We start from the raw sequence: 72,089 nt of genomic DNA on the forward strand, positions 1-72,089 counted from the left end.
TGATGGAGCTGAAAAGCACAGCATGAGAACTTCGCAAAGCATACATAAGTTTCAATAGCCAAATGAATGGATATCAGAGATTGAAGACCAACTCAATGAAATAAAATGAGAAGGCAAAATTAGAGAGAAAGAGTGAAAAAAACTGAACAAAGCCTCTAAGAAATATGGGACTATGTGAAAAGACCTAATCTATGTTTGATCGGTGTACCTGAATGTAACTGGGAGAATGAAACCAAGTTGGAAAATACTCTTCAGGATATTATCTAGGAGAATTTTCCCAACCTAGCAAGGCAGGCCAACATTCAAATTCAGGAAATAAAGAGAAAATCACAAAGATATTCCTCAAGAAGAGCAGCTCCAAGACACAAGTCAGATTCACCAGGTTTGAAATGAAGGGAAAAATGCTCATGGCAGCCAGAGAGAAAGGTTGAGTTATCCAAAAAGGGAAGCCCATCAGACTTACAGCAGATCTCTCAGCAGAAACCTTACAAGCCAGAAAAGAGTGATAGCCAATATTCAACATCGTTAAAAAAAAGAACTTTCAACTCAGCATTCTGTATCAGCCAAACTAAGCTTTATAATTGAAGGAGAAATAAAATACTTTATGGAAAAGCAATTGCTGAGAGATTTTTGTCACCACGAGGCCTGCCTTACAAGAGCTCCTGAAGGAAGCACTAAACATGGAAAGTAACAACCAGTACCAGCCACTGCAAAAACATGCCAAATGATAATGACACATAACAATATTAGCCTTAAATGTAAATGGGCTAAATGCCACAATCAAAAGACACAGACTGGCAAATTGAATTAAAACTCAAGACCCACTGGTGTGCTGTATTCAGGAAACCCATCTCATGTGCAAAGACACACATAGGCTCAAAATAAAGAGATAGAGAAAGATCTACCAAGCAATGAAGAGCAANAAAAAAAAAGCAGGGGTTGCAATCCTGGTCTCTGATAAAACAGACTTTAAACCAACAAAGATCAAAAGAGACAAAGAAGGGCATTACATAATGGTAAAGGGATCAATGAAACAAGAAGAGCTAACTATCCTAAATATATATGCACCCAATACAGGAGCACCCAGATATACAAAGCAAGTTCTTAATGACCTACAAAGAGACTTAGACTACCACACAATAATAGTGGGAGACTTTAACACCCCACTGTCAATATTAAACAGATCAATGAGACAGAAAATTAACAAGGATATCCAGGACTTGAACTCAGATCTGGACCAAGCAGCCCTAACAGACATCTACAGAACCCACCACCCCAAATCCGCAGATAGTCTTCTCAGCACCACATCGCACTTACTCTAACATTGACCACATAATTGGGAGTAAATCACTCCTCAGTAAATGCAAAAGAATGGAAATCATAACAAACAGTCTCTCAGACCACAGTGCAATCAAATTAGAACTCAAGATTAAGAGACTCACTAAAAACCTCACAATTATATGGAAACTGAACAACTGGCTCCTGAATGACTACTGGGTAAATAATGAAATGAAGGCAGAAATAAAGATGTTCTTCAAAACTAACGAGAACAAAGATATAACGTACCAGAATCTCTGGGACACATTTAAAGCAGTGTCTAGAGGGAAATTTATAGTACTAAATGCCCACATGAGAAGTGAGGAAAGATCTAAAACTGACACCCTATCATCACAATTGAAAGAACTAGAGGATCAAGATCAAACAAATTCAAAAGCTAGCAGAAGACAAGAAATAACTAAGATCAGAGCAGAACTGAAGGAGATAGAGACACAAAAAAGCCCTTCAAAAAATCAACGAATCCTGGAGCTGGTTTTTTGAAAAGATCAACAAAATAGATAGACCTCTAGTCACTAATAAGAAAGAAAAGGGAGAAGAATTGAATAGATGCAATAAAAAATGATAAAGGGGATATCGCCACTGATTCCACAGAAATACAAACTACCATCAGAGATTACTACAAACAACTCTATGCACACAAACCAGTAAATCTACAAGAAATGAATAAATTCCTGGACACTTGCACACTTCCAAAGTTAAACCATGAAGAAGTTGAAACCCTGAATAGACCAATAACAAGGTCTGAAGTTGAGGCAGCAATTAATAGCCTACCAACCAAAAAAAGTCCAGGCCCAGATGGGTTCACAGCCAAATTCTACCAAACGTGCAAAGAGGAGTTGGAACCATTCTTTCTGAAACTATTCATCATCACTTGTCATTAGAGAAATGCAAATCAAAACCACATTAAGATGCCATCTCACACCAGTTAGAATGGCGGTCATAAAAAAATCTGGAGACAACAGATGCTGGAGAGAATGTGGAGAAATACGAACACTTTTACACTGTTGGGAGTGCAAATTAGTGCAACCATTGTGGAAGACAGTGTGGCGATTCCTTAGCGAGCTAGAAATAGAAATACCATTTGATCCAGCAATCCCATTACTGGGTATATACCCAAAGAATTATAAATTGTTCTATTATAAAGACACATGCACACATATGTTCACTGTGGCACTGTTTACAATAGCAAAGACCTGGAACCAACCCAAATGTCCATCGACAACAGACTGGATAAAGAAAATGTGGCACATATACACCATGGAATACTATGCAGCCATAAAAAACAATGAGTTTGTGTCCTTCATTAGGGACATGGATGAATCTGGAAACCATCATTCTTAGCAAACTGACACAAGAACAGAAAGCCAAACACTGCATGTTATCACTCATAGGCAGGTGTTGAACAATTAGAACATGTGGACACAGGGAGGGGAGCATCACACACTGCAGTCAGTTGGGGGGTGGCTAGGGGAGGGACAGCGGGGGGTAGGGAGGGTGGGGAGGGATAACAAGGGGAGAAATACCAGATATAGGTGATGGGGGGATGAAGGCAGCAAACCACCTTTGCCATGTATGTACCCATGCAACAATCCTGCATGATCTGCGCATGTACCCCAGAACCTAAAGCACAATTCAAAAAAAAAAACTATTCCAAACAATACAAAAAGAGGGAATCCTTCCTAACTCATTCTATGAGACCAACATCATTCTGATCCCAAAACCTGGCAGAGACACAACTAAAAAAGAAAATTTCAGGCCAGTATCCATGATGAACATTGATGCAAAAGTCTTCAGTAAAATACTGGCAAACTGAATCCAACAGCACATCAAACAGCTTATCCATCACGATCAAGTTGGCTTCATCCTGGGGATGCAAGGCTAGTTCAGCATATGCAAGTCTATAACATAATCCATCACATAAACTGAACCAAAGACAAAAACCACATGATGATCTCAATAGATGCAGAGAAAGCCTTCAACAAAATTCAACAGTGCTTTATGCTAAAAACTCTCAATAAACTAGGTATTGATGGAACATATCTCAAAATAATAAAAGCTATTTATGACAAACCCACAGCCAGTATCATACTGAATGGGCAAAAACTGGAAGCATTCTCTTTGAAAACTGGCACTAGATAACGGTGCCCTCTCCCACCACTCCTGTTCAATATAATATTGGAAGTTCTAGCCAGAGCAATCAGGCAAAAGAAATAAAGGGTATTCAGTTAGGAAAAGAGGAAGTCAAATTGTCTCTATTTGCAGATGACATGATTGTATATTTAGAAGACCCCATTGTCTCAGCCCAAAATCTCCTTAAGATGATAAGCAAATTCAGCAAAGTCTCAGGATACAAAAACAATGTGGCAAAAATCACAAGCATTCCTATACACCAATAACAGGCTTAAAGAGAGCCAAATCATGAGAGAACTCCCATTCATAATTGCTACAAAGAGAATAAAATACCTAGGAACACAGCTAACAAGGGACATGAAGGACCTCTTCAAGGAGAACTACAAACCACTGCTCAGGGAAATAAAAGAGGACACAAACAGATGGAAAAACATTCCATGCTCATGGTTAGGAATAATCAATATCGTGAAAATGGTCATACTGCCCAAAGTAATTTGTAGATTCAATGCTATCCCCATCAAGCTACTATTGACCTTCTTCACAGAACTGGAAAAAAACACCTTAAACTTCATATGGAACCAAAAAAGAGCCTGCATAGCCAAGTCAATCCTAAGCTAAATAAATAAATAAAGCTGGAGGCATCATGATACTTGACTTCAAACTATACTACAAGGCTACAGTAACCAAAACAGCATAGTATTGGTACCAAAACAGATATAGACCAATGGAACAGAACAGAGGCCTTGGAAGTAACACCACACATCTACAACAATCTAATCTTTGACAAATCTGACAAAAACAAGCAATGGGGAAATAATTCCCTGTGTAATAAATTGTGTTGGGAAAACTGGCTAGCCATGTGCAGAAAGCTGAAACTGGACCCCTTCCTTACACCTTATACAAAAAGTAACTCCAGATTGATTAAAGATTTAAACATAAGACCCAACACCATAAAAACCCTAGAAGAAAACCTAGGCAATACCATTCAGGACATAGACATAGGCAAGGACTTCATGACTAAAACATCAAAAGCAATGGCAACAAAAGCCAAAATAGACAAATGGGATCTAATTAAACTCCAGAGCTTCTGCACAGCAAAAGAAGCAATTAGAGTAACTGGCAACCAACACAATAGGAAAAAATGTTTGCTATCTACCCAGCTGACAAAGGGCTAATATCCAGAATCTACAAAGAACTTAAATTTACAAGAAAAAACCAAACAACACCATCAAAAAGTGCGCAAAGGCTATGAACAGACACTTCTCAAAAGAAGACATTTATGCAGCCAACATGCATATGAAAAAATGCTCATCATCACTGATATTAGAGAAATGCAAATCAAAACCACATTGAGATACCAGCTCACGCCAGTTAGAATGGCGATCATTAAAAAATCAGGAGACAACAGATGCTGGAGAGAATGTGGAGAAATAGGAACAATTTTACACTGTTGGTGGGAGCGTAAATTAGTTCAACCATTGTGGAAGACAGTGTGGCAATTCTTCAAGGACTTAGAAATAGAAATATCATTTGACCCAGCAATCCCATTACTGGGTATATACCCAAAGGATTATAAATCATTCTATTATAAAGACACATGCACATGTATGCTCATTGCGGCACTATTTACAATAGCAAAGACTTGAAACCAACCCAAATGCCTATCGATGATAGACTGGATAAAGAAGATGTGTCACATATACACCATGGAATACTATGCAGCAATAAAAAAGGATGAGTTAATGTCCTTTGCAGGGACAGGGATTAATCTGGAAACCATCATTCTCAGCAAACTGACACAAGAACAGAAAGCCAAACATTGCATATTCTCACTCATAAGTGGGTGTTGAACCCTGAGAACATAAGGACACAGGGAGGGGAACATCACACACTGTGGCCTGTTGGGGAGGTGGGGAGATTGGGAAGGGATAACATTAGGAGAAATATCTAATGTAGGCAGCAGGGGGATGGATGCAGCAAACCACCATGGCACGTGTATACCTATGTAAGAATCCTGTACAATCTGCACATGTACCCCAGAACTTAAAGTATAATAAAAAAATTAAAAATATATAAAAATAAAAATAAAATAAGAATAAAAAAATAAAAATTAGCAGAATACTCAACTATTGACTCACCACATTTACTAATAATAAAATAAAATAAACCTGGGTAGTTTTAATTTACCAGTTTTCCCTTTGTCTTCATGGCAGTATTTTAAAGAATATTTAGTCTCTTTCCCCTGGCTTCCTGTTTCCAAAACGAGTCTGAAAACAGTAAATGATGGTAGGGGCAGAGAGAGGAGAGTCCCAGAGGAGCAGGAGGGAAAACGGGGAACCATGAACATGTTTATGAGGATATATTCATAAGACTAGAGCCCTAAGGTGATCTATTCATTGAATATAATTAATTCATCCGAAATTAGACTCAAGAAAATATATTCATAAAGAATATTCCTGAGCAGAAACAATTCTTTTGGCTATATTCTTTATATGAATAAACAATATGTTTGCAGAAATCTTCATATTCAAGATAATATTAATGTATTTTTCTTGGGCCCCTGAGTGTTTCCCCTTTCTGCACCTAAGTAAGACTTGTTAACTGCTATTCTTTTGTTTCTTTTTACCCTAAACAGTCTCAGTGCCTTCAACTTTTCCTCCTAGATGTGGCTTCTAGGTCTTTTCTCAGCCTGCACGTCTTCTTGTCATAAATATATATATTTGTTTGACCACATCTTTCTTCCAGACTGGCTCCAGGGGTCCAGCTGTGCCCTATGCAAATAAATGGAATAATGGGACAGTCATCTCCTTGAGCTCATAACCTGCACTTCTGTTAATCATCATCATCATTATTATTAATGTTGTCTAACTGCATGCTAGTCTTCTGAATGAGGACCCCTCACAGTGCGTTCCTGCTGAGCCTCTAGCCAGATAAAACCCCTCACGCCTTGTCTAAGTAACTTTTCCCTAGCCTGGAGGAAAAATTTTTGAAAAGTAAAAATGAGACCCCATCTTTGTATTCTAAGCTCTCATTTTTGAATGGGAAACAAGGACCTAAGATCTGCCATCATTTGGAAATGGGAATTTGAGGCTGGGCACAGTGGCTCATGCCTGTAATCCTAGCACTTTGGGAGACTGAAGTGGGCAAATCACTTGAGGTCAGCCGTTTGAGACCAGCCTGGCCAACATGGTAAAACCAGACTCTACTAAAAACACAACAAATTAGCCGGGCATGGTGGTGCATGCCTGTAATCCCAGCTACTCAGGAGGCTGAGGTGGGAGAATTGCTTGAACCGGAGAGGTGGAAGTTGCAGTGAGCCAAGATTGTGCTGCTGCATTCCAGAATGTGTGACAGAGCAAAACTCTGTCTCAAAGACAGAAAAAAAAAAAAAAAAAGAAAAGAAAAATAAAAGAGGATGAGAATTTGTACTACTAATGTTTTGATTGTTTTGGAATTATCAGCTACTTTTTTGAGACAGGGTCTCACTGTGTTGCCCAGGCTGCAGTACAGTAGTGTGATCTCTGCTTACTGCAACCTCTGCCTCCTGGGTTCAAGCAATTCTAGTGCCTAGCCTCCTGAGTAGCTGGGATTACAGGAATGTACTACCACACCCAGCTAATTTTTGTAGTTTTAGTAGAGACAGGGATTCACCATGTAGACCAGGCTGGTCCAAACTCCTGGCCCCAAGTGATCCACCAGCCTGGGCCTCCCAAAGTGCTGGGGTTAAAGGCATGAGCCACCGTGCCCAGCCTATCAGGTACTTTTGTACAGTTTGACCATAGTCTTAAAGTTGGTAGCATGTGCTTGATACCAATTTTATGTAAATTCCAGCAACACCATGTCTTGATGGCATGAATCTGTGTGCCTGTGTGATTATTCACTACATTTCTGCAATTCTGCTGTTTGTTCAGTTACACCATGGATTCAGTGAAGTTCTCTATGGCAAATTCTGTGACTTAATTAGATTGTAATTTAACCACAGAAAAGGAAAGCATATTATGTTTCTAGACAATGTTTTCACCTGAACTTGAAAGCATTTCCCATCAGAGTCTAGGATTGGCATGTGCTTTCACTAATGCTTTCAATCTGCTTAATGCATTCCAACTTTCGTTGCTGAAGGCACATGTCAAAATTAGCTTTTAAATACTGATTTAATCTCTGGCATAATTACATTGCTCTGCACCCATGAGGCTTTTAATTCTTGAGTTTATGCTGAAAAGCGACAAAGCTTCAGGAATTTAAAAAATATGTATTTAATTTTCTAAAAGGAGTCTAGTGATAGGAGGAATTATGCATGGGTTGAGTTACATGGATGTAGCTGATCATTTGGGCAAGTGGCTGACACACAACTGAGCCACCAAGGAAGCTTCAATCTCCCCAACTCTGCATTTCTGGTTACAAGCACATCTGCTGGGCCCATAAGGGAGGGCAGGAAGAATATTGGAAACCAGTCTTTGAGTCTCTGCCCCTCCAACACCAAGGATCTTTATCTGTGAAAGGCAAGTAATGACAGCTAATATTTATTGAGAGTTTACTGTGGGCAGCTGCTGTTCTAAGCACTTTAGTCATTTAGGATCTTTGAGTCAGGCATAAAAATTACTGTACCCATTTCAGAGATGGGAAAACTAAGGCCACTGAAAGGTTATGTAACAGCCCAAAGCCACCATCTGGGAAGTGGTGGATCCTCGATTTGAACTCTGCAGTCTGGTCCTATAACCCACACTCTCAACCCCACACGGTATGGCATGGGTGAGTTCCTGCCCTCTCTGTCTCATGAAGGAAATGTGTGTCTCTTTTTGTGCTGAGTGAAAGGCTTTGCAAGCTCAGAAGCTTCATCATGCTTTTAGAACCACCCAAGGCCCTGACATCTGGTGCCCTCACATGAGGAGTTGAGTGAAGAGGCTGATGGACCCTCAGCCTCGCGTGCGCTCAGATTCGCCCCTCTAGCAGGGGATTTTTGAGGAATCATTCTCTCTGAGGTTCAGTTTCTAAGTCCATAAACAGCAATGAATGCTGGGACCACCAAGAAAAAGTGTAGAGAGCCAGTAATAGTTGCTGACATTTATTGAGCACTAACTATGTGCAAGGACCTGCAGGAAGGCCTTTAATGAGGTATATCAGGGACACCTGATGGTCATGAGGCTCATCAGGCTCAGAGACTCACCCAGCATCACCTAGGAAGGGTTAGGATGTTAGAGTCCATGTCCTTGACCCCAGGCATGCTGCTCCTACTACAGACCTCCAGAAGAAGTGGTTTCCAAGTGTCTTTGTTCCCTGTCCATGGAACCTTCTCCGTGGCTACCATTTGGTGTCCATCCAGTTCCTCCAATGTTTCCTTGACTATGTATTTGGACAGGACAAACTTGTTTCCAAGTGCACGGGGTCTCCTTAGTCATCCCTCTCCCAGGCCTGCCCCATGTCTTCCCTTAGATGTCAGCTTCCAGAGAAGTTGCTTTTGAGGGGGTGGCAGTGACAATACTTTTCATATCCTTTCCCTTTCCACTATCTCTGCCTCTGGATTTGGTCCTGAAACTCTGTATGGGGTTGGATGTTTGGGGTGTGTGACCTGAGCAACTGAGCTTAGGGGGAGCTTAGGACACCAGACCTCTCTTGGCACAAAGAATAATGAACAGGACAGACCACAGGACTATGCAGCAGAAAATGTGCGTTACACTCAGGGAATTAAATCAGAGGATCTGGCTGCATTAATGCTGCTAGCCCACATCTCAAGACCCTGGGGATAGATGGCAGAGAATAAGTGGGGCCCAATGCAGTGAGATGACCTGAGAGCCACAGACTCATTCACTGCTCATAGGGCCCATCTCGTCTCACTCTTAGTGCTGCAGGGAAAGCAAAACCCACCTGCTCTTTGCTCTAAGTCAAACACCTCTGCAGCGGTGTATGCTTGGCCTCAAGGGCCATTTTAAGTGGAAAGGAAGAAGGTGAACAGACATTGTACAAATCAATTCTTTCTCCTATGAAATCAATGCTCTTCTTTCAAGGAATTGAAGGAAGAAAGCAAAGGCTGAATTTATGAAGCAGACATGATATTGTCTCATTCTACCTCCAGGGAAAACTGTTTTTCTCATCTCCTCCCAACTGACTGGAACAAACATCATGTCTTAAAGGAATACTGTTGCTCACGGCTGGCTTCAACCAATTCTGGAAGTTGTCAAGTCTCCATCTAGATTTAATTTAACCAGAAGCCACAGAGTGCTGTGGGGAACAGGAGACGGCTAAATTGCCATCCCTGGCTGGTCTCATGGGGGCAATTAAGACAAATAGATAACACCCAAGAGAAAGACAAACAATAAATGAGAGACAGACCACAAGACAGGAGAGACATCAGACTTTGGAGGAGTTGGGAAGAGGAAGAGGTCAGTGCGGGCTTGAAATGGTCCATTTTCTCCCTTGGTTTTATTGAAGATACAGGATGTTAAAAGATAAAAATGATTGAGGATGCCTTGGCTTATGGGGAGTGAGCACAGCCTAGGGAAAAGCATTGAACTGGGAATGAACAAAGCTGACCTCTGGCATGGAGCTCTTTCGTCTCTTTATTCTTATGTGTCTGCAGCTGGCATGGTTTTCTAGCTTGAATGAATAAAAGAGACGTGTCATAAAGGTCAGGGACACCATTTGGAATCTGTTACCCTTTCAGGTGGCTGTTAGTATCACAAGAACACCCTAAGCACAGCTGAAAAGGTCCCTGAGCATAATTCTGGAGAGATGGGAGCTTGACCTCTCTTTGCTACTGAATAGCTGAATGACCTTGGCCTGTCCCTCAGCCTGGCCTCAGCCTCCTCCTCTGTAAAAATTTCTTTTTCCTTCCAGTTTCGTTATCTTTCTCCCTGGGCTCCTTGGGAAGCCCCTGGTTGCCAGGGATGAATTCCTCAGCAGCCAGTGCCCTATGGCATCCAGGTGTGATGAAATGGAGCCAGTGTCATGATGGTATCATGCTGTCAACAGTTAGTTCTTCACCACCTCCTCCAACCAGAAGGACTTGGGTTGTTCACAACACTGGAGCTTCAATCTGAAATTACTTGGTCCTCAGAACAGCATCTGCTCTTGTCCAGGCCCACCTGGATGCCAGACTCAGCACTTGTTTCAACCAGGCCTCACTCAGCCCAGTAGCAAATGGCAAAGGCATTAGTGAAAGGTACAAGCTTACCAAAGGTGATGTAGGAGATGGAAGAGACAAACTTCCCACATGACATCTCTGTTCTTGCCCCACAAGACTTCATCAATCTGTCTATCTGTTTATCTACTCCCATTTCCTATCTAGGGTAAATTTTCTCTCCCTCTCCCTCCCTCCCTCTTTCTCTCTCTCTCTCTCTCTCTCTTTCCTTTTCTTTCTTTATTGAGCAAGCAAATAATTCTTTTTAGGGGAGCCTCTCTCCTTAAAATGCAGCCTGATTATAAATAATAAATCATTTCCCCCATTACACATACATTAGGTAAGAAAAACAGAGTGGAGATGAAGCAGGACTAGAGAAACAACGGGAAGGCAAGATTGCATCTTGTATCCAAATATGTGCCTTGAAACCCTCTGTGCTCACATGAAATGGCCACACATGGAGCTTTGAGAGCCTTGCTAACTGGCAGATGCAGTCAGTTGCACGATTCCCAGCCTGTGCACTCTCTTAGGGGAAGTGTAATTGATGGCAGTGGGAGGCAGACAGGTTCCTAGGTGGGAATGGGTAGGTCCCTGGTGAAACCTCACCTTCAAGCCAGGAATGGCAGGAAGCCTGGGGGCTGGGCTGCCAATTCTGGGTAAAGTCCATGACCTGGAATGAGAACCTCCCTGATGTCCTTCAGCTAATCAAGTGGTGCTTTTTCCTTGCCTTTCCTTGAACCAATCAGCACACACTTTCTCCATTCTGAGCCTATAAAAGCCCCAGACTGAGCCAGACTCAGGCACTTGTCCAACTACCGGCCTGCAAATAGGAGCTACTCACTTCAGGTCTCCTCTCCACTGACAGCTGTTGGGCTGACCAATAAAGCTCTTTTCCATCTTGCTAAGTTGTCCACATAACCTCATTCTTCCTGGACGTGGGACAAGAACTTAGGACCCACGGAATGGCAGGAGTGAAAGGAGCTGTAACACTTTCCTGGCTGGCATGCTGAGCTGTGGGTAGGAGCTAAAGGGCTGTAACATATTCCTGGCTGAGCTGCAGGCAGTGACATTTTCCCAGGCTGTGGGAATGAAGCTTGGTCACCTTTCTGGGGGCCAGACCTTGGGATTCCCCGAGTCAGAGCTACAACACTATAACTCTCCCACCTTCTGCTGGTGCTGGGGGACTGCCCCATGTGAAGGGAAGCAGCAGTGGGGCTGGGCGAGCTCAGCAGCCATAGGCCGGAGTGGGGCAGAAGGACAGAAAGAGCTATGGCACAAATGGGCTGAAACATGCCCCTTGAAAAACACCCCTGGTCACCACGCTGCAGGTGATAAGAAAGTGATGATCTGTGGTCCTTTTGGGAGCCCAGACCTTGGGGGTCCCTAAGCCAGGGCTGTGATGCTGTAACACCCTCTTTGGGGATCTGCAGTTCCTGGCATCTCCAGGCTTTTGATCACCACTGTGTTCCCCTCATCCAGAGGCTGGTGCCCATAGCAGAAGCCTCTGTGGTACATCTGGTCCAGCTGCAGCCTTGCACAGAGTTGGTGCCTGGAGCCACCCACTCTGCTGCAGCAGCCAGGGTGCCTGGCCATGTGCAGTGGGCTGACCCCATGCTCACTTGCTCACACACCCCCTCACTGCTCTGTGCCTGGCTCACCCTTGGCAGATGTGGGATCTGGGCCAGCAGTGCAAGCCAAGTGCAGCCTCCTGGGCCAAGTGGGTAGAACAAGCCCAGTTGGCATGAGCAAAACTGAAGCAGAGGTGCCACCAGCCACAGAGGTTTCTAGCTGGCAAAATGACACCTGAAGGATCCTGTGACACAATTTGGCAGATGACTAGCTGTCTCCAGTAGTCACTCCCTCCTTCTTTGTAAGCAATATAATTGTATTGCTTAGCTGGGTTCCCAAGCCTCCATTGCAGCAAGGGATGGCTATGGAAGTTTGTGGCAAAGGGGGTGTGTTACTCCTGGGTTTTTCTACGGTAAGAATTGGGCATGTGTTTCCCTGGAGCTCTACATCCTTCCTTCTGATGAGCGAGTGGTGAGAACTAGACCCAGAAATGAAAACCACACATTGAGGAAAACCACACATAGCAGCTCCCACCAGTCCTGGACATCTATTGCTGGGTTGTTTCAAGAAGGAAAATAAGTGTTTGTCTTTGGGCCTACATTAGGGTGGAGGGTGAGAGAATGGAGAGGACTGAAAAACTATTGGGTGTTATGTTTATTACCTGGGTGACGAGATAATCTATTTCACCAAACCCCCACGACACTCAACTTACCTATACAACAAACCTGTGCATGCACTTCTGAACCTAAAATCATTGTTAAAAAAGAAACAAAACAAAAAAAGAAATGTTTCTTATTGAAGCTACTCTGTATTTGGGGCCTCTTAGAAAAGCAGCTTAGCTTGAATATAAATGTAGCAACTACATTCTTGTACTAAGAATGTATCTATCTTATCTATCTATTATCTATCTATTGCTATCTCTTTAATTCATCCTTTCCACACTGATTTGAAGTGTCACCTTTATCACAGGCTATGCTGTTTTCTGTGGAATGCAAAGCATCAGTTAGAAGCAATGAACTAGAAATACATGTTCCCAAACAGATAGACCTTAAAAGCATAGTACTGAATGAAAAAATGATTACCCACAATAAGATTTATGGCACTAACATATATGTAAATTAAGCCTCTCTCCAAACCCACACTATTTCATTTTGAGGATATACAGATTTATTCAAGGACACATATGAAATCATTAGAGTAGGTGTCCAAAGAGGGGGATAAAGGAGGAAAAAATAGACATTTACAAGAGAAGAGCTCTGCTTATATGATGGTAATGGGTATCAACTGAGGAGCAGGACTAACTCCCCACCTGAAGTTGAAGTTCACAGACACACACACACACACACACAGACACACACACACAATATGCACCCTCACCCCTGAATACATGCACACCCACACTGAAAAACAGGAATTAGGGAGATTTGGGTGACCAAAATGCTGTCTGGAGCCCATGGCGAGGGCGAGGCATTTCCATTAGACAAACCAAGGTGAGGTTGGGTACATCCTAGACAGGTCCTTTGAGGGCCTGATTTTGGCCTGAGCTTCATAGAGAGGTTTCCTTAGATGATACTGGAGTGTCTTCTCAGATGCACTGACTCAGATGCCAAATGACAGTGGTAATTCTGGGCACCCAACTAGAGGCAAGATGAAGAAGCTTCTAGCACAACACTTCTGAAATGGAAATGTGGGCATCAGTCACCTGGGACCTTGCTAAAATGCAGATCCTGATCCCGGAGGCCTGGGCTGGAGCTGAGCTTCTCATTTTTCACCAAATCCCAGAAGCTGCTGCTACTGCCACCCTATGAATCACACCTCTGGTAGTGAGCCCCTGACATATCTAAACCCATTTTTGGTAGGCCAGTAAATATAATTTTAAAAAAATAAAAGGAAGAAATGGAATCAAGAAGGTCTTGAGTCCCAATATTTTTCTAGGATTGTCAGCTGCTAAAACCCTTGATTTATGGCTAGACAGTTCCCAGAAAACATTTGATTGTTTCGTATCCTCTGTGTTTTCTTTTTTTGTTAATGAAGATACTTGCGTAAGAAACATCTCAGGGATTGCTTCTCGGCCTTTTGGCTAAGATCAAGTGTGAAACATCCCAGGGAACTCTCTGGCTGTTTAATTCTGTGGATTTGATGTAAGAAAAAAACCCCACCATATCCATTAATTATGTTAGTGAAATTTGCCATATGAGAGGAAAGTATCTAGGGAAGCTGTAGAAAGACTGTTATAAATTAAAAAAGAAAATCTCACATGAAAAAGCATCATCGTAACCAGTGAATGGAGCCTTCACGTGGCTGAGAAACGCTTGAAGAGTGTGAGTGAGTTAGCAATTGTTTTGATTGGATCTGGTGAATCATAGGAATCAAACAAACACCACTTACTAAACTCGGAAGACTGCCAACAATTGCTCAGGCTGACTTGCTTCACGGTGCTTACAGCTTGAAAGTGGAAACATTGCTGGGAGTATGCGTGAATGAAATGATTTCCCTCTGGGATTCTTCCCCCAGTGAATTGTGAATCCAAGGGCTTAAGGTTCTTTCCTAGATATGTAGGAAGGCCAGACCTGTGGGGAAAACGCTAAAGTGAGTCTGAGGAGGATGTCTGAGGATATCAGATAGATATACAGCATTTTAAAAGATGGAAGTGGGGCAAGGTGTCATTCAGATGTGTGCAGAGAAGTGGTGTTATCTAGGTGTGTAAATAGTAGACAGGAATAACTCAGGACCACGGTCTCTGACTCCTGGGCTGTCAGAGCTTATAAAGACTTTAGGGGCTGTCTAGTTCTCTTTCCCTAATCTGATTTTAGAGATAAGGGAACAGAGATGCTGAGTTGGGCAGGGCTTGCTCTGGGTGACTTGGATAGTTTCAGTGTGGGGATTTGCACCCAGGTGTCCTGGCTTGCAGGCCTGAGACCAATACTGTCTCCCTTTATGTCTCTCCAGGCTGTCTGTTTTCCAATTCATTCTCTAGTTTATTCCTACAGGAACCTGGATGGAGTCTTAGTAAGTCTAGCAGATCCAGGGGGCCAGTGACTTCAACTATGGCCTCAGGCACATTATTGGCCATGGAACTCTGAGCTGAAGTGAACTCTTTTGTGGGCTTCTAAATTTAAAAGGAGATTAAAATAGAGGTGCCTCTGCTGAGCTCAGAACCAGGTGGATAGCAGTGCAGGTCAATGCAGATGCCAGATAGTTTTTATCACCCACAAAAGCCATTTCTGGTTGATAATGAAGGAGGGTTGGAAGCAAAATTGGAAAGCAAATTGCCTTGTCCTTGTCTTTGGGAAAGAATGTAATGCAAATGGTTTTCAAGTGTTTTGCTGTGGTCTCTGTTTATTTAATTATGCATTTGTGTATATCATCTACTCCTAATAGACTAAGCTGAGATACATCATTGATGCTGCTAATATTTTTATATCTGAGTATTGTTAAGAGACCAATCAAAAGTTACAAAATGAAGGCCTGCTTAGATCCTGAATCAGGCAGGTTGGTCAATTATGTATTTTAAGAGAGGACATTGGGTTCTACTTGGTGACCCAACATCTCTCCCAGGAGAATTCATCCTTTTCAGTAGCCTCCGTGAAGCCCTGGTTGGCAGTGGATTGTGTAAGGACAATGACAGCTTGCTGTACCTGAGGGAACTCTGGATGCATGTGGATGCTCACCAGGAGAAAGGGGAACATGCAGGGAAGACCAAGTGTGGGGGACCTGAGGGCCTTTCCTGGCATCCATAAAGAATGCTGTTTAGTTCAGTAGCAGTATTCCTTTACACATTTGCCTGTTATAAGAACTCATGCAATATTTAATGAGCTCTTACAATTCATTAAGCAAAAGAGAGTCCCCTGCAGTACCAGTGAGGGTAAATTGGATCATATCTTGTGACTCATAGATTTCCCTTCGCTGAGTGTCTCCCTGGAGAAACCTCCCCAAGGAGGCATATAGGAACGTGTCTGTCATAGTGAGGGTTGTAATAACAAACTGCTGCAAACAATCTAAATGCCCATCAATAGGGTTTCTTTTCCATCGGGTCAGATACATGTATGTAAATACATAGGGAAAGGTCTAGAAAGGCAGGTATAACCACTGAGGGAGAGATGGAGATTGAGGGTGAAAGTCAAAGGGGACTTCAGGCTTACCGGGTTTTTGTTAAACAGGAGAATGCATTCACGTGCTGCTTATGGCATCAAAAATCATTAGGAAAAAAAAGGTGGAATTGAGAGAATGCACCAAGCTAGTACAATACAGTTATATTCCAGAATCTATAATGCAAAGAGGAAGGGAGGGAGGGCTGAGATCAGCTGCTGGGCTCTCTAGGCAGGAGGGCAGGTTGGGTTTGTAGCTGCTCTGTGCCCCTGGCTGACACTGCAATTATTTGTGGAGGAGGGAGCCCAGCTCATGAATCCATCTGCTAATAACAGACTTTAGGATAATGGTTCTTACCCTAAGTGTGTCAGAATAACTCACAGTGCTTTTTAGAAATTTGGTTTCCCAGGCTTCACCTTCAGTGGTTCTGATTTAATGAGCCTGTCTTGTGGTCCAGCACTCTGCATTTTTAATCAGCACCAGAGCTGATTCTGGTAAAGGTGGCCTTTGGACTACACAAAGAGAAAAATGATACATTCCTATTATTTACCTTTTCCTGAGACATTGCCTCATAGTCTCCTTGAAGATGAAAGTTAGGGTTGTTCCTCTTGTGACAAAGGTCCACTAGCCAAGATGGGGCACAAGGAGGATCCACTGTCTTACCCAGGCTGCCAAACTGCCAGCCATGACTGTCATGTGTGTGTGCCTGGATGCACACATATGACACAATTGAAAACACCTGAGGGCTATTCTCATTCTGCACTTTGTCTAAAAAAAAGTCAGGAAAATGTCTCATGCTACATAAGGCCACCAGCATGAAACACTTAGATGTGTTTAGATAATAATTCAGAGATAGGCATAATGAGACGTGGCTTGGGTTCATCACTGTGCTTTGGCTGGAGACATATATTAATGGAAACCCAAATGAGGAGCTTCTGCAAGGTCAAGGTCTCCGCCTGAATGTAACTGCAAAGAGCCCTTCACTGCTAGATACCAGAGTGCAGATGCCAGATTTTTTTTTTTAAATAACATCCATAAAAACCATTTCTTTTTTTTTCATCCATAAAAACCATTTCTAGTTGATAATGAAGGAGGGTTAGAAGCAAAATGGGAATGCAAATTGCCTTATCCCTGTCTTTGGGAAAGAATGTAATACAAATGGTTTCCAAGTGTTTTGCTTTGGTCTCTGTGTTTATTTAATTATATATTTGTGTATATCACCTACTCCAATAATAGACTCTGCTGAGATACATCACTCATGCTGCTAATATTTGAGTATTGATAAGAGACCAATTGAAAGTTAAAAAATGAAGGCCTGTTAAGATCCTGAATTGGGCAGGTTGGTCAATTATGTATTTTAAGGGTGGTATCTTTGCACAGAATGCCAACAGAGAAGGTGCCCTAGCTGGGGCATGAATCTTCAGGAATCCAGGAAGGTCCAGGGATGGCTGCAGATGGATGCTTATGACTAGAGAACCAAGGGCAGGGAATGGAGCCATGGTATAATTCTTTACAGAGCCCAGCAACTCAGCCTGCCTGAGCCTCCCCACAGCCCTGGATAATTATCCGGCCCTGGATAATTGTAGCAAAAATAGGCCCTATTACCAGCATCTCTCATAGGCCACTTGGGATATTTTTAAAGACATACTTTTCAAAAACAGAATGATCAGAAAACAGGAGTAAGGGATGGCGCCGTGTAACAATCTACCCTGATGGTCTAACCCACAACCTGTTAGGGATTCAGGGAATCACAGGGAGCACCTCCCCTGGGAAGAAAGGATGCTGCGCAGGTGGCTGGAGAAAGAGGGAAGAATGGTTCATTCTGTGCCATCTGAGAAAAAAATTCATGGAGATTCACAATGGACCCAAATTGTTGTGTATGTTGCATACAAACATAGAAAGAGAGAGATACATTTAAGCAACATGTGCAGTGTTTATATGGCTGAGTTAAAAAACCATTATGAACACTTTAAACACCTTTGTGCATTTAAATAAATATGATCTATAGGAAGGAACACTATTCTAATCTACTAAAGCAATTAGTAAATTTCCCAGTGATTATTCTTATATCTCTTTCATAGCAACGTGGTAGTAGCATTTATCATGGTTCATGCATCACAGTGATTTTTGTAGGCTTCTCTCTCACTCACTAGACTGCAAGTATTTAGACAATTATGACTTCTCTTTTTGGTTTGGTCTCTGATTCTTTCCTGCAATATCTGATCCTGGGCTTTGTATGCTTGGTAAACAATGATTGAATCATGTAGACTTAAAAACCCAGCAAATTTTTCTAACCACAAAAGTTGTCACATTCAAGTGAAAGAGTTGGGAAATGCACCCCAAAAACTTCCTTGACAAGAGGTTGCACCACAGGGCAGGACAAAATGATTCTCCAAGAGTAGCCACCGTCACTATGTACCCACTGTGCTCCTTCCCACGTGTCATTTATTTGTTTATTTATTTGAGATGGAGACTCACTCTTTTGCCCAGACTGGAGTGCAGTGGCACAATCTTGGCTCCCTGCAACCTTTGCCACTCGGGTTTCAAGCGATTCTCCTGCCTCGTCTCCCCCGAGTAGCTGGAACTATAGGTGCATGCCACCATAACTAATTTTATTTCTAGTAGAGATGAGGTTTTGCCATGTTGGTCAGGCTGGTCTCAAACTCCTGACTTCAGGTGATCCACCTGCCTGAGCTTCCCAAGGTGCTGGGATTACAGATGTGAGCCACTTCGCCCAAACTTCCCCATGTGTTATATCGCTGGGTTTTCTCAACATCCCTCAGAGGTAGGCATTATTAGATTTTCCCAAACTGGAGCTCTTCCAGGGTAAAAAATTTGTCCAATGACTCACATTCATAGCGGGAGAGCTGTCATTCAAGCTCAGCAGCTGTGTATGATTCCTTATTTTGACTTGGAGCTTTGTGATGTGTTATCTCCTCCCTTTGGTAATTGGCTTTGGCTTATGTCCTGGTTTTCTTCTTTTTTAAAACATCATTTTTCTTCACTTGACCTGTTGCTATTTCAAGAGTGAGAGGACAGCATGGGAAATGAGATGTTTTCAAAATCTAATTATGAGTATGTCTGGAGTCTGCGACAAAATACACTTGCCTCAGAGTCATCTGATGGAAACCCACAGGTTTTTTTTTCATCTCTGTATGAATTGTCATATCCATTCTTACACTGCCTGCCACAGGCTGCTCTGCCTTAGATGACCAGCCCTTGTGTGACCAGGCAGTGATTTGGAAAAGCTTTAAGAACTAGTGCCTGGCTCAGCCTCAGCAGCCATGGTGGCATGTGGGTGTTGGAAAGCACACAGGGCAGGTGTAGAAGACAAAACTCACTTTGGGAGGGCTTCTGCCCTGTTATTATCTGGCCTTAGACAAATATGAAACAATTGTACCAGCAATTGGTTCTTTGTGCTAGTAGTCAAAACTGATATCTCTAGTGATTTCCCATAAATTTGGGCTAACTACAGTGTATCAGCATGAACTTAGTTGACATCAAATCTTTGCTTTAACCAAGCTTCCTAAAACTATAACAGCAGTCCTTACTTCTGTCGTCTGTCTTCTGTCTTCTGATTTCCATATAGTGTCACCTATTATCATTAGCAAAGACCATCCCCTGAAGTTCCTATGGACCCAGGTTTTGTCTCCTATATGGGATGGAAGCAAGAAACAGGGTGGGTAAGGCATAAAGATCTGCTTAGCTTAAACATGATAAGGTGTGAGTTGTAACTAAATTTTCTAGAGCTTTCTCTAATAAACCATGGGCGGGCGGGGGTACCTGTGTTTATTTAATCTCATTTGAACCTGCTTGTATTTTCAGTCTCTGCAGGTACATCTGCCATTCATTCATAGGCAGTAAAATATAGTAGTTGAATGGTATGGTGCCAGAATCAGGCAGATCTAAGATGAAATTCCAACCTTACTACATATTAGATATGCCATTCTGGTTAGTTTCTTAGCCTTGAGAGCCAGTTTTCTCATCTGTAAAATGGGTATAACAATAATTTTGAAGGGGATCAAATAAGACAATTTATGTGAAGTACCTAGCAATGCCTGAGATGCCTAAAGCCCTAAATAAATGGTGCTATTTTCATTCATTCAGTAAAAAAAAGAAAAACATATGTATTGGATATCTACTGGGCTTATGGTATGTTGTAGGTACAAAATGCATCAAGACATTGGCCCTGTCCATAAAGAATTTACAGTCTGGGTTGGTGGAGGCAGGAAAGCTAAATACTTTCGTAATTTCAAGGTAAAAAGTAATAAAGGACAGAATGATTATGGAAGGGAGAAGTCTTTGAGACCAGTCATCTTTGAGTTGGGTCTTGTAGGGTGTGAAGAATGTGGACAGGTAGAGTTGAGGGATGATTAAGCAACTGACATTCTGGAGTAAAGAAATAAAGTCTAGGAGAGGAATTAGGCCAGGTGTGGTGGCTCACATCTGTAATCCCCAGCACTTTGGGAAGCCCAGGTGGGCAGATCACAAGGTCAAGAGATTGAGACCATCCTGGCCAACATGGTGAAACCCCGTCTCTACTAATAATACAAAAATTAGCTGGGCATGGTGGCACATGCCTGTAGTTCCAGCTACTCAGGAGGCTGAGGCAGGAGAATCGCTTGAACCCGGGAGGTGGAGGTTGCAGTGAGCCGAGATTGCAACCCTGTACTCCAGCCTGGGTGACAGAGTGAGACTCCATGTCCAAAAAAAAAAAAAAAAGAGAGAGAGGAATTAGACAGGAATAGTGAGGATATCTCAGCACCCAGCAAAATTTGGTTTCTGCATAGGGAATAAAATGAACAAAGGTAGGAAGCTAGACCAAAAACATGAGGGGGTATCTAAAAAGGAGTGCACACTGGTTGGAAATGCCCTGCTAAAGCATCTGGCCTTGGTTTGATGGGGCATTGAAAGCTTTTGGAGAATGAGAGGAAGTAAGATTTCTTAGTTTGCTGTCTACTGTATGAAGTACTACCTTTCCTTCATTTGTCCTAAGTATTTTGTTTATTTATGCTGTCTCAGGTTTATGGAGCATTCTTAGTACTAGACAGTCTGAACATTAGTATGATTTAATCATGATGTATTGGCTGGGAGAGGGACTAGCCTTAACTCCAGGGAAGAGAAGAGGGAATGAAGATTTAATGTGGGCTATTAGATCTTCATTCCTTCTTCAAAGGACAGCTGTTCACTTCTTTTCCACCTTGCAAATATTGATAATACTAAAACACTTGCCTGACTTTATTTGGAATTTGACAAATGATCAACTCTTTCCTCTGGAGGGTGCCCCAATGTTGAAACTTCAAATATCCATGTTTGCATGACCTTTAATTATTGACAAGATTGTCTTCATATTATTACTTCTACTATAATATATGATAATTGACAAACATAATGATATTGACCAGAATGATGGCTCTAGTTAGGAGGCCTAACAACATCCTAAATCCTTTTTTACTGGCTTTACCACAATTTCCTCTGCTTAAGAGATTTTGAAACAAAAGAGTGCCCCTGCTCTTGGGTGCATAAAAACCTGCAGTTGAAAATAATGAGAAAAATTCTAAATGAGAATTTAGAACTCTGCAATGTAAAAAATATAATACTGAGTCTGGGTGCCGTGGCTCATGCTTGCAATCTCAGAACTTTGGGAGTCTGAAGCAGGAGGACTGCTTGAGCCTAGGAGTTCAATCAGCCTGGGCAACATGGAAAAACTTCACCATTACAAAAAATACAAAAATTAGCTAGATATGGTGGTGTGCACCATATCTACCAGCTACTCAGAGGCTGAGAGGTGGGAGGATCACTTTGGCCTAGGTTATGATTGTGCCACTGCCTGGGTGATAGTGTGAGACCTTGTCCAAATATGTATATATATATATATATATGTGTGTATATATATATATATATATATACACACACACACACACATATATATATTTGTGTGTATATATATATATACACAAATATATATATACACACATATATATATTCCAAACATATATATATATATAATACACACACATGCACACACACGCACACACACACACACACACTTTTAGCTAAATTGATAACTCAGGGAGTGTGAGTTTAGGATGCATACAGGTGCATAACATTGATTGCTTTTGTTCCAATGTTGATTTTTTTCTATATGAATGATTCATTTAAATTTGGAGGGCAGAATAAATTGCTATTTTTTTCCAGTCTAACTGGGATATCTGCAGCCACAGAGGACAAAGTATAAGGACTTATCAGAGAGCAGACAATGAAGCTTCATGCTCTGGAAAAAGGAAACAAGAGGCTGAGGGAATGAGATAGCTTCTAAGGAGGAAGCTTACAAAGGCCCCTCCTCTCCTGGTTCCTGCCCCTTGGTCCAGGCTAATTTGCATTTCAATGAGGACTTAATACTACTGAAGATTTTATGAAACGCATAAGCTTCTCAAATGTTTGTTACTTTTGGTTACCCTAGCTGAAATCTGCAGTTACCAGTATTTTTTAAAATCCTAAAATGAAGTGAAGAGGCCTGTGGGTGTTCATTTAAGAGGGGGTCGAATCCCGGTCCAGGAAATACGATTCTGTTCTGGGAGAAACTGGCAGAAACGGCACAGGTCGCGGTAGCCGAGAAAGACAGCGAGAGAAAGCATGGGGGTCAGGGGTGGGGGGCGCTGGGCCAGACACTGACGTGGTTCTGTGTAGAATAACTGGCAGGAGGGCTGCATTTTCTGACCCCGGGAGGTAAAAGACAACGCCGTCCTTGGCACCAAGTGCAGTGATCCGCAAAAGGAGCAAAAGTCGTGACCCTCCGACCCCCGAGCCCCTGGCTCAGCTGCCTCCACGCCACCCTACTTTTCTCAGCCCCAGCCCAAAAAGCAGGCGGCGGCAGCTCTTCGAAAGGACCAGGTTCCTTCCCCTAACACCTCTGATCCAGAGAGGGGCAGGAATTCCCTAACTGTTGTCCCCTGCCCTTCCCCCGAGGCGTGCCAGGAAGGACGGGAGCTGTCCGTGGTGCTGACTCCTGTCTTTGGCTTGGCCGGACCCGCAGACCGCGGAGCGCACGGCAGCCTAGCCGGGGCTCGTGTGGCTGGGCTGCGGGAGGGTGAGGGTCTTCAGGTTCGCCACCAGCGCCAGGCTCTGCTTCTAAATCCCCGCCCGAGCCCTCTAACATCTCTGCCTTTCGCAACCGGGCCGTTAGGCAGGACCCAGCTCTTAAGAACGGGTCAGTTGTACCTCTCTCAAGCCCCTAGCTGCATTGCAATCTCCCACTCCTACTTCCTGCCCCCGCTGCCTCCCTCCGGAGACTGCACCGGGTCCTTCCTAAAGCCTGACGCTTAGAGCCTCTCCTCCGCCCTCCTCCACTGCGCGCTCCCCAGGAGCGTGCCCTCCAGGGGCCGTGCGAGCTGCCGCAGTCGAGATTCGTTCCCCTCGCTGCTCGGGTCAGGTTTGTCGGCCCCTCCTCCCGTTTTGGGCTCCATCCTCCCCACACTCTTCTCCTCACTAGTTCTCTAGGCACCCAGCAGGGCAGAGCGCGCTCCACCCCCTTTTTCCATACATGGGAACTGGAGTGGGGACTGGAGCTGAGGGGAGGCGCTCCCAGTCCCTCTCAGAAGCTCCAGTCCCTCTCAGATCCTCTCAGATCCAAACTGGGAACGTTTGGATCCGCTTAGCTCCCGCGGAGAAGCGAGACCGAATCGCCGACGTGGGCAGAGACCACCGGGGGCCAGCAGAAGTTCTGCCCCTTCCTCCCGCAAGAGCTTTCCCGTCCTCCAAACCCCATTCCTAGGTAGGATCGCGCTCCTGGGTCTCCCTGCGTGGACTGCGGGGACCGTAAATAGAGGCGGAAGCATTTAATAAGTCGTGTATATCTAACCATGCTTAGGTTTATCTTACAGAGGTGGAAGGATAGCCCTTTTTGTTGCTTTTGCTGTCGTTTCTGTGGCTGGTTATTCCCAAGGGAGGACTCGGGTGATGGGGGAGGGGCGCAGCTGGTGCAGGAGGTCAGAGGGAGAGTGGGGAGTGATGGACTTTGATTATCTTTGCACAGGTGGCCATGGCCTCACCACCTACTCAGGACCCCAGGGTTTCTGACTTATTCTCTGAGCTGCCGCCAGCGATCACAACTCCCGCCAACCAGAGCGCAGAGGTCTCGGCTGGCAACGGGTCCGCGGCTGGCACGGGCGCTGAGGCCGTCACGCCCTTCCAGAGCCTGCAGCTGGTGCATCAGCTGAAGGGGCTGATCGTGCTGCTCTACAGCGTCGTGGTGGTCGTGGGGCTGGTGGGCAACTGCCTGCTGGTGCTGGTGATCGCGCGGGTGCGCCGGCTGCACAACGTGACCAACTTCCTCATCGGCAACCTGGCCTTGTCCGACGTGCTCATGTGCGCTGCCTGCGTGCCGCTCACGCTGGCCTACGCCTTCGAGCCACGCGGCTGGGTGTTCGGCGGCAGCCTGTGCCACCTGGTCTTCTTCCTGCAGCCGGTCACCGTCTACGTGTCGGTGTTCACGCTCACCACCATCGCCGTGGACCGCTACGTCGTGCTGGTGCACCCGCTGCGGCGGCGCATCTCCCTGCGCCTCAGCGCCTACGTGGTGCTGGCCATCTGGGCGCTGTCCGCGGTGCTGGCGCTGCCAGCGGCCATGCACACCTATCACGTGGAGCTCAGGCCGCACGATGTGCGCCTCTGCGAGGAGTTTTGGGGCTCCCAGGAGCGCCAGCGCCAGCTCTATGCCTGGGGACTGCTGCTGGTCACCTACTTGCTCCCCCTGCTGGTCATCCTCCTGTCTTACGTCCGGGTGTCCGTGAAGCTCCGCAACCGTGTGGTGCCTGGCTGCGTGACACAGAGCCAGGCCGACTGGGACCGCGCGCGGCGCCGGCGCACCTTCTGCTTGCTGGTGGTGGTCGTGGTGGTGTTCGCCGTCTGCTGGCTGCCGCTGCACGTCTTCAACTTGCTGCGGGACCTCGACCCGCGCGCCATCAACCCCTACGCCTTCGGGCTGGTGCAGCTGCTCTGCCACTGGCTCGCCATGAGCTCGGCCTGCTACAACCCCTTCATCTACGCCTGGCTGCACGACAGCTTCCGTGAGGAGCTGCGCAAACTGTTGCTCGCTTGGCCCCGCAAGATAACGCCCCATGGCCAGAACATGACCGTCAGCGTGGTCATCTGATGCCACTGAGCCAGGCCTTGGTCAAGGAGCTCCACTTCCACTGGCCTCCGAGGGCACCACGCGAGGTCAGCCTGGAGAGCTTATTCTTAGCACCAGAGCTAAGTCAACATACGGCGACATTTCCAGCCCAGCCCTCTTGTCCTGCTGCCTGTCTTGTCCTTGTGTCTTTGTAAAATGTTAAGTGGGCTTTGGTGAGACTCTTGCTTTTTGCTTGGGGGAGGCCAGAGAGAGGGAGGGGGGATTTATTATTTCTTCTTTATGCCCTTGAAGGACAAACAAAACTTTTTCTCCACATTCAGAAAAGCATTTCAGAGCCATGATTGCCTTCCTGGCGTCCCCTCCTCCTGCTCTTTGGAGAAGTGAACAGTGTGAATGGGATTTAAAAGGAATGTGGTGGGCTTGGTAAAGCTTTTCAGTTTGCCTTTAGAAAAAGAACCCAGCTGAGAGGACCCTCATATTGCTTAGTCCATTTGAAACCTTGCATTTCTAGGATTTCAGGTAAATAAATATTAAAAAATCTACATCTGGGATTTCAGTATTTCCTGAATAAGATCTTCATATGCCAAAAGCATTTTAGTTTTAAATCCACTTGAATTTGTAGTGCAAAAACACCTACAAGCTCCCTTTAGAAAGGTCTTGCTTTTGTTTCCCTCCTTTCCGCCCCAACTATTTAAAAATGATGAGATGAATTACTTAATGAAGAGATAAATACAGATAAAGAGGAAAAGGTCCAATTCATTTAACAGGGCATTTAATTGTACATAAAGACAGACATCCCCTCTCTCTCTCTCTCTCTCTCTCCCTCTCTCTCTCTCTCTCTCTCTCTCTCTCCCTCTCTCTCTCTCTCTCTCTCCGTGTGTGTGTGTGTGTGTGTGTGTGTGTGTGTACTCAGTGTTTGCCACAAAGTGGGCACTCAAATATTTGGTTTTCAGAATACTCAATGTAAACTGTGTGGTGTGGCATTCTCTTGCAGTCTCTAATTGCTCACTTGCAACAGATCAACAGCTGTCATCTGACTGCTCAGCACCTGCTCTGTAGTGATACTTGGAACATGATCAACCCAGAATACAAGGACTGGCAGAAGTTTACTTAAGGACAGAACAGAAGAATAAGCTACCAACCACGTGATGTGTAGATCAAACACTAATTACTTCCAGGGTTAAGGGAACAGGTGAAGATTGTGGGGCATGATACCAGGCTGATAAGCATCACTTTAACCTCCTGAGAGTTCTGTAAATTAGGACAAGTGTCTTGAGACAAGATTCTCCACACTGTTGGAACAGCAACTGTGGCAGTGAGGGCAGGAGTCTTGGGAAATGATACACAGTATCCAGCTGTCAGATCAGCCTCTGTGTTCATAGTAACTCAGTCACCATCTGTAAGGTTCAACTACTTTCCCAGCTCACTGAACACAAGAATCACTGTTTCACCTCCTCCTGCTTCTCTTATTCTCAGAAATGAGCTCACTCATTAAAATGTGCCCTAAAAGGAAAGGAAAGAGGGATGACATGGGAATGACAAGGGTTTAATCCTATTACATTCATGTCAACAACCACGGTGGGAGTGGAAGTACTCACGGTTGGGCTGGTTAGCATAGGAATCTTTAGTAGTTACAGAGCTAGACTTTTTGCACATGGTGAAGGGTAGGACAGGCTGGCTTGGGAAAAAGGAAAAGGCAGGCAAATATGGGGATGGAAGTTACCTCTGGCAATGGTGCTAAATGAACTTTGGGCTTTATCCATGGATTGGAGAACAAAGAACCTGTGTGCTAATGGTGCAGCCCACCCCTGCCCCAGTCGAGCTCATCTCCCAGGCTTCCTGGGGACTGGCTGTTATGCTTCTAGCAGCTCTATTACTTGGGAGGCTCTGGGCCAGACATTTCCCACTTCCTCAGAGAGTTCCTTTGATGGTCATGTGCGGAGAGTGTAAGTGGTAGGGGGAAGGAGAGGGAGAGGAATTATTTGGGGAGGGATCTGAGGATCTGATTCATTGTGGCCTCTTTTTTGGAAGGTTTAAATCACTGGTTCTCAGCCCTGGCTGCTCCTAGAATCACCTGGGAGCTTTTTTTTTTTTTTTTTTTTTTTTTTTTTTTTTTTTTTTTTTTTTTTTTTTTTTTTTAAATTGATGTCTGGGCCCTCCTCCCAAGAATCTAATTGATTTGAGATGGTGCCTGGACACTAGCATTTTCCAAAGCACTTCAGGGGATTTTAATATGCAACCAAGAATAAGCACCTTAAGAATTATCCTTTCTAGGGCAGGATGCCATGTCTCACACCTGTAATCCCAGTATTTTGGGAGGCTGAGGTGGGCATACCATCAGGTCAGGAGTTTGAGACCAGCCTGGCCAACATGGTAAAACTCCATCTCTACTAAAAATACAAAAATTAGCAAGGTGTGGTGGTGGGCACCTGTAATCCCAGCTACTTAGGAGGCTGAGGCAGGAGAATTGCTTGAACCTGAGGAGGCAGAGGTTGCAGAGAGTTGAGATCACACCACTGCACTCCAGCCTGGGGGTGACAGAGCAGGACTCCATCTCAAAAAAAAAAAAATTATACTCTTTCTAATGAATTTCAGAAACATCTGAATGAAGCTTTATTTGCGCCCACCAAAGGTGTTAAGAATTTGGAGTTGAATTTGACAGTGTTACATGTTAGAGAATATTCTTTTCATCTTCAGACAATACCTGCTCAATCACAAAGAGGCAAATTATTGAAATCAGAATATGTAGGGATTTGTTCCACAGTTTACTTACATATTTTGTATGTATCCATCCAATAATTCAGAAAAAAATATCATCATTCAACTTTAGGTCAATTGTACTATAAAGTTACATACCATGGCCGGGTACCGTGGCTCACACCTGTAATTCTAAAACATTGGGAGGCCAAGTGGGGAGGACTGCTTGAGCCCAAGTGTTCAAGACCAGCCTGGGAAATATGGCAAAACCCCAATCTCTACAAAAAATAGACAGATGTGGTTGTGTATGCCTGTGGTCCCAGTACTCGGGAGGCCAAGGCGGATCACTGGGCTGCAGTGAGCTGTCATCACACCACTGCACTCCAGTCTCAGTGACAGAGTGGGACCTAGTCTCAAAAAACAAAAAAAAGTTACATACCATGAATTATTTTAAATCTTCGTTGTCAGGGTGTTAGAAAAAGTCATCCCTGACTAGCTTATGTTTATATCAGCTATGAAAACAAGCATCTCCATTAATTACTAGAATAGTTGCCACTGGATCCTGTCATGCCTACAACTTAAGTTTTAAACACTACGTGGACTTTATAAAGAGCCTAAAGAGGTTGGAGAATTAGCTTGTGCTTATAACATCTTTACATATTATGAAAATCAGTAACTGAATAGCAATTAATCAATTTTTACAACATCTGATATCTGTTTGGGACTAATTTATAAATCAAACAGAATTTCAAAAAAAAAAAAAAATCTCTCAGACATGAGTCCCAGAGGGATCTGTATAGGATTGTAGGTAGAAAATTGTATTTAATAATTCATTTTGGTTAATATCAAGCACCTAAGATGTATACATAGGCCTCTTCCTACAAGGAGTAATACAGGCAGTCAAGCTGGGAGCTGAGCCAACTTGGTACTTGGCAGCAGCCCTTCTCAAGGCTGATGGGAGGTTCTGTAATCCTCTTTGCAAGCATTGTCACCAGGTCTCACTTTTGGCAGCCAATCAATAGCTTTATCTCACTAAACTGGCAAAAGAGTGTTTCTTCCTGGCAACAGCTACCTGGAAATAGCAACTGTGAGAGATGCTAAGGTAATGATATTCCAATTCCTGTAACTGTTTTGATTTTTTGTTCTTGTGAATTTTCAATCTGCTCTCTTACTGGGATAGCTAAGTTCCAGGTTTATTTTCTCAGGTAGGCTTACCCACCACCTCTGTTCCGTGGTTTGCATTCCTGAACATCTAGCAGTCTTTCAAATGTAAGACACAAAACTAACCTCAAGAGTGCGGCTAGATCTGGGAGTGAACACAGGGCCTGTCCCTCACAGATGAGAGGTCAGGAGCACCTTTGTTTCCCAAGGCAGGTTCTTGATTGATTTACCTTCATTCATTGATGTCTTTGCTATGTGTGTAAAATGCGTGTGCCACTGAATCACATGTGAAGCTCTTCAGACTGGAGTTTACACTGTGTTTGACATGTTGTGGGAGCTCAATAAATACTAAATCAGTTGCACAGTCTTCAGCCATGGGATTAATAAACTAAGCCGGTTACAAACATGGGGTAACTACACAACCTAAGGATAGCCAGAGTCAAAGCAAAGATAAATCATGCCAAGGAAAACATGCTACTCAATCTAGATTTGTCAGTTGTACCTTATTCCAGAGATGAACTGTTCATTTTGGGTCTTCTGTGACCCACTTCCTCCAACCTCAGTAATGCCAGCATTTAAATATATGGCACCAAGCTCTCTACTCCCCAAGACTATATGTGCCTAAATCCACAGGTCCATCAAAACAAGAGTAGAGAACGTCACGCTTAATTTCTATGCCATCATATATCTGAAGAATTATTTAAATATTAGCATTTTATCACCCATTTCTCACATATAACTTGGGAAGGTCTAACAACATCCCACATGTGGGTCTATAAGCAAAATCATGAAGTTTCTAAAATGCTTATGATGGAGTCATAAAAAAGATTTTTTTGGTACACCTAAAATATCACCTAAAAATGAATCCATGTATACCTTTTCAGTGACCCATTTATCCTGCAAAATAAAATAGTAGACAGATGTGGGAAATGTAAAATATTTGGACTGATGAGAGTTGCAATCTTGATTGGTAAAACACTGCACACTTTCGAATCAGCCTTTGGAAGCAGAAAGGCTTATTTTGAAAACTGACATCCACACTCTTCACAGGTTATTGAATTTTCTTTGCTTTTCAATACAGTTCCTCTCTTTTTCCACTCTTTATTTCTCATGGCTTTTTCTGCTAATTTTTCATGTTATCTATATCTCCTCTCTGAAGCTCCTTCTTCCTCAGTGGTGAACTGGTGGGATTCAAGCATCCAGCCCCTGCTCAATCATTGCAAAGTGAATGATGATGGAGAGAACCCCTGGCTAATTCCACTGCAGAAGACAGACTGCACCTAGCTCCCAAAAGGCTGCAGTTTGTTGTATTTCCCACCCACTGAGGGGTCTTGGAGTTCACATAATTGGTCATTTTATGGTCAAACTCCAGGCTCAGGTGGATAACAGGAGTTTGCACAGACTCTCCACAGGGCCCTCAACCTGATAAATCTCACAGAGAGCTCCCAAGAGGAGCCTAACAATGAAAGGTCAAATGTGTTTCGTTTTTATGTTTGGTGCTGGAGTAAAGAAACTGGAGTCAAAAAAGCAAAGGAGAAACAATTTGTGCTTTTAAGCATTCTCTCTCTGCCTCTCTCCCTCCCTCAGCTTTCACAAAATCCTCTTCTTAACTTGCTGATGACTAAATCCCCTGGTTCCAGGACCCATCTCCTCCTTCTAGAATGACATCCAATGAAAAATGGAAAGCTATGCTGTGCAGCCCCTGCCCCTCTTGCCTCCACAGTTATTGCCAAGCAATGAAAACACTCTTTTGACCTGGAAAAATGAAGCAGACTCCATGTTTGAGCTCCAGGTTAGCAGTCAGACATTGGGCTTCCCTCCCTAGCCTAGATCATCACAATCACCCTTGGGTCTTCTCCCTAGAAGGGTGGCCCAGCCACCAGGGGAGGGGGCACAGTGCTGCAGCATAATATGCCTTGGCAGTCAGATATGGTAGCCTGGCCACTGCCTGTAGGTTCCCACAAGCAGGTTCCTGTGAGGAAACTGTCCTTCTGAAGCCATTGCCTAAGGGCAAATGCTGTGGGCACACTGACCTTAATATTAGAAAGAAGACCCAGGAGCAGCTACAGGTGGAAAAGTGAAGCACTTGTAAGCACCTTCAATGGCAAGAACTACCTCCTCCTCCTTCTCCTCTTCCTCCTCCTCCTTCTTCTTCTTGAAGGAGTCTCACTCTGTCACCCAGGCTGGAGTGTAGTGGTGCGATCTCAGCTCACTGCAACAGCTGCTGCCCAAGTTCAAGTGATTCTCCTGCCTCAGCCTCCTGAGTAGCTGGGATTACAGGTGCCTACCACGGTGCCCGGCTAATTTTTGTATTTTTAGTGGAGAAGGGGTTTCACCATCTTGGCCAGGCTGGTCTTGAACTCCTGACCTCGTGATCCACCTGCCTCAGCCTCCTAAAGTGTTGGGATTACAGGCGTGAGCCACCGTGCCTGGCCAATAACTGCCTCTTAAGGACAGACTTCAATTCCTATTTCCTTCTACCCTGGTTTCTTCTTATCCCAGACTCCTCCAGCAAACCCTCGTTTTTATGACATAACTACAGAGCTTGCGGCATTGACACATCAACTAGTTTCTGGGAGAGAAGAGGATGTCTTCTAAAAGCCTAGAGCAAAACAAACAAGGAGCGGTCTTGTGGCGCAGCTGCGCCAAAGCAAAATGACCTGGCCGGAACCCCTCAGCCTCCACCTGCCCGCCGGGAATCAGGCTCCACCGGGGCTCCCAGGGGCCAGTCGTCTGGAGGCGAAGAAGGCATTCTGACTCGGAGGTGAGGAGGATCACAAGCCCTGAGAGCTGCAGGAACCCTGGAGCCCTGCTGGGCCTGTGCGCAGCGCCAGCACACAGGGCGCCACCACGAGAGCCTCCCTCCCTGCTAGGGTGAGCTTGCGTCCCAGGCTGGCCGCAGAGATCATTCATCCTGTGGAATGGCGAAGGTCTCCTGCTGGGCGGTCGTTCCTGGGGTGCTGCAAGCCGCTGCTCATGGTGGGCTGTGCTCTTGGCACCTCGGAGGGGGTCCTGGGTAACTCCCTATTTATCTGCATCAACAGCAGGACCCAGCCCCAGCATACCGTGACCCCCGTGTTCCTGTGCCCATGCGCCTGCCGCTGACCTTGGCCTCCACAGTTGAATCGCGGGGCTGAATGCATCGCTACCTGTGGTCCTCGTGTAGCCGCGCTTGCCGTCCTCGCCATGGGTTGCCTTATGAGTTCGTGGCTACCTGGCTGCCGATCCCCACGCTGGAGGTCCCCAGGAGGCTGCACACCTCTTTCGTTAACCTTGTCGCGGTGGAGAGCGCCAGATCTCTGCCAAGGGCGCGCCACAGTCGACGCCCTGATCGCCTCCCTGCGGCCCCTGAGGAAGGCTCTCCATCCTCCCAGCCGTCTCTGAGTGCTGCCAGCTCCCGCCACCGCACAGCCCCCAGAAGGAGTGTGGTCTCAGGGTCGCGGCGCCTTCTGCTGCTCTCCAGGGCGATGTTCAACATCTGCTGCCACCCCTCGCGCGTCTTTCATCTGCTCCGGGGGCTGGACAGGATCCCCATCCCCAACGCTATTTCAGTGCCTAGAACTTCTCCACCCTGGCGCCGCGGACACCAGCGCCACCCTGGATGCTCTCAGTTCTTGCCAAACTCCCGGGCTTGCCTCTGGTCTCCGTCCTCTGCCGGGCGCCCTCACTCTTCCACTCCCCAAACCCAAATGGAGGCCAAGGGTCATGCCCGGTGTCTCGGCCCCCGCCCCCGCCTCTGCCTCTCCTACCCCTGCTCGCTCTTTCCCGGGTCCCAGCCCCGGGTACTGAGGCTGCTGGGCCGGGAGTGGCGGGAAGTGGCTTGTGCTAGCGCCGCTGTGCCCGGGTCCCTGCACCCACTGGCCTGACCAGGAGGACCCGCTGTTCTTCTAGCGGCCCAGGCATGGGCGGCGGGGCGAGAGCAGAGTTCGTTCACAAGCTGGGTCCTCGGGCAGTCTGCGGGGACCCTCTCCTGCCCTGGGCAGCTGTGTGTCCAGCCTTGGCACAAGGAGCTCCCCGGGAGCACCGAGGACCGTCTCTGGGGCCTTTCTCCGTGGTGGGTTCTGTCGTCTTTGTTAAGCAATCCACACTCATTTCCTTCAGACGTCCCTCGATCACTGTGGAAAACGACGTCTCCACTTCCAAGAAGGAAATCCGGAGCCCCCAAATGGTGGAGTGCTGGGCGGCGCAGAGCTGGGGAATCCAGCATCCTCGAGGGTGGATGGCTGGGCACGGGGCTGCCAGTCCAGCTCTGGCATGATTGCGTCACCTCGGTCATTGTTTCCTGTGCATCACCTCTGAGTTCAAAGCAGCACAAACCACCTATTTCACGTGATGGGGACTCAAGGAGTCTACATTCTTCGAACTCCCTGCTAGTGGAAAGGGTCCGGACTGGGGGCAAGGAGGGAAGGAAATCGATTTGCAGGTCAACAGGTAGTCACCCCGCAGGGCTTTCCAAATGGCACTGCTGGAGCGGCAGTTGCCTTTGCTTTTCCAGGTGGGCGGCCAACAGTCCCCAGCTAGGTCCACACACACTGAAAGCCAAGGTTCCTGCAAGCTGGCGTATTCACACTTTACGTTTTTGGAAGAAGTGGGGTCAGCTGGTGGAACCACAGCAACCCAGAAGAAAAGCCAAACACACCTGTTGGCCCATTGCCCCAGGCAATTCATTGATCTAAAGCCAGGCCTCCAGTTGAATAGCAAAGACGGCTATTTCTTTTTTTTTTAATTACAAAATCAACAAATCTTCTTCTTTTTTTTTTTTTTTTTTAAAGTAATAAGTGAATATTTTCCACCTGTCTTCCCTGGGAGAATTAATAGTTTGTGCTTTTCTTTCTAGGTCCTTCCAGGAGCATTCACAAACCTATTCAGTTTGTATTTTAACAAAAGGAGATTAAACTACATTACTGTTGTGTGACTGATTTCCACATCCCTCCTCTTAAAATTACATCAAGGAAGACTTCTATGTTGGGTCATACTCATTCTGGCTGAAGAGGAATCCATGCCTGGATGCACCACTATTTGATCATTTTTCAGCCAGTGAGTGGTGTCGCTTGGAAGAGGCAAATCTGAACTTAGAAGGTCCCCTAAGCCCAGCAGGAAATGCAGAGGAGTCAGAGTCTAATCACAGCCACTGAAAAGCTATCTCTCTGTTCTTGGAGGGCAAGGTCCTTCTTGAAGTCCCCTAGAGACCAAAACCATCTGGGTGGGGTGGGGCTCCTTCCCCTTAGCTGCTTCCAATCCTGCATGGCGCCCTATCAGGGCCAGTGCAGGCCCACCAGCTGTTCTCTGGCAGACAGCAACTGTTGTCTAGGAGACTCTGCCAACCCAGGATAGGATTTTCCCAGGAGTTGGGAGCATGATGGGGGTCCCCCTTATAGCCATAAATCCACACAGGCAAGTGTTTCAGCAGAGTCCTAACACTGTTGGGGTGTTGCCAACAAAGGTGAGGGTGAAGGGTAGGGAAATATGAAGTATGGTGCAGGAACCAGTAGCTACTATAAGCAGAGGAGCTGTTATCTCTCAATCCAGAGACCAGAGGGCAGAGAGGAGTTGCTCAAACTCCCAAGGGTGGAGTCATTTAAAGAGGACTCTCTCCAGAGGAGCAGCAGCCTTAGTTATAGGGATGGGGCCAGCTTTGGATGGAGGGAGGGGGCCAGCCTGCGGTGGAGGGATGGGGCCAGCTGAGGTGAAGGAATGAGGTCAGCCTGGGGTGGAGGGATGGGGCCAGTTTAGGATGGAGGGATGGGCCAACCTGGGGTGGAAGGATGGGGACAGCCTAGGATGGAGGGATGAGGTCAGCCTGGGGTGGAAGGATCAGGCCAGCCTGGGGTGGAGGGATGGGGCCAGTCTAGGATGGCAGGATGGGGCCAGCCTGGGGTAGGGGGATGAAGTCAGCCTGGGGTATAGGGATGGGGCCAACCAAGGATGGAGGGATGAGGTCAGCCTGGGGAGAGGGATGGGCCAGGCTAGGGTGGAGGGATGGGGCCAGCCTAGGTTGAAGGGATGAGTTAAGCCTGGGATGGAGAGATGGGATCAGCCTGGGGTGGAGGGAAGAGGCCAGCCTAGGATGGAGGAATGAGGCCTACCTAGGATGGAGGGATGGGGCCAGTCTGGGATGGAAGGATGAAGTCAGCCTAGGGTGGAGGGATAGATCCAGCCAGGGATGGAGGGATGAGGTCAGCCTGGGATAGAGGGATGGGGCCAGCCTGGGATGGAGGGATGGGGCCAGCCTGGGGTGGAAGGATGAGGTCAGCCTGGGGTGGAGGGAAGGGGCCAGCCTGGGATGGAAGGATGAGGTCAGACTGGGGTGGAGGGATGGGGCCAGCCTGGGGTAAAAGGATGGAGCCAGTTGACTTCTGTACTGTCAGAAAAGTGATACTTAAACAAATGCCATGTGAACTCAGTGGTGGGGCTATTAACATATGGCCCAGGCAGTCAGAAAAGCCTTCATGCAGGAGGTGACATTTGAGCTAGACTGAAGGATGACTAGAATTTTCTTTTTCTTTTGAGACGGAATCTTGCTCTGTTGCCTAGGTTGGAGTACAGTGGCATGATCTCGGCTCAACCTCTGCCTTCTGGGTTCAAGTGACTCTTCTGCCTCAGCCTCTGGAGTGGCTGGGATTACATGTGCACAGTATCACACCTGGCTAATTTTTGTATTTTTAGTAGAGATGGGGGTTCACTGTGTTGGCCAGGCTGGTCTGAAACTCCTGACCTCAAATGATCCATCCACCTTGGCCTCCCAAAGTGCTGAAATTACAGGTGTGAACCACTGAGCCCTGCCAATGCCTGGGATTTTATGTAATGAACAGAGTAACAGCAGGAGAGCATGCTATGGGCAGGGCAAGATGGTTAGCAAAGGAAGGAAAGGGTAATGCCCATTTGAAAGAGGGCAGGCTGTGCTCATGAGAGAGTGGTGAAAAGTTGGCTGAAACGAGATTCAGGAAGATGAATAATACCAGTTAGATTTGCTGAATTCTTAGTGTGTGTTAGGTACGGTGCTATACCTTACACTGGATCACTTATGTCTCAGCACGTTAGGGAGTGGATTATTTTACAGATAAGGAAACAGACATTTAGAAAAGTCAAGCAATTTGCCAAGGTGTGATGTATGGCAGGTGCTGGAGCTGGCATTTGGTCCAAAGCCTGCCTTCCTAACTGTACAGTCTACGTTGAGTTTCAGCCTAAGGAGTTTGGCTCTTCTTGGGATGCAGTGGGGAGCCAGTGAAGGTTTAGGATGAGTGGGAGATAAAGGAATGACTTGTTTAGGAATGTACTCTGGGACCTAATGCTGGCAAAAGGCAAACTGTGGAATGGGAAGGCAGGAAGTGGATAAATACATTAAAGAATTATGTTCCAAGAGAGAGAATCAGGACCAGAAGTGAGACAGTTTAAGTGAGGATAAAGAAGAGACAGGTGGAAAGGGCCTTAGAAAACAATTTGCATCAGATATCTGAATGTCTTACCGGGTTCAGCTTTTCACGGTTTGCCCCAGGAAGAAAAGGTAGCACATGGGATCTAGGCTATCTCAATACCCACATCAATCAGGAATGCTTTCTGTAGGAAGTAATAGAATACCAGACTAACCACAAAGCAGAAGTCCTCAGGCTCTTTATCATCTGATTTACAAAGAAGTCTGGAGCTGGGTTGTTTTCAAGTAGGTCCAGTAGCTCAATGATGTCATTGAAGACTTAGGATCTTTTACTGTCTTTTGCCTCTATTCATCCTTAACTGCTTAATTTTTATCCTCATGCTATTACCTCAGGTCTTCAAAATGGCTGCCGAAACCCCAGATACTCATCTACATCCAAGGCAAGAAGGAAAGGGAAAGGGAAACACCAACAGCTCTCCTTCGATGCAGGAAGGTAGAGGCCTTCTCAGTTGCTCTTGTTATGTGTCACTGGCCAGAATTGGGTGACATAACCCCCAACTGCAAGCGAGGCTGGGAAAGAAACCCTTTTATGCCTCTAAAATGGGAGATTCATCATGGCCATCATGTAGGTCATCTGACCCATATGACTAACACAGGTCCAGGGACAGCATCTTCTCCAGGCCTTGTTCCATATTCAAGGGGGAAATGAGGGGGAACAAACACGTGCTGGGTTCGGAAAAGCAGCAAATTGTAACTCGGGAACATGGGCCTGAGTGACTACTGCTCACTAATGGCTTCCACCCAGGCCTGCCAGTGTTGTGATTAACATTTTGAGTCATCAGCTGTATCTTAGCAGATAGCTGCTAGAAAGTTGAAGTTCATTTCTTTTTTAAAAATGTCATAAGGTAATCATAAAGCATGGAGACTCGATGCCATGAAAATGGCTGAAAAATAAAAAAGATACTTGATGCTAAAGCATAACTGTACTCACTACTGAGTTTTTTCCCCCTTTTTATGTTATTATGCTATGATTAATGCTTTTATGCTTCTAGATAGAGGGTCAGTGATCTGCTCTGTTGCCAAACTCCCAAATGCAGAACGCTGGTCGTTTTAAGGCAATGTTGCAAGTGTGGGATTTCTGCTCTGCCCCAACATGTGAGTCCCTGCACAGATACTGGTATTGTTACAGCACCTTTGGTCAATGTTCCCTGAGAGCCAGGGGTTAGTGTGCACCTGCTGTATACTCCTTGTAGCTCAGAGTTCAGAACCTGGAGTTTTCTGAGAAGTTGCCAAAGTCAACCTCCATTGTTCTGAGGCAGAGTCACACTGAATCTCATCTGGCCCAGGATTCTGTGGCAAAGTCCCCCAGAGGAGAAGGCCATCGGAGGGCATGGCTGTTTCCTAAGAGATAACCCTTAGGTGACACATGGCCTCCTCCTCTTAGGAACCATGGGTAGCTCAATCATTCCTAAAGTTGGCCTGATGCTTCTGGAAAGCTGTTTAGCATAACTCCCCATTTCCTGCTCCAGTGCCTTCTACCTTGCACTCCTCCTGGAGGAAGAGATCTTTTCCTTCAGATCTCAGCTTAAATGCCACATCCTCAGAGAAGCCCTCTCTGACAGCCTCATTTACAGTGCTCTGGCTTCTGATCCTTTAGTTTATCCCCTTGCTTTCTCTCTTCATGACACTCATTATGATTTGTCATGACACATTGGCCTGTCCTTCTCTATGAGATGTGAGCTTCCTGGGGGTAGAGGCCATGTCTGCTTTCTTCACCCATGTGTATCCGCAGGGTCCAGCGCACTTCCCTACAGTGAGCCAGGCTGCACCCAAGAGGGCTATGACTGCAAGGTATTGCTTCCATCCATGGACTGAGCATAGGCTTTTGCCAGGGGGATTTCTATTATGCTTCTAGTATTGTCTTTGAAAGTACCCATAAAGGAATGACTTGTTCAGGAATGTACTAGATTTACCTTCTTGTTTTTATCATTTAGACACTCCCTTAATTACACAACTATGAGGTTGGAAATTATGAAACTTCAAATAGCAAAAACAAACAAGTTAAGTGACTTGCTTCAGAATGCAGCTACCATTACTGATTTTAACAAACTGAAAGCTTCCCAGACCTGGCTGTGCATTGGAGTTATTGGCACAGCTTTTTAAAAACACAGGTTCCTAGTCCCTACCCAAGACCTACTAGATAATAAACTCTTGATGTGAAACTGTATATTTTTAAAATGTAATGCTTGGGAATCAATTAAAAAATGTTGATGTAGTGAACACGTTAAATAACAAGCCTGGCTGGGCATGGTGGCTCATGCCTGTAATCCCAGCGCTTTGTGAGGCCAAGTTGGACGGATCACTTGAGGTCAGGAGTTCAAGACCAGCCTGGCTGACATGGTGAAACCTCATCTCTGCTAAAAATACAAAAATTAACCTGACATGGTGGTGTGCACCTGTAATCCCATCTACTGGGGAGGCTGAGGCAGGAGGATCACTTGAACCCAGGAGGCGGAGGTTGCAGTGAGCCAAGATCATGCCACTGAACTCCAGCCTGTGATAGATTGAGACCCTGTCACAAAGCAAAACAAAACAAAAAACAAAACAAAACAAAACAAAACAACAATCAAGCTTGCTAGGAGACACATCCCTGTGTTATTGAACCAGAATGCTAGTAGCAAATTGGCCTAGGTCAGGGGGAGGGTGTTTCTCAGCTGCCTCCAATGTGTAAGGTGCAATCTTCTTTGGAGCATTTTCTCAGCCCAGCTTCAAGCAAGAGATGAGAACTCTCCTGGGGTGAAGTGAGCCCTGCAGGTACCTGAGGGCTCCATGCTGTCTCCAGGACCCGGGGGCAGTCTGGTGGACCTGGGATGGTGCACACAGTGGGTGCTCAGGTGCCCTTGCTATGCAAAGGGGGTCGTGTTTCTTCCTGAGATTCCTACTCCGAGCCATGCTCACACATCCTCAATACCAACAACAGCCTTGCAGGGTTGATACTGGTATCCCAGTTTTACAGATAAACAGACTGAAACTCAGAGAAGTCATTTAGCCAAAGTCAGGGCAGTGGCACTGGGATCAGAATCGACTGTCTGGTCCCTTTCTGTTACATTGTCCTGCATCACATAGTGGACATATTAATAATAATGACAAACAATAATAGTAATAATAACTATTAAAACACACCTGATAGCAGTAGCTTAAGCACACCCTTAGAATGACCGCATGGCAGAAGCACCTGAATGTGTGTTCTGAGTTAGGAAGTCCGGGAGTGGCCACCCCAGAGATTCATTCCTTAACTATTAGGAGCATCTGAGCCCCTGATCAGACATCTTGCTGAAAGTTTACTACATGCTAGGTAGTTAAATATTTTATTTACAGATAGATACATATAGTTAGATAGATAGATAGAAAGAAACTCAAGGTAAGATAGATAGAAAGTCTATGAGGTGGGAACTATGGATATCCCATGTATCTGTTAGCTTTGGCTGTGTAACAAACCTCCCCAAAACATAGTGGCTTATGTTATGTCAAACCCCTACCCATTCCAATAAGGAAGGTACCATGTTCAAGAGACTGAAGAAGAGACCCAGAGCCAGCAAATGAGACATGGGGTTTTATTAGGAGCTTACAGACAGGGGGGAGAGTCCAGAGGTGGTGGGCTGGGCAGGAGACCTGCCTTTTATACAGAAACGGCCTAGTGGTGGTGGGCTGGACAACATAACCACACAGTCCTGTGGTGGTGAGCTAGGCAAGATAACCACAACCACTTGCTAGCAGCCTGCAGTTTCCATAACATTTTGACTTAACACCCTCCTGTTAACCTCTACTTGGCAACCTTCATTTAACCCAAAACTCAGGGCCTCAAGTCCTCTTTACAGGCTGTATTTAATGAGACTGGCCAGGGGCTCAGATGCTTCTCATAGATAAGGAATGAAATCCCTGGGTTGGCCATGCCTGGACTCCCTAACTCACACTCAGAACACACACTCAGGTGTGTCTGCCATAGGGCAATTCTAAGGGCACGCTTACACTACTGCTATCAGGCGTGCTTACCATTCAGCTTAAATCAATAAAAAAACTTATTACTCACAGTTCTGTAGGTCAGCTGGGCAGGCCTTCTGATCCTGTGGCTGACTTAGCTGATTTCCGTCTGCTGGTGAGCTTGCTGGGGCTGGTCGACCTCACAAGTCAATGCACGATGTCTTCACAAGTCTAGCAGCTGGCAGGCTACGGTCTTAGGGACCCTCAGCTGGGACCACTCATCTCTTCCCTGCATAGCCTCTCATTCTTGTAGGCCAGCCTCGGCTGTTCACATGGTGGCAGAATTCCAACAGAGGGAGTGGAAGCTTCTAAATCTCTCACAGCCTAGGCTTGGGATTCATACAACAGTATCCCTGCTGTATTCTATTGGGCAAAATCAGCCACGAAGCAGCCGAGATTCAAAGGGTGGGAAAATAGGCTCCACCTCTCAAAGGAAAGAGCTACAAAATATTTGTGGTCATTGGCAATCTACTTATACTGTACTTTGTAGGTTAGGAAACTACGTAACAGAGAGATTCAGTAGCTTGCTCAAAAGCATACAGCTTGTAGGTCAGCAGCAAAGTTGAGAATTAAGATCAGGCAGGCTTCTCCAAAGTCCACATTCCTTCCCCACTACCCTGTGCTGCCTCTGGAGAAGCGTATACTGTTTCCTAACGTGGTGATGGGTTGTCCTGAACCACAAACTCGCTCTCAGTCCGCCTTGCTTCATGTTTGCCAGTATCCTTCGATGTCCAGACTGCTGGTCTCCTGCACATGTTGTGCAAAGGCTGGCCTTGAGACAAAGCTAAACCCACAGTGGGTCTCCCAAGCAAACCCATGCCCTCTGTGGATGCTGACCAAGCGAGGTCTGAAATTCTATCATTAAATGGACTTCCCTCACCTCCCTCCCACTCTCTGCCTCCTCCTTTCCTCATTCTCCTCCCTCTCTCCTAACATTTATTACCCATATCTTTCTTCTGCCGTTGCTACTGGTTATTTTCCACTCCAATGGAAGGATGAAGAATGCTCTGGCTGCTTGAATAAATGCCCTACTAAATACACCAGTGCATGAGCAATTTATCAAGCCATTCCTGCTCAGGTGCCCATTATGATAATCAGCTGGTGATAATACTCTGGGGCTGCAGCTAAAGCCTGAGTAGAAATCAGCCTGCTTGGACTAAGAAAAGAAAAATCATGGTACGACTGTATTTATGCGACATTTCTCATGCTTATTGCCAAGGTAGTTAGGGTGTGTGTCTTAATAAATCTGTTCATTAAGGGTGATTTGGTTTGGGGTTTATTTAACACTCAGTGAAGAATACTGAGCATCCCTTCCCTGTGGTCAGTGCACCTGCTCAGAGAGCAGTAGTTCATTGTGGTTTTTTTTGACTGCAAACCAGATTCACAGTGAACAAGCCAACTCCTGGATGCTTGCAGCTGATGGAACAGAACCTAAGAGGAGCAGACCCAGCCTCACACTTCATAGCAATAAGGCTGATTTCTACATTTGATTGTTGACTGTTACTCTGGGACATGCCAGGCACTGCCCACTTTACAGAATTCTGTTTGCTGCTGTGCCTGCTTGGACTTGGAGAAGATTGAGAGTTTCCCGATGGCTGGTAATGCTGCAAAATGAAACATCATATTGTGGGTGGGGAGAGACTCTGACATACACGTAGAGGCCAAGATCTTCAGAAGCACAGTGAGGGAACTCTGATTCAATCCCCTCATTCAACAGATGAGATGGCTGAGGCCCAGAGAGGGTATGGGGCTTATCCCAGGGCACACAGCCTGTGACACAGCAGGAACAAAATCACAGCAGTGATTTTGTTTCAATTCTTAGTTTTCATTATTTTTCTGATTTTATAAATCATCTTATTGTTAAACTAAACAATATATAAAAGTATAAGGAAAAATGCAAATGGTTTGCAAGTGGTTTAAGCTCTACAAGAATATCACTATGAGTTTATGCAGGATCAGTCTTATTTCAGACACCGTTAAGAATGAAGTAGCTGGGTTAGGTGTGGTGGCCCATATCTGTGATCCCAGCACTTTGGGAGGTCAGGTGCGAGGATTGCTTGAGCCCAGAAGTTCGAGACCAGCCTAGATAACACAGTGAGACCCCACCTCTATTAAAAAAAAAAAAGAATAAAGTAGCCAAGGAGAATAGAACAACTGGCAGAAAATTGAACAGCAAATAGCCATTGAATGATGGATTTTTTAAAAAACAATGTATTGAACGCACACTCTCAGCTTTTACAATGACAGCAGGTCAGTGGATTCAGTTCCCAGTGAAGCTTATTTAAAGCAAAGATGTCGATTTATACCTCGCTTTTCCATCAGGAAGCATGGTGCTGGACTGTTGGATTCTGGGACAAGTAGAGAAAGGAGAGGGAATAGCGGGACTCACTTAGGTCAAGTTCCCACCGTGCAAGAATTCTTGTTGGGTGTTTATTTTTTTTTAAAACATGTATCTTTACAGTAACTTTTAAGAGATAGGTATTAGTGTATGCATTTAATATCAAAGAAATTTAGGTGCCAAGTGATGAGTTTACCTTGCCCGAGAATGACAGCAATAAACTTCATAAGCTTATTCCATAAGAAGCTGAGCTGGTCCAGTGAGGAGCATGGAGGGGATGAGTGAATGTCACCTTCTTCCACTCTCTGTATCCCTCAGATCAAGCTTAAAATTACAGGGAGGGGATACATGATGGACTTGACTTTGTTCCCCTGGCCCACTTTATTTAAATCTCCAGGGACACTGACTTCTGTTAGTAACTGCATGACAGCTGTTCCTGTCTTTGGCCTGTACTCCATGCTCTGTGGTTTAATCATGGTTTTCATTCCTGTTTTCTGACCCCAGAACAATGGTAAGTACCCAGAGACAGAGACCATGTTTCATCTCTTGTACCTCCCAGATAAGATAGCTTAGTGTGAAAAAATATGAATGAGAGGTGAGTGTGTGAATTGATGCGTGAGTGAAGCATCTGAAAGAGACAAGACACTCTTCTCCCTGTAGTCAGATGATTCTAGGGACATTTGTGCTTGGGGCTGCTGAGCCTCCATTGCCCCTTCCTGATGGAACTTCCGCTTTCTTCGGTGGAATTAGCTCTTTCTCCTTAGTTCCAGATACATGGGACTGCAGTCAGGTTCCCTGCTCTGTGTGGCCAAGGGAACAAAACCAGGTTAATCTCTTTGGACTGTTATGCTAGAGAGCAGAAGAGTTAACACAGACCAGGAGCAAAGCTACAAATGTATTTTGAATGCAAACTGGTTTTGATACTTTTATTCTGATAGGCATGGGAAAGAATGCACTTGCCTGATCAAAGGCTATATATCACATATCAGAGGCCAGGTTAGTATTTTATAGCAAAGATACCATGTACAGCACAGCAGCGGCAATTGCAGCCACTGCTTGGTTGAGTTTATAGCATTCCAATGTCATCTTCTAGCATCTATCTAGTTTTTGCAAGGTCCAGCCTTGTGAATGAAACAGAGTTAATGAGTAATCACAGCCTCTGCATCCTTTAGGTCTGTAAGGGTGGCACTAATTTGTGCCATTCCCTCTGGGACACAGTATTGCTTTTGATTTCCTGTTTTGGCTGGGAGAGGCTGTTTTAGAGTTTTTCTGAAGGACTTCCTCATTCTTAGAGCTCTTATCCCAGAGACCATGAAACCAATGTAGACGTTACACTATCAAGTGAGTTTATTCTAACTGTTTGGGAACAATAAAAATGAACACCAGGCGAATCCACAGACCCGGTAGGCCTACTGTGAGTCCAATCTGGCTGAGAGTTCATTCATTGCCTGGCCCCTATATGCCCCCAACTATAATGAAGGGGGGCATGATGGAGCTGTGCAATAGTGAAAGTCTTGACCCTCTACCAGGCCCTCTCTGATACCACCCCAGTGGGGAGGAGGAGGGATCCCTTATTACTGCTGGGTGGGGTGGATGTCCCAGCTCCATGGATACTGGCAGGTTGGGGACGTGGAGAATGAGATGGGGCTTATTAAGGACTGGCTGGAATAAAGTCCTGGCTCCCTCCTTGGCCTCTTCGGATCCCACACCAGTGGGAGTGTTGGGGTGCCTTGTGAGAGTGGAAGTCTGGGTCTCCCACCTGGCTTGGCTTATGTGGGTGTTGGCCACAGTGCTTCTGTGGTCTTTGGCCGGAGTGGAGCAGCTATTGTCTGAAAGTTATCTGTCTTTCTAAGCTTCTTTCCTGGGCTTGGCTAGAGACAGTGGGCTTTTTTGGGGGGGCTTTTGGGCTCACGTCTAATGGTATTTTTGTCCTGCCAGCCTTTTCAGCTCCAAGTCTGGGATACAGGAGGCAAAAAAGACAACCCAGGGAGCTCCCCACCGTGTAGTACCCCAGATTCTGCGGTCACTGTTTGGTCTGTCTTTTTTCAACCTTTCAGAGTCTTATGTTTTCCTTTGTGTAATATCCAGGATTTTTAGTTGTACTTGGCAGGAGCAATAGGGAAAAGTTAACCTATTTTCTTCCTGGAAGCAGGAGTTTCAAGATAATGTTTTAAAATGCATAAAATACTATGCACGGGTTTACAAAGGAAATAAATTATACTAAAACAGTTAGAATATTAAAAAGTCCACACTTGGGATATATTAACACATGTGTTTCTTTATTACTATAGTAAATACAGTATCTAGTGGCAGGTTTAATGGTCGCTGTGATATTGAAATAATAATGATGTGCCTAAATGGTATTCTGAGAATTTGCTACAGTTGCAGTGTAATGTCAAATGATCTGTGATTCCTGCTGGTGACAGAGTCATTGGTTTTGCTCATACAACTCTGCCTTTCTGTCTACATTTATAATAGAAGGAAATGACAGATTTGAGTTGTAGATGAGTGAAAAGTACAAGTCAGTTGTTTTCTAATCCCAGTTCACAGATCCACTGAATTCTTAACCCAGCCTCACAGCCCCTGCTTTTAAGGATAAAATTGGACATATTCTTAACCTCAGGCCCAGAGCAACAGCAGAAATCCGTATTGCAGAGATTTCTGGCAGACTTAAAAAAAAATCAGTTGAGACAAAAGCCCACAGTGATCAATAAATAAGATGATCAGGCAACGGCAGCCAAGAGCACAGCTGGATCTGCTTAGGGGACGACAGGAAGCCAAGTTTCTGAGCCAAACATGGGATTCCTGCTACCCAGAACCACGGACCCTGAGTCAGTCAAGCGGGCGAACCCCATGAAGCCCTGGCCTCTGCTGATCACCCAGGAAAGATGCATCTGAGAAGGGGGTGGGTCTTTGGCGATTCAACTGGGCAGAGCTTAGAAACGAGAAGGCTCTCCCACCCCTTCCAAAACCAGCCAATTGCTCACTCTGCGCCTGTTCCTGCTGAACAAAAGTGATTTTCTTCCAAGGACACTGTGTTCTGAATTCCAACGTTCAGGGCCTGACTCCCAAACAACAGCTATCCGGGAAGCCTCAGATTGGTTTGGCAAATGCACCGCAACTTCCTAAAAGGCAGGACTGCACGGTGAAGCCTTTGGAGGGCCCGCAAAGCTACATCTGCAGGAAAATGAAATCAGCACCCCAGTTTACAATTTACCAATTTGATCCTATTTGTCTAGGGCAGGTCTGATGCAATTTGAGGGGTGGTTAGAAGTTTCTTTTGCCTCATTCCTTGCTCTTCTATCCTTTTCATTAAAGTAATAAACCTCACATTTTATGAAAAGGAGTGGCAGGAACGACCAGAGGTTTCTGAAGAAACCCTGAAATAACCGAAGTTGCTAAGGATCAGGGCTGGACAAGTTAATTTTGTTGGCATAACATCCCCTCTTTATTTAATCTTGTAGTGGATTCATTTCATCCATCTGCCACCATGCCACTGAAGCCAGGAAGAGCTGCTATTTGAATGCCAAGGCCGAGGACAGACCTATCCAAACCCTGTATAAATTTCAGCTGTCAGAGTGAGGTCCCGAGCATTGATTTCACTGCTGGAGGGACCATACCCTTCTATTTCGGGAAGAAAACTGCCGAGGGGCCCACCGCTCTGTTCTGCCAGAGCAACCTCTTATGTGCCGCAAAAGTGGCTCTGAATCCCTGATGAATGTCAGTCAGCTGGTGCGCTTTTTAAAAAGACCAGTGTCAGTTGCTACCAAGCTAGCTTTGAAATTTACTGCTTTTGATCAAAATACACTCTTCAGCTAATGCCTTCTTCCAGCTGGTTATCTTCTTGCCTGCCCTGTGCCGTAAAATGGGAGCTCCTCACTGCATTATTGAGGGGAAGGCAAAACTGGGCCGTCTAGTCCACAGGAAGACCTGCACCACTGTCGTCTTCACACAGGTAACTTGGAAGACAAAGGCACTTTGGCTAAGCTGATGGAAGCTATCAGGACCAATTACAATGACAGATATGATGAGATCTGCTGTCACTGGGAGGCAGTGTCCTGGGTCCCAAGTCTGTGGCTTGCATTGCCAAGCTCGAAAAGGCAAAGGCTAAAGAACTTGCCACTAAACTGGCTTAAATGTGTGCTGTTGAGTTTTCTGCACATAAAAATAATTAAAACAATACAAATTTTCCTTCCAAACAAAAAATAGACGAATGTCTGGGCCCCAACCCCAAGGATTCTGATTTAATTGCTCTGGAAATGGGGTCCAGGCATGATTTTTTAAAGCTTGCCCAAGTGATTCTAATGGGCTGTTCAGGCTGAGAACCATTGATTTCCAGAATTACTCCCTTTCCACTGCTGCATCTCATTTTCAAATGAGCCAGAGCTTCTCAGAATTATTAGGTTTTTGGTCATTTTCTTATCATTTTCTCCCCATTGCATAGAAAAATTTAAGTATGATAATAAGTTTTTAATCAGAGCCTAGAGTCAGGGTGCGATCGTTTGGAATCCAACGATCTTGTGAAGCAGGCATTTAAAAATTATCCCAATCTTACAGACAAAGAAACCAAGGTGTGGAGAGGCTAAGTGCCCCGCTGGCTGGTAAGCGGCATATCCAGGATCTGGACACACGTTCCAACTCCAAAGTTCAACTACTTATGCCGGTGACTTCTGTCCTTATGGAGAACCAGCTGGGCCGCAAGCTCAGCTTCCACCCGTGGTTAGGACCGGCTCTAGTCCTGTTGCAGTGGAGGGCCCAGGCTGGTGGATCAGATGACTCAGCCTGGTCAGTTATATTTCATCAGCTTGGACCCTGGGTGCCAGCTCTGAGAAGCCTCATGTGGACGCTTCCTCTCAGCCTCCTGGATTCAGATCCAGCCTCCTTCTTACCAGCAAGTGACCTTGGCCGAGTGTCTTAGCTTCTTTCAGATCCAGTTTCCCCACCTGTTGAGGGGGATGACAAATGCCCTCCTGTATAGGAATGTCATGAGGGTTACTGAAGTAACACACATAAAGCACTTAAAATAGGGCCTAGAGCACACTACTCTCAGAAGCTTAGTTACACTTGTCAGCTTTATTACCGCAGAGCTAGAACCTAGAGGCTGCCCTACTCCCCTAGCCTCCTAAGGCCCAGAGACTCCCAGTGCCTTGCATGACGTCTGGATTCCAGGTGCTGGACAGCTCCGAGGCGGTCTCTGGGCTTCCTCAAGCTGCTGCCTGGACCCTCTCATTCAGCAAGCAGCTGTCTCCAAAGGCCAAGCCCTTACTTCTACCTTTGGTTTATAAAAACTGCTTCATGTGAAGAAGAACCTTTCTTCACATTTATTAGCAGGAGATTTTTTAGTATGGAGAGAGAAACCCAACTCAAACTGGCTTTAAGCTGAAAGAATTATTGGCTGATGCTGGCTGACGCAGCTGAGAAGTTGGGCCAGCTTCAGGGACCAGGCTCACACGAGGTCCCAGGCTTTTATCTCCCCATCTTCAGCGCTGTTTTCCTTTCCTCTGTGCTATCCTCACCCACAGATAGCTCAGGCGTACAGCTTTATAACCAGCAAGCCCCGTTGAGAAGGAATTTCTTGACCTCGATAATTCCAACAAAGTCAGGCGGTGGCCTCGGATCAGACCCATGTGTTGAAGGCCAGCGAGGCAGCAGTAACTAGCCTGGCCCACGTGTTGACTGAGAACAGAGAAGCAGCAAATCAAATCACTCCACTTTTCGCAGCTGGGTGCCTGGACAACTCCAGAAGTCCTCTTACGGCTTTTACACAGACCAGAGTCTGGTTTGAAGAACAATTAGATTGTGGTGGGTAGAGGGAAGCTGCCTAGCCACACCTACTTCCTCTCCAGATGTTAAAACAAAAACAAACCCCCAAATCCTTCTGGGATGAGACGATCACTTTCAGCTCTCACGGTCTAGTTCCAAAACTATGTGAGCCTTGATCACCACCTGGTGGCAAAGAGTGGAATTTTTCTAGAGTAGCCTTTTTTTTTTTTTTTTTTTTTTTTTTTTTNACAAAGCAATCTGAAAAGCTACATACTATATGAGGTCAACTACAGGCATAACTTGTTTTATTGTGCTTTGCTTCACTGCGCTTCACAAATTGTTTTACAAATTGGAGGTTTCTGGCAACCCTGCATCTAGAAGTCTGTTAGCTCCATTTTTCCAACAGTGTGTGCTCACTTGTATGTCTTTTTTTTTTTTTTGAGACGGAGTTTCTTTTTGCTCTTTCACCCAGGATGGAGTGAAGTGGCGTGATCTAGGCTCACTGCAACCTCCACCTCCTGGGTTGAAGCGATTCTTCTGCTTCAGCCTTCAGAGTAGCTGGGTGCCCGCTACCACGTCCAGTTAATTTTTGTATTTTAATTGGAGATGGGATTTCACCATGTTGGTCAGGCTGGCTTCAAACTCCTGACTTCAGGTGATCCACCTGCCTCTGCCTCCCAAAGTGCTAGGTGTGAGCCACTGTGCCTGGCCTGGACTTTTTCCTGGGAAAATGCTTCAGCCGTGGGAAGGAAGGAGAGAAGGGAGGGAGGACTCATTAGATGCCACTGCACTGCCTGTCCTATGGAGAACCACACAGTCTCCTCAATTGTGGCAAGAATATAACCAGAATAACTCATGAATTAATTAATAGAATAGCACTGGGCCTTGCAGGACTCCATGCCAGGGATATAGAAGTCACACCTTCCCCACCATGGGGAGAACCCGCTGGGTTGCAGATGCAAGCTCAGCTTCCACAGAGGTTGGGACCAGCTCCAGTCCTGGTGGGGGTGGAGAGCCCAGATAATGCAATGTGACCTGGCAAGCACTGTTTTAGAACATAAGAAGTGTCCCATGGGGTCTCTGGAGAGGGAGACGCTGTCTCTTTCCGCAGACCCTTCAGGCCAGCTCAGAGCAGGCACGTCATAAATGCTGGAGGAAGGAACTATCATTGGTTTCTCCGAGAATCCCCATTCTCCGTTGGGCTTCCTCCTATAGACGGATTCACAGGGCTAAAATTATTCTCTGACACATTTCCAACTTTCCTGACAGACATTTCTTCTCTCACTGTGGGCCTACAGTTTGTCTTCCCATCCAGGATTTTAGGACCAATACTCCCCTAGCCAAGAACCAAGATTCTTTGCTTGGCCAAACTTCACCAGCCTCCTGTGTCTTCTCCTAGGCCCACCTCTGCACTTCCTTGTAAAATCCAGCTTTAGCAAGAGTTGTGATAAATCAGTTTAGCCAGACCCCTCCACAACCAGCTGCCATTCTCCACTTCTGATCACTTTCAATATCTGGCCGGGTTCCTCATCTTTCACCACTGCCCTGGGGAGGTCTGATCTCCCTGGCCTGTCTTCAGCAAGAATCCCCTTGGCTCCTGTTTCCTCTTAGCTCTTTCCACCAGAGACACCCACGCTGCTCCTTGGCTCCAAGTCTCCACTTGCTGTGTTGAGAGTTGAGCCTGCTTCTCTATTCTCCCTATTGCAATAGTCCTGAGCAAATTCGGTTTTTACCCCTTAACTGATGTTCAGCTCAAGATTGTTGTTGACACCAGCGCTTGTCCCATCAGTGAAGAGCTCATTGTCTATACAGTGCATGATGAATGCACAGCTTAAACAAGGACCTCTCCACCCTGAGCCTGTGTTCATGGAACTGAAATCATTTTCACCACATCATCTTACACACACAAGCCGGGAGAGCAAATTGGCCGGGCAGAGCCAGGTTCCCTGAAGCCCTGCAAAGCCCACAGACACCTGAGCTGTTGGTGGCTTTGCAGCTTCTCGACCAGCCACCCCACCACAGGGGCAGGATTCGAGCACGCTGAGGGCCCAGGCTTGGCTGTGACCTCATCATCTCTGTCAGCATCTCGCTCTCCCTCAGCCGGGGAAGACCTGACCAAATTAAGGGGACTCCAGGCCCTAGCCTTCTCCCAGAGTGTGTGGAAACATGCGTGCTCTCACCCACGATCGCCTTGGGCCACTCCCATTTGGGCATCAGAGTCTCTGTCACACTTTGTCAGGCGTTTCATTTGTACAAAATACAACAGGAACAGCCTGGGTCATAGTAGAGGAATCATTAATTATGTAAACAACTCCATATTTGGGATCCAGTGCCAGATGCTGTTCTAGGCCCTGGGGATACAGCAGTGAACTGAACCTGGGAGTCGGAGGTTAAGTGAACTGAGATTGCACCATTGCGCTCCAGCCTGGGCGATAAAGTGAGACTGTCTAAAAAGAAAAAAAAAAGATCTCTTGGATCCAGGTGCAGTGGCTTACTCCTATAATCCCAGCACTTTGGGAGGCCAAGGCACGAGGATCACTTGAGCTCAAGAGTGCAAGACTTGCCTGGTCAACATGGCAAGCTCCAATCTCTACCCCCTCCCCGCCCCCCCCACACAAATTCACCCGGTATGGTGGTGCATCTGTGGTCCCAGCTACTTGGGTGGCTGGGATGGGAGGATTGCTTGAGCCTCGGAGGTTGAGGCTGTAGTGAGCAGTGGTGACACCACTGCACTCCAACCTGAGCAACAGAGAGAGACCCTGTCTCAAAAATTAAATAATAATAATAAAAGGATCACTTGGACAATTGACATGGGGGGTAAGAGAGGAAGTAGGAGGGGAGGGGAAGAGTTAGGGGGCTTCTGCCAAGTCCCACAGGGCAAAGGTGAAGGCTGGGACTGGGGTAGGAGGAGCCACTTGAGGGGGCAAACTTGGGATGTGTTTTATGGGAGCGCTGCCAGGACTGGCTGGTGGATTGGATGTGGGGCATGGGGAGGGAAAGGGGACGCAAGCACGATGCCCCTGGTGGTTTTGGTCTGGGCAGCTGGTTGACGATGGTGTAGTGACTTAGACGGAAAAGCTGGGGGAATGGCAGGTTCAGTGTGAAAATCAGGGGTTCTGGTTTGGCCATGCTGGATTAGAGAAACCACCCACAGGTTTAAGGCACCGCATAGCACCTGCAGAGTGACCAGCAAGGGAGGAAGCCTCTGGCCCCCTGTCTCAGGCCCTGGCTTGGGGGGAGCACCCCACACCCTTCTTGGACTGTGCTCTTTGGTGTGAGGAGAGTAACCCCTGGAAAATAGGGATCGGTAACTTCCCCCCACCTCCCACCCCGTTCATGAGGCTAGGCCACTGCACCTGGGCAGGAAACAGCAGAGCCACATCTCCCATGTTCACCTGAAGGCAGTGACCACCTGGGATGGTTTAAAATGCAGAGGCTGCAATTGGGGCCCTGTTGTGTGTCATCAGGCAGGTTGGGTCCCATGCTCAGCAGATGTCTGTGAGCCGAGGGTGTTGAACAGCCACAGCCCTGAGTGTCCCCATGAAGACTCCTTCCCCCACACTCCACAGTTGACTCACTGAGGGCCAAGGTACAGATTCCGTAAGACCACAATTTTGAAGTTAGATAACCCAGAGTTGCCTCAGCTGCCTTCACTCCCAGATACCTGACCAGGAGGAGTTGGGGAAACTTTCTTGGATATCACTTTCCCCCCTTGAGGAAGGTCTTAGATACCAAATGACCACATTCTGAGGCTTTGGTGGGCTCCTGTAGGGGAAGGACATGGTAGCCCTTACTAGTTGAAGGGAAAGTCCCTGACTCCTGGAAGCTTCCAGGTGACTCTGGACACCTCACTCTCCATAGGAGGCAGACTCTGCCTGCCCAGGGCTGCAGCCGCCCTCCTTGTCATTTGACTAAATGCACCGCTTCCCGTCCCTCCACCAGATGTCAGGCCAAAGCTGTGGAATGGAGATGACGTTTGGACTCTGCCAGGCGGCAGCAGCCACAGCCTGGACCGCTAACCTCCCATAGGTGATCCGTTGGGAGAGTTGGCGAGGGGGCAGGGGGGTAGGGAGGGGACGTTCAGGGGTTCTGGCATCCACACCAGGGCTGGATTCTTGCAGTTCTGGGCTGAGCCCACTCTTCTGAAGTCAGAGAGGGAGGTGCATGGTGAAGTGCTGGGGCCCCTCTTCTGGCTGGGAGAGCCCAGAACGCACGACCAGCAGGGACAAACACATTCTCAGGCCCTACCAGATCTTTAAAAAAATTTTTTTTTGTAGTGGGAGGCATTAGGATTTATTTGAAACCTGTCTTTTCCTACTGATTGAATTATAGGGGATAATGCCATGTTTAATATACTCCCATTTCCCTTTTGAGGGGGACTTCCGGAGAAATAGCTTCATGAGTTCATCTGTCCCGTACCCACTGGGGCAGAGACCAGCCCAGCCCAAGAAGTTGGTGGCATGTCTGGATTCTTAACTGGGAGAGTAAGAAGAAAGGCTGCCAGAACCCAGGAATTCTGCTCTAAAAGGGATTGCAGGGCCAGGTGGAGGCTCATGCCTGTAATCCCAGCACTTTGGGAGGCTGAGGCGGGAGGATCACTTGAGGTTAGGAGTTCAAGACCAACCTGAGCAACATGGTGAAACCTCGTCTCTACTAAAAATACAAAATACAAAAATTAGCCAGGTGTGGTGATGTTTACATGAATGCCTGGTATATAGTAAATCCATAAAATAAGTACTTCCTAGATCAAATAAAACCTAAATCATCATCTCTATAAATCCCAGTGATAAAGTTTACCTTCCTTCTCTGTTAGAAACGCTTGAAAACCAGGAATAGTTCAACACCATAAAAATTGTCTATCCCAGACTAACAACTAACATTACTTCTCTGAGACAACAAAGGGATGCCCACTAAAGCCAGGAGCAGAATCCCAACAGCCACTGTCACCTGCTTGGCCTTCACCAGACAAGTCCCCGAGGCAACCTAGCACAGGGAGAAAGAAACGGCTCTCCAGCAGTGCGATTTTATTTTATTTGCAATCAGATTTTCTTCCTCATTTTCTTGATCCTAGGTTAGGACTAAAAATAATTTAAATTACTAAATCATTTCTTCTCACACCAAGCCTGGTACAAAATGCACAAAGTGAGAAGCAAAGTGGTAAAGTGTCCCAAGGATGCTGCCAACAGTAAAGCATAGCTCCGTGGTGAGATGTTGAGAGCTTCATAGGGGATGCAGACGCCAATTAAAGAATTTGACACTGGAAGAGAATTCATGACTTATTCTAAGTCACTTTCCCTCTCTGACTTGGGTTCCCTTTTGTTGAATAAGAACAGTGTGATCCAAGTAACTTTTGATGATAGTATTTAGACAATATGTCCTCACACAGATTTTTTTAAAAAAAGAAAACTCTGAATAAATACTGAACCCTAGTTAATAAGGTATTTTTCCCCCCACAGAGCCATGGGTTAGCAATTCTGAAACTTAAGACTGAATAAAAAAATAATATACTGAGGAACATGGGAACCAGGCTTCCCACTGGTGGAGAAAGGAGTTACAAATACAGGAGAAGGAAGGCGAGAATATGCTCTGTAGGACATGACTGAAATTGGGGGTATCAGTGGGAACTAATGAGTTTTAAAACATACAATTGTTCAATAGAAAAATACAATACATCCCATGTTTCAGCAAGAGAATTGGGCACAGAGCTTAGTTTGCTTGATAGAAGTCACAGTGGAAGTGGAAAAGCCAGTTTCTAACCCAGGGGCTTGGCTTTCACATCTGACTGTTGGCCTCTAACTATTCCCTTCTTACTGTGTCATGCCTTCTTTGATCTACTGATGTGATAAATCACATTAATAGCTTTTCTGGTATTGAACAATGCTTGCATTCCAAGTAATGGTTGGTTATGTTGTTACTATTATTTCAAAACACTACTTGATTTGATTTGTAACTTCACTTTGTATCTATAGTCATGCAATTTTTTTTATTCTCTTGGTACTGTATCTAGGGTATTCTAGGCTTAATGAATTGAATTACGAAACTTACTTTTTTTTACAGACTTATGAAACTATATAAAATGGAAGTGATTGTTTCTTGAAAGTTCAAAGAAAAGATATAGCCTGTAAAACATGTAGGCCCAGGATCTTTCTAAACGATGTTTTCAATTATTAGCCTACTTTTTGAATTTCTTGCAGCACTAGCAGTTTGCTCAGATTTACCATTTATCTTCTGATAATTTAAAAAATCTATATTTTGTTAGAAAACCATTTATTTTATCAGGCTTTTCAAATTTATTAATACAGAATTATACATGTTATTTTCCCATGACTTAAAATGTCTTTTTACATTTGTTTATATCTCTTTACTTATTTTTAATTCTCAATATCTGTTTTTCTTTTTTTTTAAAGTAAAACTTTCTGGAAATTTGTTTATTTTACTGTGTTCTTTTTTGTTTTCTGATTAACATCTCATTTTAATATTTATTCTCCTGCCTTTCCTAAATTTGGTATGTTGCAAGGAACATTTTTCCCTTTTGTTGAAATAAAAAAACTCATCTTTTTTTCTAGAAAAATTTCATGATGTTTTATTAACAAGATTATTACCATATAGTGGCAAAGCCTTCCATGATCCTCTTTCAATTAATCCATTTACACATTCAGTAAAGGAAATTTCTTTTTTAAAAAGAGTATCCTATAAATGGTTACATTAAATGTCTTTAGAGCTATTTGGGCTATTACAGAAGATCAGTTTATAACTCATATTAAGCATTATAGGTCACAGTTTAATATCACAGTTTTATATCACTATCTGAACTGTCAATTTTCATGTGTGTGCAGACATGGGAGCCCACCTTCATTTATCTTCCATTTGCAATTAAAAACTCTGTTTAGCCTAATTCTTCTCAATATGACCTTGTGTCCCACTGTACTATTTCAGCATGATAACAGCTCAGGATTTAGGGCTGTGGAGTCCTAGTTTTACATGAAAATCTTTTTAATAGAGAAAAGGCAAGTAAAACAACATTTATTCAGCAACCAAGTGTTCAATGCTGGGATAGTAGGTGAGTGTGTTAGAAAAATGGAGAAAACATCCCTTGCCTCTGAGAAGCACATAATTCTGTCCATTATACCCTTAGGAATGTGCAAGCTGCTTTTCATGTACTTTGTAATAATTATTATAATAAATTCTCACAAAAAAAGCAAGACTGTCTCCATTTTGCAGACAAGGACCCTAGCTTGTGAGAAGTTAAATATATTCATACACCACCATATCATATAACCATAAAAAAAAAACTGTTGCATGCAATAACATGGCTAAATCTTATAGACATTACATTGAGTGAAAGAAGCCAGCATATGAGAGTACATACTGGTTGATTCCATGCATTTAAAGTTCAAGAAAAGGCAAAATTTATTATGGTATTAGAAACTAGACTGTTAGTTTCCTATTCAATAGGTGCATTGACTGGGAAGGTGGCAGCAGGCCTTCTAGGGGCTGAAAGTGTCCTGTGTCTTGATCTGGGTGTGGCCACACATGTATATAAAAGTGTAACATTTCATCAGACTACACCTTTGAGAGGTATTTAAGATTTGGGCACATTATTCTGTGCATTTTGTATCTTCTCAAATTGCTCCAGCTAGGAATCTATCACAGCAATCCAGTCCAGGTAGATTCTCTTGGATGAATTGTGACATCCAATTCATGTAGACATTTGAAATCGTTTCCATCACAAACCTAGCCAGTGGCCCCCGACTCCTGCTCCCAATCCTCCCAACAGCACTTTCCTTCCTTCTCAAATTAAACCACAAAGCAGAGAAAAGAAGAGGAAGGAAAAAGAGGAAGAAACGCAAAGAGGAAATAGTAAGCAGGGGACGACAGAGTGGATTACATTTGTTCATCAATCGGGGAGCCAAATCAGAGCTCCCAAGGGGAGGATGAGTGCTGACCCTGTATCACACGGCCACATGATCACCTTGGAGTACAGTCAGCTGCGATGGAGTTTGTCTCTGGGCACGTATTCACAGGGCTGGGGAGTCCCACAGGAACAGGCTGGAGAGTGAGGAATTCTTCTTCCCTTTTCCTCCTACCAGGGTCAGGGGCAGAGGGAAAGGGGCTGTATATGGCAGGATGTGCTACTCACCCATAAGTCCAATCCTATGGACACCAGAGCCTTCAAGAGACTGTTTCTGGCTGTCCTGTAACAATGCTAGCTGTTTAAAATCCGGCTCCATTGGTCCCGAGATACCCTCTCAGGGACACTCAAAGTTATACAGAGTTTTTACACTTTTATACACTTATTCACTGTCATAAAAAATGAAGACTTTCATTAGATAAATTACTCTCTCTGTCTCTCTCTCTCTCTCTTAAAGAAGACAGTAAAAAGTCCTGAGAAGCCTGTAACAAAAGATCCAGTTGTGAGTTTGTGGGAACTGAATGTTATACTTTTGGAGCTGCACTTGACAGGAAAACTTCACTTAACACAAAGATCTTTCCAAAGGATGTTGGGGTTGTATGAGTTCCCTGGATGAGGCATTACAGGCAGCAGTAGTTTTCTTGTGGCCAATGCTTGGTGTTTCAAACATTTCTAAAAGCTATCAAGGTGTTCTCTCCCCCATCTTTTTCTATCTTATTAGGTAAAATAGCCCTATCATAATTAAATTTCTCCTTCAAGATCCAGGATGTTGGGGTGTCAGCCATCATGCTTATCATGCCACAGTGATAATTTGTCTTCATCCAGAACCAGAGAGGAAAGGGCATGGAATAGTGTTCACTGCTCCCAGCCCATACCTTAGAGTGCAGTTCTTGAAATATATCCTTTAAATAGACATCAACCCCTGTCTCTGACTCCCCAGATTTGCATCTTTCTTCTAAGATGTTTCTAAAAATCCAGTTAAGTGAAAGTCTGGGTTAATTGTAGCTTCAATTTACTGTAGCAGTTTGTTTCTGAGAGGAGTAAGGATAGAGAAAGAGGGAAGGACAAGGAGTACTCAGAGTCATGACTCCTTCCTGTCTGCCTCTGCCTAGTTGCCTAGCCCCCTGTCCGGTGGTGATTTAACATATGTTCAACTCCATCTTCCAACCTGCTCATCAGAAATGGAGTACAATGTCCACAGGGAGCCCTGCCTCCCACCACTATGCATGAAAACACCAGAAGCTCTGCAGAGCCCAGCAGAGAAACAGAGACAGCTGGTATACTCGGGGGACCAGCAAAGAATGGGTGGGAGAAGCAAATTCTTGGTCTAAAAACTTCTCCTTACCAATTCCTGGCTCATTTCTGCCACTCCTCTTATCATAGCAACAGCACCCAAGCCCAGCTCCTATATGCATGGCTACTATGTAGAAACCAAACCAGTGGCTTTTCCAGGTATGGAGTGATAGTCACACCAAGGTCAAAGATCAAGCAGTGACCTTGAAGGTCATTTCAGGGGAGATGTCCATATCTGATGATGGACTGGTTGGCAATGCTTCCTTGAGGAATTTCCCTGCTTTTTTTTCATGGTCAAAAAATAATCTAAAAACTTGCATGACTGCATTTCAGTTTCCCATTTGAAAGGATAAAGTGAAGTGCCACATTTCCACCAAAGGACATCTGGCCAACAAGCTGCCAGAGGGGCTTCTCAGGGCTGAATCTACAGCAGGAGGAGCCTGCTGCTACATTACAGCTGTGTCGTAGGCTGTCCAGGGCCACTGGCTGCCTGTGTAGGCCCAGTCAGTGGATGGTGGAGAGAGACCTTCAATGTATGGCTCAATGGAAATTCCAAACAGATAGGAAACAGTCTTAAATCTGATAGATGAAATTTCTATCATTTCTTGCTAAAATAATATAACAGTTTGGATAGATCTTTAAAGGAAAATTTGACAATAAATATCGAACATGTTCCAGACAATTTTTTTTGAGATGGAATTTCACTCTTGTTGCCCAGGCTAGAGTGCAATGGTGGATCTCGGCTCATTGTAACCTCTGCCTTTCGGGTTCAAGTGATTCTTCTGCCTCAGCCTCCTGAGTATCTGGGATTACAGGTACGCACCACCATGTCCAGCTAATTTTTTGTATTTTTAGTAGAGATGGGCTTTCTCTATGTTGCTCAGGCTCATCTTGAGCTCCCAACCTCAGGTGATCCACCCACCTTGGCCTCCCAAAGTGTTGGGATTACAGGCGTGAGCCACTGTGCCTGGCCAAGACAATTTTTTTCAAACTTCTTTTTACTAGAAGAGACATGGGTAGATAAAGAAAGTAGAATAGCTTGTGCATCCCACTATTAGTAATAATAATAATAATTGCTACTATTTATTAATATTTCTCACATACCAGATGCTTGACACTTATACATTATCAAACAAACCCAATAAAGAAGTTGAGACCCAGGATGTGAAGGGGGTTTGCTCAAGGTCTTTCAGGTTGGAGATAGTAGGAGGGGGATTTACATTCAGGTTTTTCTACTCTAGGGTTCAAGTATTCCCGTAATGTCACAGTGCCCTCACCATACGCATGTGGTTATCTCCAAGACTAAATGTCAGAAATCTCTTGTTTTTTATTTACTGGTTATCTCCTTTGAAGACATCAGCTGGTTCTGAGAGCAGGTATCTTAGTTTGGGCTACTATAACAAAATATACCATAGACCGGGTAGCTTATATACAACAGAAATTTATTTTCCACAGTTCTAGAGGCTGGGAAGTCCAAGATCAAGGCACTGGCAGATTTATTAATAGCTTCTGGTAAGAGCCTGCTTCTGGGTCCATGGATGATTTCTCATTGTGTTTTCACATGGCAAAACGGGGAAGGGAGCTCTTTGTGGTCTCTTTTACTAGGGCAATAATCCTGTTTATGAGTGTTCTGCCCTCATGAGCTAATCACCTCCCAAAGGCCCTACCTCCAAATACCATCGCATGGGAGATTGGGTTTTAATACTGGGTTTTAATTTTGAGGGTACACAAACATTCAGTCTATAGCACTTGGTACTTATGAAGATAGATGTCTTCAGGATCCAGCCTTATGCAAATTATTATTTTTAAATTGAGAAACTCTGCCTACTTCTCTTTACAGTTTTATTATTGTCAGTGTCTGTTCTATCTGAAGAACTGCACGTCGTGGGCATTTTTGCCAGGAGTTCAAATGCAGCTAATAAGGGTGGCATCCTTCTCTCACCTTTGGAATTTGCAGGTATCCATGGATTTGTCTAGGAACGTTTTTTTTTTCTGGGGTAAGAAGAAGGATTTTTGGTAGGGGGAGCAGACCATGGGATACATGGCGGAGGAAGAGTGTTGATAGGATTTGCCTCTTAGCCGATTTCTTGGATGTAGTAGGAGCTACTGTGGTTGAAGGAATGAGAGTTGGAATGGACAGATCTGGTTCTATAAGGGAACTTGTTAGACTCTGGGCAAAGTCATAGCTGATTTGGGGCTCAGATGACAAAGGAAGGAGAAAATAATATCTGGAAGGGGTCTGCCACCTTTAGACCAGAAGACTTGGAGAGCACTGAGGTCATGCAAGTGGCCCCTGGGGTTCTGATGATGGGAGTGGTCACAACAGGCTTGTCATGAGGCTATAAGGACCCAGAGTAAGTGGAGCTGTGGCAGGAGGGGAAGTGGGGACAAATGCCACACAGTGACTGCCACCGTGTGACTGTGAAGATCCTCTTAGGGACTCCCAGAAAGATATGTGGGACAGCCAGTGGGGAGTGAATGTCCAGTTGTAAGCCAGAAAGGGATTGTGCTACTACCATTTTGGAGTAAAATGGAGTGCCATTTATTCTGTAGTAATATACAGATGTTAGAGAGAAAAGGAGCTCAATTAAATATAATATTTCTACTTATCAGATGAGACTCAAAACCCAGCTAAGCTAAATGATCCATTTTCCCATCCACCCACATTGCCATCCTCAAAACTGTGAAAATCGCCCAGGCTGGTTTTTTGTTGTTGTTCCTTGCTTGATTCTTGCATGTCTGGGGCCCCTTGGACTCTGGGCATCACCCCACTAACTTTCTAACATCCTCCCAGACCCCCTTCCTGCTGAACCCAGCTGGAGTTGGGCATCAGCTTCTTGCAGCCCAAGAAGCTGTAGATGATGCATGGAGACCCTGAGTGAAAGCAAGACTGGGTGGAACAGCCAAGCAGTGCGTCCTGGCTCCATGATGCCAGGACAACCTTTCAGCTTTGCTTCACTCAAGTTGTTGGGAAACAGCAGGAAAACATGCTCAGACTTCCAGAGGCTTCTACTGGATACACGCCCTATCTACTTCTCCATTTATAATTACATGTATTAACAAGTTCATGGCGGTTATACATGAAGCAGCATATTATGTAATCAGACTGTGTTTGATGGTATAGTTAATGCTAATGTGATGATTATGTGCAAACATTTGAATATATGAGACTCATTATCAAAAATTGATTTAAGGACCAGACAACAGTTTTTTTTCCCTTCTAGATTCTTTTATGTTCTTTGTCTTTAAGTTCTTACAAATTCAGTAGGCATGTGTCTAACTCATTCTTTAATGAAAGGACCTGGCTGGCATTCTGTTTGCTGGGACTGCCAGTCATCCTCAGTTCTTCTCTGGAATCCCTGGGACAAAGAGTTTTTTTCCAGGATAGAAAATCCCTGCTCCTGCCCATGGGAACTGGAATAAGAAATTGAAATGCAAGGGACAGCACAGAGAGGAGAAAGACTGGCTGGGTGGGAGGAGGTTTGCACAAAGCAGTTAACCTCCCTGGATTCAATTTTCTCACTTATAAAGTTGAGATAAAGCTGGCCACAGTGGCTCATATCTGCAATCCTTGCACTTTGGGAGGCCGAGGTGGAAGGATCCCTTGAGCCTAGGGGTTTCAGACCAGCCTGGGCAACATAGTAAGACCTTATCTCTAGAAAAAATGAACAAAATTGGTTGGGCGTCATGATGAGTGCCTGTAGTCCAAGCTACTCGGGAGACTGAGGTGGGAGGATAGCTTGAGTCCAGGAGGTGGGGTCTTCAGTAAGCTGAGATCATACCCCTGCACTCCAGTCTGGGTGGTAGAGCAAGACCCTGTCTCAGAAAGAAAAAAAAGTAAGATAAATAAGATGATAAATCAAATGTCAGCTGATAGAGGACAGAGTAAATAAATGACAAGGTATAGAGTGAAATACTGCACAGCTCTTAGATCAAGACAGGCAGATCTCTTTGTTTTGACAGGTGTAAGATACATTGTTTGATAAAAAGATTTCACATATAGTATGATTCTATTTTTAAGAAATAATTAAAAGATGCACATGAACAAAAACTGCCTGGAGGAGTATGCACTGAACCACTATTGATATGTAACTCTGAGAGGTGAGGCTATAGAGGACTTTTGCTTCTTAAAGCAAATATTCTGTGATATTTTGAACATCTTACAATATGCAAATATTTCTTTTGCCAGCAGGGGGAAAATGTAAGTAAAAATTTACAAACTATAGAGCCAAACCTGGCTGTTTTCCACGTTCCCTTCATGCTTGAAATATTAGGTTGGTGCAAGAGTAATTGTTGCTTTTGCAATTTTATAGCAAATATTTCTGCACCAACCCGTAACACCTTTCTAAGGCCACTGTCCTTTCTGCGGCTCTGTGCCATCATGGGAATTTGGGACAAACCAGGTCTTTGAGGGTGCTAAGAAATGTTATTTCCAGCACAAAATCAGGGCTGGAGCAACGGGAATGAACTGCCCATGTATGGTTTGTATGAAATGTACCCGGAAAACATTCTGAAGTGCATGTGGGGCAGGGGGATCTGTTGAGTAGCTCATTGATACACTGTCCCTAATGTTCTGAAGGAGGAGTGGTATCTTCCTTCCTCTGGCCTGAGCAGGTACCCAGCCTTTCCCAGGTGGACCTCTCTGGCTTCATTTGCTGTGATGTTTCACAGTAAAAAAATGTCACCTGCCAGGCACATGGTAGGTAACTCCCTGACCCAACTTGGCTTTGTTTGGGGATCTAGGTCTTTGGAGAAGCCCTGTGAGGTTGCAGAGGTGGCTTATGCCGGAAAGTGAGCTTGAGCTCCCCCAGGACTGCGAAGGGATGGATTGGACATGGCAGCTGCAGTCCACAAGGGCTGTAGACATGTGGGCTGCTGTGAAGAGACTACTAAACCCCACGTCTGGGGTGCAGAGGTGCAAGGCAGTCTCTAAGCCATCAGTGTGGGGAAAGGTGCTGGGGAGCACTTCTGGGCCCGCTCAGGCATTTGGTGATGAAGACCAGCCCCATGGGAACATCACTTGGCAGAAGGGGCAATGATTTTCTGGGAAAACATGTCCTATTGGGCTTGGATTTAGAGGATTGGGGACATAAGGTGGGAGGTGAAGAGAAAGACGTCAGGGAGGAGGCTGAGAGTGGGGTTGGGGTGAAGGGGCCCTGGGAAATGCGGTGGAGAGTAGAGATGCAGGGAAGACCCTGAAGCCAAAGGCTGAACTGGAATCAGAAGCCAATCAGGAACCACACAGGCCAAAGAGCTGTACTGGACAGGACCAGAGTATACTGACAGATGACACTGCCTGCCACTATGTTCCAGGCATTGTGCTAAGCATGAAGCTTTTTGTAGACTATCTCATTTCAGCCTCTGCAAGCCTATGAAGTAGTTGTCACTAATGCCCCCAGCTATAGACAGTGTGCAGTGCTTGGGGACCCCAAAAAGGATTGCTGCAAGTGGAAAATGTCTTTGAAGCCCACTGTTTGGTCTTTAAAAATTGTAGTGATTTGGCCGAGTGCAGTGGCTCACGCCTGTAATCCCAGCACTTTGGGAGGCCAAGGTGGGCGGATCACAAGATCAGGAGATCGAGACCATCCTGGCCAACATGGTGAAATCCCATCTCTATTAAAATACAAAAAATTAGCTGGGTGTGGTGGTGCATGCCTGTAGTTCCAGCTACTCAGGAGGCTGAGGCAGAGGGATTGCTTGAACCCGGGAGGCAGAGGTTGTAGAGGTTGCAGTGAGCCAAGATCACACCACCACACTCCAGCCTGGTGACAGAGCAAGACTCCATCTCAAATAATAATAAAAATAATAATAATTGTGATGATTTTTGCATCCTACTGGATAATACATATGTGTTTGTTTTAATTTAAATGTCTTTAAAATTGCTGTCATTTTCCTTCTAAATCTTTGAATAAGAGTGCCATGTTTCTCCTTCTCTTCATACCCCTGGGTCACCGCTGGGCACTCTCTGGAGTACACTGGAAGGCTGATGCCCCACATTGCTGACTCACCATTCAAGGCTCTTCTCAAGTGGCTTCAATCCACATTTCCAAGGCTTTCGCCACTATTTCCCTACCATGCCCTACGATGCTGCGGTGGAGGTCTGTTTGTTGCTCTAGGACCAAGGAAGGCGCAGTCCAGCTTCCCTGCTTGGTTCTTGCTGTTTCCTAGTCCCTGGAATGCCATATCCCTCTAACCCTTGTGTGGCTGGCTTTCCAGGCTCCTCTGGGACATGCTACCTGCTTCCATCCTTGTGACCCAGAAAGCACGTGCCTGTGGCAGTCGCCAGTCATACATCTTCTTTTGGTACGTGCCTGATGTTCCAGGTGGTCTGTGAGGCAGGGACCTTGTCTTGTCCTTGGCTGATCCCAAGTCCCCACAGCTCCCTGCACAGAACAGGTGACCACCTGGCACGTGTGTGCCTCCAGCCACCTCCTCTTCTAGAGCAGCTCGACCTCCCAGAGCGCCATCCTCACCATGGCCAGAAGATGGCACCAAGGCGTCTGTCAGCGCCACCTGGCATGTTTGCGTGTTTGGCTCTGGGTTGAAGGAGAGAAGCCTTTTGCCTGCTGTCTGTGACAGTCCCTTTTCTTGAGTCAGGCAGAGGTGTCCCTCTGTGATTTTTACCTGTTTGGTCGGGGGGCAAATCCTGGCTGATTTAAGTTTCTAGAAGAATCTCAGGATTCCCTGTCCATCTCAGAGAGGCACCAGGGAAGAAGAGAAGGCAGTGGAGAAATCATGCCCATGTGAGCCCTGGCCGCCTTGCCTGAGCGAGCCTTATGCTGTTCCCTCCCAAGAAGGAGCTGCATAAGCTGTTTTAGCAACCAAGGTGACCCCAGTCCCCCACTTCAATCCAGACATGGCTCGGTTTGGGCAGCAGAATGCCTGGTGGGCACAGTTTGGCTTTTCCCCCAAAGGAGGCTGCCTGATGAGGTTGGAAGAGAGAGGGCTTTGGAGTCAGACCGGAGGCTGAATCCTGACTCCAAAAGCAAGTGGTAGCGTGAGGGGGTCAGCCACTTTCTGGTGTTGAACTTTGGGCAATCTTAATGTTTCCGTCTGTAAAATGGGGTTGAGGGCATGAAATAAGAGATCACAGGAACACGCCTAGCACGTGCCCTGCATGATGCTCAGTGCCAGCCACTTCCCATTCCCATCCTGCACTCTGAACAGGGCAGCTGCTACTGGTAACATCTTATGTTTTTGGTATAGCTGAGAGACCTCTACATGCAGCCCTCTATTTCCACTATAGACAAAGCATCAAAAATAGCATCTGTGGTTAACGAACACCCACCCGTAGACTACATGAATAAACTACAAGCAGGGACATGCAACATTTCTAATTTAACTGCACACTTAAATTTAAAAATATTTTTAATGGTCAACCTGAAAGAGCTCATAGAGATTATGTATTATAAAGCATACAGCAAATATTTTCTCTTAACTAAGACTTTGCATTTGTTCAGCACTTTATATGATATGAAGGGCTTTAATTTACCTTTACACCAGTGGGCCTTTATGTTGCTCTTGTGAACTAAGCAAGACGTGTTATTATCCTCATCTTACAGATGAGGAAACTGAGGCACTGAGAACTTGGGTCAGATCCATGCCGATGCACCATTATGGAATCCACCAAGCATTTGCTGGTCCCCTCTTCTGTGGAGGGCACTTTACAGAGGAGGGGAAGGGGCTTGGAGAAAGTAAGAAGTGGCCCAGCCCTTGGGAGATTGAAGCAGAGCAGGCCCAAGAGGTCCCAAGCTCCTCCTACCACATCAGGCTCCTGATCACAGTGTTTGGTCAGGAAGCTTTCACTTCCACATGGTAGAAGTGCAGTTTCAATAAGCTAAGCAAAATAGAAACTTCATGGGCTTTTATGTCCTTTGAAATTGAGAAATGGAGTCGGCTTCAGGTGTAGCTGGACATAGGAACTCAAGGGTGATCAGTGGGATTCTTTTTTCTCATTTCCATCTCTTGACTCTGCCTTTCTCTACCTGTGTCAGGCTTGCTGATGGCCATCTTCTCTGGCCTCTGGCGAAGTGCCTTGCTGTCAGAGAAAAGGAAAACAATATAAAGAGAAAGGCAGAGTCAAGAGATGGAAATGAGAAAAAAGAATCCAAGAGATCACCCTTGAACTCCTATGTCCTATATCCCAAGTCAGCATTAGGGCCATCCTCATGACCCTGCTTCCATCCTCATGACCCAGAAAGCATGTTCCTGTGGCAGTCACCAGTCATGCATCTTCTTTTGGTACGTGCCTGATGTTCCAGGTGGTCTGTGAGTCAGGGACCTTGTCTTGCCCTCTGCTGATTTTGAGTCCACACAGCTAGGGCCTGATTTAGTGGGGATGCCCTAGGAAATGACAAGTGGGTGGGAAGATGCTCCATGCATTGATCTGACCACACTGCTGGAAACTGCAGCTGTATTACCTTAGAAAAATAGCAGTCAGCTGTTTAGGAACATCACCTGATAAGGCCATTAGAGACGGTCTAAGCCAATGGTGTGAAATATATTATTTAGCAGCTGTATTAGTTAGCCATTAGTGTAAAACCAAAACAAAAAACAAAAGTGAAAAGACAAACTCCAAATCTCTGTGATTTAAACGGAAAGCATTTACTTAGTTCATGAATGTGCAGGTTGGCTGAGCTGTTCTTATCTGGGCTGGATTTACTAATGTGTAAATCTGCGGTCAGTTGCCTGTCTGTTTCTGTAGGAGGACTGTCGGCTGAGTCTTTCAAATATACGGGAGCTCAGCTGGGATGGCTAGAGTGGGTCATGATTGTTGTGGTCTTTCATCTTCTTCCATCAGGTTAGCCCGGGCTTCTTCATGTAGCAGCTGGCTTTCATGAGCACTTAGAGAACAAGCCCCAGTGTGCAAGCACTTTAAAAATCTCTGTGTCATGTTTCCGAAAGTCCTCTTGTTCAAGCGAGTCACATGCCAATTCAGACGAGATTTGGTATGTGTAGGGTGGTATGGATATAGACACATGGCCAATTAAGACTCAGTGTGAAAGGGAAAAAAATCTGTAGCCATTTCAGAATCCACTATGGCAGTGAAACCCTTTTTCAAATGAAAGCTGTCTTGGAACTGCATTTCCTAAAACATATTCTGTGGATAGTGCAGGGGTGGGGTGCCCTTGGCAGCTCGTAGGCATCTGTATTAGTTAGGGTTCTCTAGAGGGACAGAACTAATAGGATATATATATAAAGGAAATTTATTAAGGAGTATTGACTCACATGATCACAAAGTGAGGTCCCACGATAGGCCATCTGCAAGCTGAGGAGCAAGGAAGCCAGCCTGAGTCCCAAAGCTGAAGAACTCTGATGTTTGAGAGCAGAAAGTATCTACCATGGGAGAAAGATGTAGGTCAGAAGCATAACCTGTACAGTCTTTTCAAGTTCCTCTGCCTGCTTTTATTCTGGCCATGCTAGCAGCTGATCAGATGGTGCCCACCCAGATTCAGGGTGGATCTGCCTTTCCTAGTCCACTTTCCTAGTCCATTAACTCAAAAGTTAATCTCCTTTGGCAACACCCTCACAGACACACCCAGGAACAATACTTTGTGTCCTTCAACCCAATCAAGTTGACACTCAGTTTATTAACCATCACAGCATCTCTGGAGTTCTGAAGAATGGGGTTTGAAATCTACAAGTCATGTATAAACCCCTCATTGTACAGATGAGAAGACTGAGGCTTAATGGTTGTCCAACGTTGCACAGCTAATTAGAGGTGGAGCTGTTTCTCTTGATCACATTTCTACTCCCACAATATATGATGTGAATGGTTAGGGTATGGCACTCAGAGAAGACTGAGGTTGAAAGAAGACTATAGTGCTGAATAATTTTGGAGCTAGCGTTTCCTATAAGTTCTGTAAGTCTTGATTTGAGGAAGTGAGATTTAAACAGAAAGCCCAAGGAAGTTGAGAAGCCAGCCTTATGTAAAGTGCAGCAAAGATCATCTCATGCTATTCTAAGAAACATCCCATCAGGTTTTTGTTTTAGTGGAGCTACAAAGTTGGTTATGAAACTTATTTGAAAGAATAAATAAGTGAGAATAGAAAGAAACAAAAGTGAAAGCAAAACCAACACCTAAAACTTGTGAAAAAAGAACAGAGGAGAGGAATAACTCTACCAGATATTAAATTATAGTATGACTTCAATAATTAAAACAGTGTAGCATGGGTGCATGAACAGAGATACTGACATATAGGGCAGAATAGACAATCCAGTAATAAACCAAATTGTATATAGAAATTAAGTATAAAAAAATGGCCACATCTCAGCTCAGTGGGGGAAATGATGGATTTTTTTAATAAGTTGGGATAATAAGTTATTCATATGAAAAAGAGAAAGCTTATTCCATTCCTTATACTGAACATAAATATAAACTCCAAATAAATCAGAGATTTAAATTTAAGAAAGTAAAACTATGTGAGGGTTGGAAGAAAACCTGGGTGGATTATTCTACAATCTAGGATTAGGAAAAACTTTCCTAACTATAATATAAAACCCTAATGTAATAAGAAAGTATTGATAAATGTCAACATGGAACTTTTTCTTTTGCAGTTTATATCACAAAGAATTACTATTCCTTCCTACATAGACATGAAAAGGAACAAGACCATGACCTTTGCAGGGACATGGATGGAGCTGGAAGATGTTTTCCTTAGTAAACTAATGTAGGAACAGAAACCAAACACTACATGTTCTCACTTATAAGTGGGAGCTGAATGATGAAAACACATGAACACATGGTGGAAACACACTGGGGCCCATCAGGGGTGGGGAAGGGTGCAAAGGGAGAGCATCACGAAGAATAGCTAATGGATACTAGGCTTCATACCTAGGTGATGGGTTGATCTGTGCAGCAAACCACCATGGCACATGTTTACCTATGTAATAAAACTGCACATCCTGTACATGTACCCCTGAACTTAAAATAAAAGTTGAAGATAAAAAAATAAAAACAATCCTACTAGCAGCAAATAAAAAAAATAAGTAATAAAATACATTTAAAGTAAAAAAAGAAAAGAAAAAATATCCAATGCTAAACCAAACCCTAAGAAGAAATGTCCATAATTGCACACCCAGAGATGCTCAGAAAAAAATAATTAATGTTACTAATATAGAAACACTACCTGAAAACAGAGAAGAGAAAGACCAACATCATAGAATAGAAAAATGGGCAAGAGATGTAAACAGAGAATTAACAGGGAAAAAATTCACACCACCATATAAAAAGCTTAACTCTACTCATTAGAGAAATGCAAATTAAAACTTCGCTGAAATAGCCCTCTCCTGGTAATGACTGATTTGTAAGCTACTGCTGGATTGAACCCTCTGTAGATAACAACAATAAAATTTGGACAGTATTACCCAAAGCAGCTACTGGAAGGTTCTGGAGAGTAAGGAGAAGCAGGCAGAGTCTATTGTGGAGTTCATGCTTAGAAGAAGGGAATTATATTGGTGTTAAGTTTCCTGTTTTTCTGCTTGGTGCCTGGAGGCATGTGCAGCGTTGTGTACACATGGAATAGTGGAAGTTTTGGTGGAAAAACTGTAGTTTTTCTGGTCTGGAGAACAAGAGCCCTGAGGTGTCTAGCCATTGGAGAGAGGGGAGCGGAATCTTGCAAGAAGGAGCTAAAGAGAGTATCCTCAAGGTCTGTCTTTCTGCAGCTCTGACTAACCTCTGAAACATGCAAGCACAGAGCAGACACAAAGCTTCCCAGCTGAAGACAAAAAAATCTGTGCTGAGATTGGAGCAGCAGCCCAGGAAATAAAGTTAAAGTTTGTATCCAACCAAGTCAATTAACTGCTAAAACAAAAGAAACATTACTCATTGATCAAGTGTAAAGGAATCCATACTCTCCACAATCACACTAATAGCTAAGATATAAACACTTAAAAGGTCTACAGTATGATCCAAATTACCTGACATACAATGAATGAAGAAAATGGGGGAAAATAGGGTTCATTCTCAAGAGAAAAGGTAATCAAGTGAGACCAACCTAAGACGACTCATGTGTTGGAATTAATAGACAAACATGTTCATGCAGCAATTATAAATATATCAATGACATAAAAGTATGTATGCTCTCATTGAATAAAATATTGGAAATCTCAGCAAAGAAATAGAAATTATCAAAAATTATAGAACTGGAAAGAATACAATATGTCAAATAAAGCTCACTCTACAGATTTAACAGCAAAAAGAACAGAGAAAAGAGTCAGTAAACTTGAAAATAGATCAGTAAAAATTGTATGGCCTAAAAAAATAAAGAAAAAGAGATTTTTTAAAAAAGAACAGAACTTCAGAGACTTGTTAGATAATAACTAACAGAATGACATATGTGTATTAGGGGTTCAAGAAGAAAAGGGAATAGGGCAAAATATATATTTGAAAAAATTTCCTAAACTTGATGAAAGACATAGATTTGTAGATTCAACTTGCTTAATGAATCAGAAGCTGGATAAGTACAAATGAGGCCATGCCTATGTACACATTATAGTCAAACTGTTGAAAGCCAAACAGCTAAACTAGAAAGCAGAAAATGGGAAAAATGACACACTATTTATAAAGGTGATTTAATTACAGCATAAAGCTTCTCACCATACATGATGGAGGCAAGAATAAAATGGAGCATCTTCAAAGGAATGAATTTTTTAAAAGTCAAATTAAAAACGTTTAAATTTTTTATAAGTCATTTTATTCTACATCCAATAAAAATGTATTTGTGTAGTAGAGGTGAAATAAAGACATTTTCATATATAAGAAAACTAACTTACTTCATCACTAGAAAACTTCAATTACAATAAATGCTACCTCAGTTCTTCAGAAAGGGGTAACAAGCATTGGAAATGATAAATATTTCAGTAAATATTAAAACCTACTATTTTCCTTCCCCAAGGCTTTAATTTCTCTATAATACATAGGATTGTTGAAAGTAAAAATAGTAACACTGTCTATAACATGTAGATAATATATATATGTGTGTTCATATTTACACATATGTGAGTATATTATATGTTAGCTTTAGCATAAAAGACAGGGTAAGTTAACTGGATAACAAGTTTTCTATAATTTAATGTGAAGTGGAGTAACATTAACTGTAAGTAGGCTATAAAATGTTAAGAATCTATGTTGTAATCTCGAGAGAAATCACAAATATAACAATATGAAATAATATGCCTAAAAAGCCAATAAAAATGTAAATGGAATTCTATAAAAATCCTCAAATAATCTTCGTTAACAAACACAGAAAGAAGAAACAGAGGATCTAGAAAAGGTGAACATTTACAAAATAAATAATACAATACTAGCACAAACCTAATCACATTAATCACATTACATATTAATGGAATAACAGTTAAAAGACAAAGTTTATCAGAATGAATAAAAAAGCAAGATTCAACTATATGTCTACAAAGATGCACTTTAAATGTGACACAGATAATTTGAATGTAAATAAATGGAAAAGATATAGCATGCAGACAGTAAATATAAGAACAAAGTGAATCTATTGATATCAGATGAAATAGATTTCCACACAAAAGGAGAATTATCAGTGATAAATTTCATAGTAAAAACGAGTCAACTCATCGGAAGACAAAACAATAGCAAACATTTAAGTATCTAATAACAGATGTTTAAAATGCATGAAGAGAAAAGGAGAACTAGAGAGACAAATAGACAATTCCACAATCATAGCTGAAGATTTTAATCCCCCTTTAACAGCAATTGATAGAACAATAGTAACAAAATCAGCAATAGCAGAGAAAATATGAACAACACAGTCTTTCTGACATACTTGAAATTTATAGAACACTATATCCAACCAAATAACATACCATTTGATTCAGCAATTCCATTTCTAGGTATTTACTTAAGAGAAATAAAAACATAGGTTCTATCAAAGAATTGAATGTTTATAGTGGCATTATTTGGTGGTAAAAATATGAAAGTTGCATGTCTAAAGTCATTCACTGCAGTTATATTTATAATATTAAAAGACCAGGAAGTATCCATCAGTAGGACTGGTCAAATGAACCGTGAAACATTCAAATAGTGGAATACTCATGCAAGCACATAAAGGAAATGAAAATATTTTTACATACACATATATTATACATATATTTAAAGAACAATGGAGA

The 72,089-nt window shown here is 44.6% G+C and overlaps 1 protein-coding gene across 1 annotated transcript; it reads left to right on the plus strand.

The window, feature by feature from the left end:
- The first annotated feature begins 23,879 nt into the window (after positions 1-23,879).
- PRLHR (prolactin releasing hormone receptor) lies at positions 23,880-26,132 on the plus strand. Its single transcript, XM_017509078.2, has 2 exons — positions 23,880-24,014; positions 24,276-26,132. Exon 2 carries the CDS (start codon positions 24,282-24,284, stop codon positions 25,392-25,394), a length of 1,113 nt encoding a protein of 370 aa, XP_017364567.1. The 5' UTR covers positions 23,880-24,014; positions 24,276-24,281; the 3' UTR covers positions 25,395-26,132.
- The last annotated feature ends 45,957 nt before the right edge of the window (positions 26,133-72,089 follow it).

Source organism: Cebus imitator, unplaced genomic scaffold (assembly GCF_001604975.1).
Source record: "Cebus imitator isolate Cc_AM_T3 unplaced genomic scaffold, Cebus_imitator-1.0 Scaffold406, whole genome shotgun sequence".
NCBI classification, from domain to species: Eukaryota; Metazoa; Chordata; class Mammalia; order Primates; family Cebidae; genus Cebus; species Cebus imitator.

Excerpts from the sequence above, each read along its gene's own strand:
- PRLHR (XM_017509078.2), top strand. The coding sequence starts at position 24,282 with ATGGCCTCACCACCTACTCAGGACCCCAGGGTTTCTGACTTATTCTCT.